At 37.8% G+C, this 72,089-nt stretch overlaps 1 protein-coding gene across 1 annotated transcript; it reads left to right on the top strand.

Annotated features, from left to right (window-relative positions):
- Positions 1-32,453: 32,453 nt before the first annotated feature.
- LOC122051910 (calumenin-like) lies at positions 32,454-41,034 on the top strand. Its single transcript, XM_042613246.1, has 8 exons — positions 32,454-33,072; positions 33,764-33,890; positions 33,945-34,010; positions 35,224-35,394; positions 35,470-35,566; positions 40,477-40,604; positions 40,684-40,754; positions 40,845-41,034. The coding sequence occupies exons 1-6, from the start codon at positions 32,532-32,534 to the stop codon at positions 40,594-40,596; spliced, it is 1,122 nt and encodes a 373-aa protein (XP_042469180.1). The 5' UTR covers positions 32,454-32,531; the 3' UTR covers positions 40,597-40,604; positions 40,684-40,754; positions 40,845-41,034.
- The last annotated feature ends 31,055 nt before the right edge of the window (positions 41,035-72,089 follow it).

Genomic DNA, 72,089 nt, shown 5'->3' with positions numbered 1-72,089 from the left:
AGTGTTCCCTATATCATCTCACTATCGATTCAACTAATCGATTGATATAGGTATGAACCTTCTACTCAAGAACGCTATTATACTTAGTCTATTTGGCACTAATACAAATAAGTATAATAACCAAACAAATGCCTTTATTAATATACAAGAATATGATACAATGAGTCCATTCAATCATCAAATGATTGGCTCTAGGGCTCTAACTAACACATAGCATGGCGTACATGATAGATCCTATAGCTGAAGCATAAGGGATCTTATCCATGCTGTCTCTCTCCTCTCTAGAAGAGGAACTTTCAGTCTTCGAAAGACTCACACCATGTGACATCGGCAAAAATCCTTTCTTGGAATTCTACATGGAAAACTGTAGTAATACCTTGTTAACGTATGTACTCTGACTTAGGCCAAGCAATCTCTTAGATCTATCTCTATAGATCTGTATGCCTAGAATACGGGTTGCTTCACCTAAGTCCTTCATTGAGAAATAATTCCCTAACCAAGTCTTTACAGACTGCAGCAAAGGGATGTCGTTCCCAATGAGTAGTATGCCATCCACATACAACACAAGGAAGACAACTGTGTTCCCTACAACCTTCTTGTAGACACAGGGTTCATCTTCATTCTTGATGAAACCAAACTGTTTGATTGCATCATCGAATCGAAGATTCCAGCTTCGAGAAGCTTGCTTTAGTCCATAAATGGACCTATGCGGCTTGCATACTCTGCCAGTATACTGTGGATCTACAAAACCCTCAGGTTGTGTCATGTACACATCCTCGAGCAGGTTTCCATTTAGAAATGCGATTTTGATATCCATCTGCCAGATCTCATAATCGTGGTATGCTGCAATAGCAAACATGATCCGAATGGACTTAAACATCTCTAATGGAGAGAAGGTTTCATCATAGTCAATACCATGAATTTGTTTGAAACCTTTAGCTACCAGATGACCCTTATATATTAGTCCATCCATGTCATTCTTTCTCTTAAAGACCCACTTACACCCAATGGGTTTAACCCCTTCAGGTGGATCAACCAAAGTCCATACTTGGTTGGTGTACATGGATTCCATTTTGGATCTCATGGCCTCTAGCCATTTCTCAAAATCTGGTCTCATCACAGCTTTCTGATAGGAGGTAGGCTCATTCTCAATGAACATAGCGTCATCATGGTCAGACAAGAGAAATGAGTATCTCTCAGGCTGACGACGTATCCTATCAGACCTGCGAAGAGGTATGTCTACTTGAACTGGTTGTTGTTCCTCAACTCCTTGTGGATCAATCTCATCATCCACAACACTTTATGGTTCCAGTTCAATTTCCATCAAGGCATCAGTGCTATGGTCCATATCTTGAACTTCTTCAAGATTGAACGTACTCCCACTAGTTTTTCTAGAAATAAAGTCCCTTTCTAGAAAAACCCCAGTCTTAGCCACAACTACTTTGTGTTGACTAGGAATGTAGAAGTAATATCCCTTCATTTCCTGGGGATATCCAATAAAATAGCACTTATCAGATTTGGGTCCCAGTTTGTCCGAGACTTGACGTCGAGCGTAAGCCTCACAACCCCAAATCCTCATAAAAGACACCTGGGCATCTCTCCAAGTCCATATCCTATATGGTGTCTTTATCATAGCCTTGGATGGAACTCGGTTGAGTATGAAAGCTGATGTGTCCAGAGCATAGCCCCAAAGAGATATAGGAAGATTTGTGTGACTCATCATAGACCGTACCATATCTAGTAGGGTACGATTCCTCCTTTCGGATACACCATTCCACTGTGGTGTTCTAGGAGGAGTGAGTTGAAATAGAATCCCACACTCAGCTATATAGTCACGAAACTCATGGCTAAGGTATTCACCACTTTGATCTGATCAAAGTATCTTAATACTCTTGCCAAGCTGGTTTTGTACTTCATTCTTGAATTTTTGAACTTTTCAAAGGATTGTGACTTATGTGTCATGAGATACACATAACCATATCTACTGAAGTCATCAGTAAATGTAATGAAGTACCTATAACCACCCCTAGCAGCGACATTGAAAGGGCCACATACATCACTATGTATAAGTCCTAATAAGTCAGTCGCTCTTTTGCTGTGTCCACTAAAGGGAGTCTTGGTCATCTTGCCTAGTAGGCATGACTCGCATATCTCATATGATTCAAAATCAAATGAGTCCAGCAAACCATCTTTATGGAGCTGAGATAAGCGTTTGTCATTTATATGACCTAAGCGACAGTGCCAGAGATAGGTTTGGTTCATTTCATTTGATTTAAACCTCTTGGTATTTATGTTATAGATAGGGTTCTCTAAGTCTAGAATGTAGAGTTTGTTCATCAGAGATGCACTACAATAGAACATATCATTCAAATAAACTGAACAACATTTGTTCTTTATTATAAATAAAAAGTCTTTCTTGTCCAAACAAGAAACTGAAATTATGTTCTTAGTAAGAGCAGGCACATAACAACATTTATCTAATTCTAGTACAAGCCTAGAGGGCAGAGATAGATAGTAAGTCCGTACAACAAAAGCAACAACCCGTGCTCCATTGCCTACTCGTAGGTCTATCTCGCCCTTCGTCAATGCTTTGTTATTTCTCAGCGCCTGTACATTAGTACAAATGTGAGAAGCACATCCGGTATCTAATACCCACGATGAAGAAATAGAGAGATTGACTTCTATAACATGTACACCTGAAGTAGAAATCTTATTTCTCTTCTTCTTAAGATCTTCCAAGTATCCTTTGTAGTTCCTCTTCTAGTGCCCTGCTTGTCCTTGATATAGTTGATGAAGATGTTCAACCATATCATAAGCAGTCATCAACTCATGTTGCTTCTGAAGCTCAGAGTTCATGGTTGCTAGCATGAGGCATGACACATCTAATGCGTCATCTTGATGCTTCTTATAAGCATCTCAGTCAGCTCGCGTGGCAGTGGCAGGAGGACGTACAGTTTTCGTTCCTGTGTGAGAACAATTCTCAGGTTCCTGTACCAGTCCAGGAAGTTAGCTCCATTGAGCTTGTCCTTATCAAGGACAGAATGCAGGGAGAAGGAAAATGCAGAAAATAAACACCATATTCCTTTTAATCATTTAATTAGGCCTTTAACTAAATGATGCTCCCACTGAATTCTATAATTCTTGTGGGACAAGATCCACATCATACTATGCCTTGAGTTAGCTTTGGCTAAATCACCCAAGACTTAGTATGATCGGTAGGTAACTAATTACAAATTACATCTCTATGCAACTCTTGTTTATAGGATCAAGATTCGCATGTATATTAAAACTTGAGTTAGCTTTGGCTAAATCACCCAAGAGTTAATATAAGTGTGATTTTGACCTATCTACCAACCATTGGAAAATGTCTATAGTTAAACCCGATCAAATTAAGTTTAACTAGTTTTACTCAATCTAATTGAGTTTGTACTCACCCATGCATTGATAGGCGGGACCAAGATTGCCCCTCCGCACCCTACCAAGATAATATATGTTGCTCTGCTTTGGCAGATTCAACAACAACATGTGATCGAGGTAGTGATGGGTATCACAACATGGTAGACATTTTGAGATGATGCGATTAAGATCTAATCTAATCGTTGATGTGTATCATATACGTGATTTAGATCTAATCTAATTGTGGTGGCACTAATTAATTGTTGGATTTTTTGGGCCGCTAAAACCACATTTTCGCATCGCGGAAACCCCGAATCACCCATGCCACTGGATCTCGTGCGAAGGATAGATTTCAAAATTTACATGTACTAGTTTCTACTTAGATCTACTTCTAGATCTACATGAAGAAAAAGGTTATACCTTTGAAGTGCGCCCTTCACGAATCCCGCTCGTCCAAGGTGTCGGATCTCTAGACCGTCAAGCGTACGGTCCTCTAGAAGTATCCACACGAACAATCCTTGATGGAGAAGACCAAACAAAGGTGTTCTAGCACCTTGTCTTGTTCGGCCAAGAGAGGAGGAGAGGGAGAAGAAAGAGCTCCAAGAGGAAGAAGATGTGAATGCACTTGAATGAGAAAAATGAATTCTCTTCCCATTCAAAAGTGGCCGACCACTTCCCAAGTGTAACCCCCAAATTTTGCATTAAGTGCAATTAATGTAAAGCCATTAAAGAGATTGGATTTGTAACTTCCATGAGGTGGCACCCCATGTTGATGTGGAGTAACATCATTAGTCCACATCAATGCCAACTCACCAATGAGGTGGCATAAAGTCAAGTCAAACTTGACTTTTATCTTCCTCTCAAGTCAAGTCAAACTTGACCAAATCTCTTCCATGGTTGATCTAATCTAACTATTTGATTCAAGACAACTTAATATAATGAATCTAATTCATTAAATTAAGTTGATCTAATGAGTCATAATCTAAATTAGATTCATTGAATACATGAATCAACTTGAGTTCAACTCAAGTTAGCCCAATTAGGATTACTCTTAATCCAATTTGATTCATCAAATGAATCTAATCCTCTTGGCTCATCATATGAACTTAATCTCCATCTAATTATCCTTAGTGTGTGACCCTATAGGTTCTTGTAACGTTGGCAATGGCCCTAAACCTATTTAGGAGCATAAGTAATGAGTAGTATCTAGCAACACATCATTACTACCCAAGTTACAAGAATGTTGAGATCCAACATCACCTTGTGACTACTAATTGTGACTCCTCACAATATATAACAAATGTCCTTCTATCCTAGACATCTAGATTGATCAATATGAGGCATAGACCGTGTCATCCTCTAATCAATCTAAATCTTGAACTCCAAGTAGACTCACTAAATCAAATGAGCTCAATATCTCATATTGACTCATTTGGGCATGACCATGCAGTTCGTGGTCTCACTCGATCAAGAATATCGATGTCACTCCCGTCATATAGGAGGGATAGATCCCATCTACATCACTCACATCCCTCCGCATAATTTGTTACATACCCAGTAATCGCCTTTATAGTCCACCCAGTTACGGGTGACGTTTGACGAAACCAAAGTACATAACTCCTTATGTAGGGAACCATGGTGACTTCAGGTCTAAGGACTAGTAGTCATACTAATAGCCACATGAGAAAGTATATGACACTCATATAATGATCCATGATACTTTCTCATGGCGGGTCATTCAGTATACATTCTCCAATGCATACCCATGTGTCAACTTGATATCTCTATATCCATGACTTGTGAGATCAAGTCATCGAGTTGACCTATATGCTAGTCTTATTGCATTAACATTGTCCCTGAATGTTAATACTCGACTAGGAATGATTAAGAGTAGTGTTCCCTATATCATCTCACTATCGGTTCAACTAACCGATTGATATAGGTGAGAACCGTCTACTCAAGGACGTTATTATACTTAGTTTATTTGGCACCAATACAAGTAAGTATAATAACCAAAAACCAAATGCCTTTATTTATATATAGAATATGATACAACAAGTCCAAAATACAATCATCAAATGATTGACTCTAGAGCTCTAGCTAACAATCTCTCACTAGCACTAGTGCCAATCAGTGTAGGCTCTAAGCCCAAATGACCTAGTGTGACCATCATGCTTCCTCTATGCCAAAGCCTTGGTCAAGGGATCTGCAATGTTAGCCTCTGTAGGTACTCTGCAAATCTTCACATCTCCTCTCTCGATGATCTCTCGAATGAGATGGAAGCTCCGTAGTATGTGTTTAGTCCGCTGGTGTGAGCGAGGTTCCTTCGCCCGTGCTATAGCTCCATTGTTGTCACAATAAAGCTCAATAGGGTTAGCAATGCTAGGAACCACCCCAAGTTCTGTGATGAACTTGCGAATCCAAACTGCCTCTTTGCTGCCTCTGATGCAGCAATATACTCGGCCTCTGTCGTCGAATCAGCTACTGTGTCCTGCTTCGAACTCTTCCAGCTCACAGCACCACCAGTAATGCAAAACACGAACGCTGACTGTGATCTATAGTCATCCTGGTCGGTCTGGAAGCTAGCATCACTGTAACCCTTTACAGCTAGCTCATCATTGCCTCCATATATCAAGAAATATTCTTTAGTCCTTCTTAAGTATTTAAAAATATTCTTGACTGCTATCCAGTGACTTTCACCTGGATCTGACTGGTATCTGCTCGTCATGCTCAAAGCATACGAGACATCAGGTCGAGTACATAGCATGGCGTACATGATAGATCCTATGGCTGAGGCATAAGGGATCTGATCCATGCGGTCTCTCTCCTCTCTAGAAGAGGGACCTTGAGTCTTCGAAAGACTCACGCCATGTGACATCGGCAGAAATCCCTTCTTGGAGTTCTGCATGGCAAACCGAAGGAGTACTATATATACTCTGACTTAGGCCAAGCAATCTCTTAGATCTATCTCTATAGATCTGTATCCCTATAATGCAAGATGCCTCACCTAAGTCCTTCATTGAGAAGCAACTCCCTAGCCAGGTCTTGACAGATTGAAGCATAGGGATGTTCTTCCCAATGAGCAGTATGTCATCCACATACAATATGAGGAAGACAACTATGTCCCCTACAACCTTCTTGTAGACACAAGGTTCATCTTCGTTCTTGATGAAACCAAACTATTTGATTGCATCATCGAATCGAAGATTCCAGCTCCGAGAAGCTTGCTTTAGTCCATAAATGGACCTATGCAGCTTGCATACTAGGTTGTGGATCTACAAAACCCTCAGGTTGTGTCATGTACACATCCTCGAGTAGGTTTCCATTCAGAAACGCGGTTTTGACATCCATCTGCCATATCTCATAGTCATGGTAGGCTGCAATAGCAAGCATGATCCGAATGGACTTAAACATCGCTATTGGAGAAAAGGTTTCATCATAGTCAATACCATGAATCTGCTTGAAACCTTTAGCCACCAAGCGACCTTTATAGATAAGTCCATCCATGTCAGTCTTTCTCTTAAAGACCCACTTACACCCAATGGGTTTTACTCCTTCAGGTGGATCAACCAAAGTCCATACTTGGTTGGTGTACATGGATTCCATCTCGGATCTCATGGCCTCTAGCCATTTCTCAGAATCTGGTCTCATCACAACTTCCTGATAGGTGGTAGGCTCACCTTCTATGAGCACAATGTCATCATGGTCAGACAAGAGAAATGATTATCTCTCAGGCTGACGACGTACCCTATCAGACCTGCGAAGAGGTATATCTACTTGAACTGGTTGTTGTTCCTCAACTCCTTGTGGAACATCATCCACAACACTTTGTGGCTCCAGTTCAATTTCCATCGAGGCATCAGCGCTATTGTTCGCATCTTGAACTTCTTCAAGATCGAACACGCTCCCACTAGTCTTTCTAGAAATAAAGTCCCTTTCTAGAAAGACCCCAGTCTTTGCCACAACTACCTTGTGCTGACTGGGAATGTAGAAGTAATATCCCTTAGTTTCCTTGGGATATCCAATAAAGTAGCACTTGTCAGATTTGAGTCCTAATTTATCTGAGACTTGACGTCTAACGTAAGCCTCACAACCCCAAATCCTCATGAAAGACACCTGGGCATCTCTCCCAGTCCATATTCTATATGGTGTCTTTATCACGGGCTTGGATGGAACTCGGTTGAGTATAAAAGCTGCCGTGTCTAGAGCATAACCCCAAAGGTATGTCGGAAGATCTGTGTGACTCATTATAGATCGCACCATATCTAATAGGGTATAATTCCTCCTTTCGGATACACCATTCCACTGTGGTGTTCCAGGAGGAGTGAGTTGGGATATGATCCCACACTCTGCTAGATAGTCACAAAACTCATGGCTAAGGCATTCTCCACCTCGATCGGATCGAAGTATCTTAATACTCTTGCCAAGCTGGTTCTGTACTTCATTCTTGAATTCTTTGAACTTTTCAAAGGATTCAGACTTATGTGTCATCAAGTACACATAACCATATCTACTGAAGTCATCAGTAAATGTGATGAAGTACCTATAACCGCCTCTAGCAACGATATTGAAAGGGCCACATACATCACTATGTATGAGTCCTAACAAATCAGTCGCTCTTTCGCTGTGCCCACTAAAGGGAGTCTTGGTCATCTTGCCTCGTAGGCATGACTCGCATATCTCATATGATTCAAAATCAAATGAGTCCAGCAAACCATCCTTATGGAGCTGGGATAAGCGCTTGTCATTTATATGACCTAAGCGATAGTGCCAGAGATAGGTTTGGTTCAGGTCATTTGACTTGAAACTCTTGGTATTTATGTTATAAATATGGCTTTCAAGATCTAGAATATAGAGCCCGTTTATTAGAGGTGCACTACAATAGAACATATCGTTTAAATAGACGGAACAACATTTGTTCTTTATTGTAAACGAGAAACCTTTCTTGTCCAAACAAGAAACTGATATAATGTTCTTAGTTAATGCAGGCACATAACAACAATCATCTAATTCTAGTACAAGCCCAGAGGGCAGAGATAGATGATAAGTTCCTACAACAACAACAGCAACCCGTGCTCCATTGCCTACTCGTAGGTCTATCTCACCCTTCGTCAATGCCCTGCTATTTCTCAGCGCTTGTACATTAGTACAAATGTCCGAAGCACATCCGGTATCTAATACCCATGATGAAGAAATAGAGAGGTTGACTTCTATAACATGTATACATGAAGTAGAAATCTTATTTCTCTTCTTCTTAAGATCTTTCAGGTATTCTTTGGAGTTCCTCTTCCAGTGACTTGCTTGTCCTTGATATAGGTGACAAAGATGTTCAACCATATCGTAAGCGCCCATCAACTCATGTTGCTTTTGAAGCTCAGAGTTCGTGTTCGCGACCATAAGACAGGACACATCTAATGCGTCATCTTGATGTTTCTTGTAAGCATCTCGGTCAGCTCGCGTGGCAGTGGCAGGAGGAGTCTCCGAAATGGGTTACTCCAGAACGTACAGTTTACATTCTTGGGTGAGAACTATTCTCAGGTTCCTGTACCAGTCTAGGAAATTTGCTCCGTTGAGCTTGTCCTTCTTAAGGACAGAACGTAGAGAGAAGTTGTTCGTGTTTGACGTCATGGAAATTCTACAACAGAAATAAATATCATATTCTTTTAAATCATTTAATTAGGCCTTTAACTAAATGATGCTCCCACTGAATTCTATAATTCATGTGGGACAAGATCCGCATCATACTAATCCTTGAGTTAGCTTTGGCAAATACGCCCAAGACTTAGTATGATCGGTAGGTAACGAATTCCAATTACATCTCTATGCAACTCTTTGTTTATAGGATCAATATCCGCATTTATATTAAAACTTGAGTTAGCTTTGGCTAATACGCCCGAGAGTTAATATATATGTGATTTTGACCTATTTTTCCAACCGTTGAAAGAATGCCTATAGTTATACTTGATCCAATGAGTTAACTAGTAACTCAATCTAATTGAGTTGAACTCACCCATGCATTGATAGGCGGGACCAAGATTGTCCCTCTGTACCCTACCAAGATAATATGTGTTGCTCTGCTTTGGCAGATTCAACAACACATGTGATCGAGGTAGTAGTAGGTATCACGGCACGGTAGGCATTAGAGTTGACGTGATTTAGATCTAATCTAAATGATGATGCATATCAAATACTTGATTTAGATCTAATCTAATCGTGGGGTGCATCATGTGCACGATTTAGATCTAATCTAATCGCTAGGCACTAATTAACTACTTAATTAAGCATGCATCACATACATATAAGCAATTAATTAAATTATTTTGTGATTGTGTCATGGCCCTACTACGATTTTCTCAAGCCAATGAGAAGATCGGATGGTCAACCTAAGGTCAACAGCTTCTCAAGCTTCTTCCTTTGATCACCTTGTGTTGCTCGCGCCCTCCTCGTAACTCCGTCTCGTGTGGACCTTCCACCGCTTCAAAATTACATTACAATTTTGAAACTCGAGTTACATTCGAGTCTAAATCTAATTTACAACCAGAATATAAGAGAAAGGCACGACACGCAAGTCGTGAAAATAAAATAAATAAAAAGAATAAATACAGCACGCACATCACATAACGACACGCAGGCCGTATTATGAATTACAACACATTTCCAAATCCAATTTGGGTCGTTTGGGACATGACTATCACAAAATTAATATATAATTCAAAATTATATATTTCTATAATTTTCTGTAATATTTTTATAATTTTACAATTTTTGCGGGTACAATTTCCCGGCGGTTCCGTTTAGCGGTTTTTGGGCGCAATCGCGGAACGAATCCCCTTGCGGGGCCAGGGGAGTGCCCCTACCTATGATCTAACCATCGCGAGGGTTCCTTTGCGATCTAACAGCGCCTTAGCCCGCTGTCCCAAAATGATTTGGGGCGAAACCAAGCCGTTTTGGAAAAATCTTCCCAGTAGCGGAAGCCTACAAGTGTCGAAACACTTGTGCTTCGCTTCTACGAGAAAATTACCCATAAAAACTATAAAAAACCTAAATTTACAGAAAATCACAGAAGCTATTTTTTTTCATAAAATCAAAAACAAACTCGTACACACCTTCACACGTGGCTCTGATACCACTGTTGGGTTTTTCGAGCCGCGAAAATCGTGTTTTCGCGTCGCGGAAACCCCGAATCACCCATGCCACTGGATCTCGTGCGAAGGATAGATTTCAAAATTTACATGTATGAGTTTCTACTTAGATCTACTTCTAGATCTACATGAAGAAAAAGGTTATACCTTTGAAGCGCGCCCTTCGCGAATCCCGCTCGTCCAAGGTGTCGGATCTCTAGATCGTCAAGCGTACGGTCCTCTAGAAGTATCCACACGAACAATCCTTGAAGGAGAAGACCAAACAAAGGTGTGCTAGCACCTTGTCTTGTTCGGCCAAGAGAGGAGGAGAGGGAGAAGAAAGAGCTCCAAGAGGAAGAAGATGTGAATGCACTTGAATGAGAAAAATGAATTCTCTTCCCATTCAAAAGTGGTCGGCCACTTCCCAAGTGTAACCCCCAAATTTTGCATTAAGTGCAATTAATGTGAAGCCATTAAAGAGAATGGCTTTGTAACTTCCATGAGGTGGCACCCCATGATGATGAGTAACATCATTAGTCCACATCAATGCCAACTCACCAATGAGGTAGCATAAAGTCAGGTCAAACTTGACTTTTATCTTCCTTTCAAGTCAAGTCAAACTTGACCAAATCTCTTCCATGGTTGATCTAATCTAACAATTTGATTCAAGCCAACTTAATATAATGGATCTAATTCATTAAATTAAGTTGATCTAATGAGTCATAATCTAAATTAAACTCATTGAATACATGAATCAACTTGAGTCCAACTCAAGTTAGCCCAATTAGGATTACTCTTAATCCAATTTGATTCATCAAATGAATCTAATCCTCTTGGTTCATCATATGAACCAAATCTCCATCTAATTGTCCTTAGTGTGTGACCCTATAGGTTCTTGTAACGTTGGCAATGACCCTAAACCCATTTAGGAGCATAAGTAATGAGCAGTATCTAGCAACACATCATTACTACCCAAGTTACAAGAATGTTGAGATCCAACATCACCTTGTGACTACTAATTGTGACTCCTCACAATATATGACAAATGTCCTTCTATCCTAGACATCTAAATTGATCAATATGAGGCATAGACCGTGTCATCCTCTAATCAATCTAAATCTTGAACTTCAAGTAGACTCACTAAATCAAATGAGCTCAATATCTCATATTGACTCATTTGGGCATAACCATGCAGTTCGTGGTCTCACTCTATCAAGAATATCGATGTCACTCCCGTCATATAGGAGGGATAGATCCCATCTACATCACTCACATCCCTCCGCATAATTTGTTACATACCCAGTAATCGCCTTTATAGTTCACCCAGTTACGGGTGACGTTTAACGAAACCAAAGTACATAACTCCTTATGTAGGGAACCATGGTGACTTCAGGTCTAAGGACTAGTAGTCATACTAATAGCCACATGAGAAAGTATATGACACTCATATAACGATCCATGATACTTTCTCATGGCGGGTCATTCAGTATACATTCTCTAATGCATACTCATGTGTCAACTTGATATCTCTATATCCATGACTTGTGAGATCAAGTCATCGAGTTGACCTACATGCTAGTCTTATTACATTAACCTTGTCCCTGAATGTTAATACTCGACTAGGAATGATTAAGAGTAGTGTTCCCTATATCATCTCACTATCGGTTCAACTAACCGATTGATATAAGTGAGAACCGTCTACTCAAGGACGTTATTATACTTAGTTTATTTGGCACCAATACAAGTAAGTATAATAACCAAAAACCAAATGCCTTTATTTATATATAGAATATGATACAATAAGTCCAAAATACAATCATCAAATAATTGGCTCTAGGGCTCTAGCTAACATTAATGACTCTACTCTAGCATGCATCACATATACATACACAAGCAATTAATTAATTTGTGATTAGTCATGACCCTACTACGATCTTATCAAGACAATGAGAAGATCGGACGGTCAAACTAAGGTCAACAGCTTCTCCAAGCTCCTCCCTTTGACTGTCATGTGTTGCTCGCACCCTTCTCGTAACTCCTCCTCGAGTGGACCTTCCACCGCTCCAATTTTGTACATTACAAATTTAAAACTCGAGTTACATTCGAGTCTAAACTATTTTACAACAGGAAATAAAATAGAAAGGCATAACGCGCAGGTCGCGTATCAAATATACAACACGTACAATCAAACAAAAATGGCACGCAGGCCATATTATGAATTACAACACATGTTACCAATCCAATTGGGGTTTTGGGGCCATGACCATCACAAAAATATACATAATTCTAAAATATGTATTTTATATAAATTTTTTCAATTTTACTATTATTTTTTACAATTTTATGAGTTACAATTTCCCGGCGGCCCCGTTTAGCGATTTTCAGGCGTGATCGTGGGACAACGCCCCTTGCGGGGTTAGGGGCAGCGCCCCTACTCAAGAAATGAGTCTCATGAGTGTCCTACTATGATCTTACAGCGCCTTAAGCCGCTGTCCCAAAACTATTTGGGCGAAACCTTGTCGTTTCGGAAGGTTTTTCTCGGTATACGAAGCCTATAAGTGACCAAGCACTTGTTGCTTCGCATCTCCAAGAAAAATACTCATAAAAATTATAAAAATCGTAAATTTACAGAAACTTACAGATCTGATATTTTTCATAAAAATACAAATGAAACATGTACACGCTTCGCACGTGACTCTGATACCACTGTTGGTATTTTCGAGCCGCAAAAACTCGCTTTTTGCGTTGCGGAAACCCTGAAGTCCCATGCCACTGGATCCGTGCGAAGATTAAAATTTTGTGTACAAGTTTTTCTAATCCTAGATCTACACTAGATCTACATGGTAAGAAGTTATACCTTTGATGCGAAGCCCTTCGCTTATCCCGCTCGTCCAAGAAGATGACGGATCTCAAGGGTGTCAAGTGAACACCCCTCTATGTGTATCCACACGAACAATAGAGATGGAGAAAACACTTAGAGTGTGCTAGCACTCTAATGGTGTTCGGCCAAGGAGGAGGAGAGGGAGAGAAGAGAAGCAAGGAGGAATAATAATGATCGATAATGAAAATAAGAGTAAAAAAATAGCTTAAGTATTTTCATCTAATGAAAATACTTAATGCTCATTAACACCATTAATGAGCCTCATTAATGAGCCTTAATGAGTATTTAATGAATATTCATTCTTCATTAAATGGTCATTTTGAAACTCATTCGAAATTTGAATCTAAAATTCAAATTGAATTCCATTTATCATTGAATTCAAAATTTAATGAATATCATCATTAAGCCTCACTTGAGTCTAACTCAAGTCTAGCCTCACTTGAGTCTAACTCAAGTCTAACTCAATTGAGTCTTACTCAATTAATCTAATTTGGATTACTCTTAATCCAATTTGGTTCATCACATGAACCTAATCCTCTTGGTTCATCATATGAACCGAATCTCCATCTAATTGTCCTTTGTGTATGACCCTATAGGTTCTTGTAATATTAGCAATGCTCCTAAACCCATTTAAAAGCATAAGTAATGAGCGATATCTAGCAACACATCATTACTACCCAAGTTACAAGAATGTTGAGATCCAACATCACCTTGTGACTACTAATTATGACTCTTCACAATATATGACAATGTCCTTCTATTATTGACATCTAGATTGATCAATGTGAGGCATAGACCATGTCATCCTCTGATCAATCTAAATCTTGAACTCCAAGTAGACTCACTATAATTAAATGAGCTCAATATCTCATATTGACTCATTTGGGTATGGTCATGCACTTAGTGGTCTCACTCTATCAAGAATAATGATGTCACTCCTGTCATATAAGAAGGATAGATCCCATCTACATCACTCACATCCCTCCGCATAATTTGTTACATACCCAGTAATTGCCTTTATAGTCCACCCAGTTACGGGTGACGTTTGACGAAGCTAAAGTATGCAACTCATTATGTAGAGAACCATGGTGACTTCAGGTCCAAGGACTAATAGTCATATTAATAGCCACATGAGAAAGTATATTACACTCATATAACGATCCATGATACTTTCTCATGGCGGGTCATTCAGAATACATGCATACCCATGTGTCAACTTGATATCTCTATATCCATGACTTGTGAGATCAAGTCATCGAGTTGACCTACATGCTAGTCTTATCGCAATAACATTGTCCCAGAATGTTAATACTTGACTAGGAATGATTAAGAGTAGTGTTCCATATATCATCTCACTATCTATTCAACCAATCGATTGATATAGGTAAGAACCTTCTACTCAATGACGCTATTATACTTAGTTATTTGACACCAATACAAGTAAGTATAATAACCATAACAAATGCCTTTATATACATAGGAATATGATATAATGAGTCCATACAACAATCATCAAATGATTGGCTCTAGGGCTCTAACTAACAGGCCATGCACTTCGCGGTCTCACTCTATCAAGAATAATGATGTCACTCTAGTCATATAGGAGGGATAGATCCCATCTACATTACTCACATCCCTCCGCATAATTTGTTACATACCCAGTAATTACCTTTATAGTCCACCCAGTTACGGGTGACGTTTGATGAAGCCAAAGTATGCAACTTCTTATGTAGGGAACCATGGTGACTTCAGGTCCAAGGACTAATATTCATACTAATAGTCACATGAGAAAGTATATGATACTCATATAACGATCCATGATACTTTCTCATGGCGGGTCATTCAGTATACATTCTCCAATGCATACCCATGTGTCAACTTGATATCTCTATATCCATGAATTGTGAGATCAAGTCATCGAGTTGACCTACATGCTAGTCTCATCGCATTAACATTGTCCATGAATGTTAATACTTGACTAGGAATGATTAAGAGTAGTGTTCTCTATATCATCTCACTATCGATTCAACCAATCGATTGATATAGATAAGAACCTTCTACTCAAGGACGCTATTATACTTAGTTATTTGGCACCAATACAAGTAAGTATAATAATCATCAAGAAATGCCTTTATTAATATAGGAATATAATACATCGAGTCTATACAACAATCATCATATGATTGGCTCTAGGGCTCTAACTAACACTTTTTTACAATGCCAAAGAGTCCAAATGTGTCCTCCGTTATTATCATAAAGGATTCCCAACATTGCTCAAAAGGTTTAGAAAGTTTTAAACGTTGTGACAATTAAGATAGACCTATAACTTCATATAGGAGACTCAAAACTAGGATTTCTCACTATATATCCCTTCTACATACTCCACACTTTTATTTCATTTCAAGTTTTCAAAAATCCAATCCAAGTCTCCTAGGTCCATCAATGGATTTTGGTCAAAAATCCATTGATGGACTTAGAGAACTCCAATTTAGCTCATTTCAACTCATGTAGATTTCTGCAACGCCCATGAGTCTAAATATGTCCTCCACTATTATCGTAAAGGATTTCTAATATTGCTCAAAAGGTTTTGAAAGTTTTAGACTTTGTGCCAACTAACACATACCTATAACTTCATGAAGGAGAATTAGGACTAGGATTTCTCACCATATATCCCTTCTATATACTCCACATTTCTATCTCATTATAAAATTTTAGAAATCTGAGTCACCTAGGTCTATCAATGGGTTTTGACTAAAATCTATTAATGGACCTAGATGTTGGGTTGCGATGGTTGCAAATAAAGTCTCACAATAAAAACATATAGAAAGGATCATGAACTTATAAGAAAAAGATATCTCTATTGGTACGAGGCCTTTTGGGTAGAACCCAACAAAATAAAACTATGAGAGCTTAGGCTCAAAGTGGATAATATCATACTATTATGGAGATATCTAAATTTTTTGGTCCTAACAAGTGGTATCAGAGAATGGTCGCTCTTCATTGGACTAATCGTTGAGAGGGCAATGAGCTAGAGGAAGAAGAAGGCTATATTGAAGCTTGAAGCCCTAATTTCAAAGTCAATAAATTATCATCAAAAGAGCTCAAGTTTGAAAATGGAGTTTAGAGATGAATTCAGATATTAGATTCGAGCACCTCCACCATTCAAAATTGGAAGCCTCAACCTTTAGAAATCAAAAATTAAAAATTTTCTCATGATGGAGATAGAGCAATGGTTTACTCTAATAGAGGGATTTCAAATTCTAATTAATGGAAAAGGGAAGCTCCTCAAGAAGAAGAAATGGATGAGAAGCAAGTCAAGAGATGTGAGGCCAATGAGAAGGTAACTAAATTATTAGTTAATTTAGTGCCAAGCACCATCTTGTGCAAAATTAGGGAGTATTAAGATGTCAAGGAGCTATGGAGCAAATTGGCAAAGCTTTATGAAGACCCATCATCAATGAAACACAACGACAAAGGTAAAGATGGAAACTCTTTGTTTCATGTGCATGAGAATTCAGAGGTTGAGAGATACTCAATGTCCAAGGAGGATATTGAAAAGACATCCACCTCAAGGATTGAGGGGAAGTGCCAATCTTTGATATCAAAGCAAGAAGAAGTCTCTACTTCCCGGTCAAATGAAGAAAGATTATATGCCACCACTACAAGAAAAGAAGGTATATCAAGTTCAATTTGTAAAAATAAAAATTATATTATTTGCTTTGAGTGTAGGGAGAATGGACACTACAAGAGAAAGTGTATAAAATTAGTCAAGAAGAAGGGTCAATTGACACCAACGGGCAAGGAGAAGCCAAAGGAGATTAGCCCCATGGTATGCAAGGGAAAAAGAGCACATTGTGTTCTTTTCTTACAATCAAATGGGGCATTACTGAAACCAATGTCCAAGGGGAAGAGATCCAACTAAAAAGGAAGGAGGAAGCTCAAGTCGAGGGGGAGCTTCCAAGAATAACACTAAGATACCATTAGTTAATGGTATTTCTTTATGTCATGATAAAGAGCATGCTAGATCTAAATTTTATCATTTTAATGCTATTTATTATAAAAATAAAAAGTATGAAAAACCTAGGGTCAATTATAAATTATTTCATACTAGGATTACCTCATCTAAGGTTAGAAAGGTAAATAACAATTTAGGCAAGAATTCTAAAGATTTTAGGTATATGCCTAAAAATAAAAATACCCAAGAAAATAAAAAAATATTAAATATAAGTATTTAAGGATAGAAAATTAAGTTTTGAGGTCAAGACTTGATAAATTGGAAAGAACCCTAGAGAAAATGACAAATAATGTTATAGGGTCAAAGAAGCAAAATCTAGGGATAGATAGGAAAGAGTCATTCAATGATAAGATAGGTTTGGATATCAATACAAACCAAATGCCAAGGAGAATGTACTCTTATACCATAGAGTTCTATATAGCTATGGAACAAGCCTAAGCCTAGGAAACTCATTAAGAAGGTTATAAGGGAGGTTATCCCTAGAGTTAACCATGAGAAGACTAGTGTGACTAAGCACTATAAGAAAAAAGCCTTACAACAACGGTTTTTCACCGTTGTCGTAGCCCCTTTCGGACTGTTGTTAAAGGCTGTGTTGTTAAAGGGGGTACTCAAAGACAACGGTTTTTAACCGTTGTCTTTGAAGACAAAGATAACAGTTTTTACAACGGTGAAAAACTGTTGTCTTTTCCTTCAAAGACAACAGTTTTTCACCGTTGACTTTGAGCGTTTACTTTAATAACAGGGTCTTCAACAACAGTTTTAAACTATTTACGACAACAGTGAAAAATCGTTGTCTTTTTTTGATAAAAAATAAAAAAAATATTAAAATTTATTATACAATTTTCTAGTATTATAAATCATTCAAAATACTAAATTTGTAAATAAAATTTAATATATAATTTTCTAACATTCGAAAATAATATTTACAACATTCCGAAGAAATTTCAAAAGCAGCCAACAAAATGACAACGACACTATTAAAACAAAGGTAGAACAACACAACATCCTAATCCTAGAAGAGTGACACAACATCCTAATCTTGATATCCAGTTTTGAAGAGTTGGATCATTTGAACTACTTTTACCATGTACAACACTAGAAGAGTAACAAAACACTGCTTCTTAATTCTCCTAATCCTTCATCTTCTTCATCCTTGCCATGTTTGCATCGTACTTGGATCGAAGTGGACCAAGTAGATAAAGAAAGAAGATAAACTAAATGCCTTCATCTTCTTCATCCTTGCTTCTTAATTCTCCTAATCCTTCATCTTCTTCATCCTTGCTTCTTAATTCTCCTAATCCTTCAAACTCCACCTGTAAGAAGAAGATAAAGAAATGTCACTTGATCTAAACTAAATGCCTATGAATAATAAAAATGCATTTTCCTGTTTAATAAAGGATGTGATAGCTTGTTTCAACTAATGCATTTGTTTCACCATATCCTATATCAATGAACAAGCTAATGCATTTGTTTCAACTATTTCCTGAGCAACTAAATTGTATTGTTGAATGCATTGTGCCTGTTAGTACACTCAAGTAAGACTGTGACTTAACTTAATAAATTGAAATTATGTTAAATTATATATCTGAAATAGTCATGATAAAGGAAAATTGTAAATAATATTGTGACAGAGGCTATCTGGAACAATCTTGTAAGAATAAAAGGTTATCTTTAGGATCATTACTAACCGAAACAACTTGAGAGCAAAGCATTGAAAATGGACCTTTGATTTCACTGTTGCATTGGTATGGAATAACACCATATGTACACTTAATAAGTGAAATTTGTAGCATTGAACTGTACCGTCAAAAATCCTCCAATGGACAAACTACAAGTATGTTAAACTATCTCTCTGAATAATTACACTGGGAGCAAAGCATGGCTAAATACATCATCAATTAGGAACAAACTACTAAGAATAAAGAAAGGAAGAATGTAGATGAACTGAAACAACTACTGGCTAAATACCTAAGTGGATCTTCAAAAGTATAGTTATATTGCAAAATTGTTTAAGCGTGGCTCTTGAGTATGCAATATCAAACAGTATAAAGGAATCCAAAAGAAGAATGCATGTGCACAAATGTTAGGAAGGTGAATCCAATGGTCAATTGCATTTTATGGACCTGAAGAATTTTAACTTTTTTACGCAGATCATCAACTAATCTTGTGGTTGGTCTTTCTTGAAGTTCTCTTCTTATCTCCAAAAGAGCACTATCCTGCAAGAAAATAGAGATATAGAGATTAGGAACGGTAAGCATTGCTATTTTATCAAATCTAATTGTGTTAATAAAGGATGTGATAGCTTTAAACATGTCCAAGATCATATTGTTGTGCCGAGAAATTGTGATAAAATTTTAATTGAACTATAATTGTTGGTCATCTCAAATGCCAAAATGTTGCAACTTATACTTCATATCAGTTATCGTATAAAAAATTAGGTATAAACAAAGAACTGAAACCTTTTCATTGATTAGTGCATTCAACTTCTTTATCTCATTCAAATGCTGCTCCCTCCCCTTTAATAATGTGGATTCCATGTTATGAAGCTCCATATTCAACTCAGAGATTATTTTCTCCTTTGCATTCAAGGAGCTCTCCAACATAATGTTCATCTCCACATCACTACAACAGATGCATTTAAAAAAAGAATTGAATAATAACCAGGGAAAAATGACAACATCTAATAAAAATTTGCTTTAAACAAAACAATTAATTTCATCAATTATGAAATGGGTGCAACAGTTGCAAACGTCAAGGAATTTAATTTACGCTAATTGGAAAAAAATGAATTGAGCAAAATATTTTTAACATACCAATAAAAAGTTGTATAGATCAAAATCTATGCATAAAAGGTATTACAAAATACAGGAATGAAATATAAAAAAACTAAAGATCAAAGATCAGTCTAGCCCTAGGTAGGCTTAACATCTAGGCATGCAAATTACTATGTAGCTTGAATATTAATATAATGAAACATTGAAAATGCTTCAATGATCACTTGAACTCAACCAAATAGCCTAGGACTTATCAATCAGATAGTTACAACTTTCAATTGTTGTCTTTGTACCGATTGGTGAAGAAATATTTGTCTATTTTGTAAGAAATAGAGTATAAAATATTTTCTTGTCTTCATTGGTTTCGTCTGTTGATTGCATCTGGGAACGGAAAGTCCCTGCACAAAAAGTAACAGTAAAATATTATAAAGTAACTTGGCAGAAAAATAAAAAATAAATAAGTGATACAGAGAATATAGGAATAATAATACAGAGAATATAAGAAATACAAATAAACTGAAAATCTCTGTAGACAAGCATAATTGCAACATATTCTGTCGTGTTGTATATATATTTACTAAATGCATTTTCCTTCCACATGGTTGAACTCTAAAAATAATTCAGAAAGTACCCCAATAATAAGACTGACAACAGAAAACACCCCAAACATAAAAATTTAGTTTTATTTGCAATTATGACAGATAATCATGTAACTAGCTTCAATATTCCCACAAAAAAAAGATATGTAACATAACAATATACTGATACAAAGAAAACTAAAGGGATGACCATTAAAGGAAAGAATACCTTAAATAAAATGAATTCAGAAAGTTCCCATAGGCTCTGGATTAATCCTTTAAGTTTACTTTGATCATGAGCTAAAACATTGCAGTGAATAGATTTAAATCGAAGTAGGTAAAATTCCCATTTTGGCAGCCTGTATACCTCACGAACCCCATCTGTAATTTCACACTAGAGGTTGAAATCGAGCTCTTAAAAATCTTTAAACTTGATATACCGAAAGCTGGAATAGAGCAGGAGGCTATACTCACCAAAAAAAATCCAAATTGATGCTGGAAATCATTGAAAAAGGGATGAGTAGATTCAAAACTCTACTAAGCTTGAACACCAACATCTCACGACTGGAAGCCCTAAGAATCGACCTGAAATTAGTCAAAAAAATTGAAGATTTTGTGACTAAAAATTTACGTAGAAATAGGTCACAAAAAGGACTCTATTTGGGCAGAAACAAGCATAAAAAATATGTAAGGAACAAAACCTCTCAAATGATTTGAAAATGAGGGAGGCGGGGAGGCGAAGGGTGTCAGTGACAGTGGCGAGCACGCGGAGAAGAAGTTTGTCCAAGAGCAGCAGAGATCTCTTCCTCCATCGCAGGTTCGTTTTCATTAGGGTTTGTGTTTGATCACTGAGTCGCATGTTGAAGAGTGCATGATAGAGAGGCCTTTTAGTTGAGGCGGCAGCGACGCATATGGCAGAAGTGAACCTGAGGCCCATCTAGGATGGAAGGCAGTGGAGCATCTAGGGTTTTCGATGAGAAGATGCAGGAGGAAGAAGTAGAGGACACTTACTGTTAGTGGATTTCATGTCGGAGGTCTTGCCGGTGAGGGCGTCCTTAATGGACTCGTGGACTGCTGCTGCTCCTGCGCGGCTCCGGTGAGTGAGAGATTGTGAGAAAAGAGAAAAGAGGGACGGATTGAGAAGATAAAAGGGTGGAATGCGGCGGCAAAAAACTTTCGGGGAGAGGGAAAGAAAAAAAGCGAAGGAAAAAACGGCGAAGGAAAAAAAACACCAGTATTCAACATCACTTAAGAGACAACGGCTTTTAAAAACTATTGTCGTAATCCCAAAAAAAAGCACACATAGACAACAGTTTTCAAAAATTGTTGTTGTAGCATTTAAAAACCGTTGTCGTAGTCTTAAAAAAACATAAATAGACAACGGTTTTTAAAAACCGTTGTCGTAGGCCAAAAAAATTGCTAAAAGACAACGGTTTTGGTTAAAACCGTTGTTAAAAGGCAAAAAGACAACGGTTTGGTATAAAACTGTTGTCGTTTGAGTGTTGTTGAATGACATTTTTCTTGTAGTGAAGGCTTCTAAGAAGTTTTGGAAGGTCATTAAGAATGTATGAAGGGAAGTTATCTCTAGTGAATACGTAGAACATCCAAGTAGCACTAATAGGTTTTAGATTCCTAAGAGTGTGTTCTCTACATCCTAGATGGGCTTAGAGAGTGTCAACTTTAATTGGAAGAGTAGCTAATCCAACCTTGATAAAGTTGACAGTTTGGGGGCATTTTTAAGTATTGTTACACCTTCAAATGAAAAGGATTAATTGTTTACTCTGTGAAAGAGTAAAATGTATCAAAATTTAAAGATTTGGACCTAATTAAATTGGCACAATTAGGATAGAGGTCAAAGAAATGCCAAGTTAGGATTTTGATAATTTCTTAAGGAGATAAGGGCAACTTAGCTTTATTTATAAATTTAGCGATTAGTTAGAGACACCTATATAGATAATCTAGATATTTTCTTTATGCTAAATTACCATGTTTCATGTGCCCTATCATATACCATGGCATCATGTTTATATATGTTTATGAAAAATAGCACATGTCATGTCATACATTCATCATTATTCATGATAGTTTTTCTTTTAAAAAATATGCATTTGATGTATGTCATACTTATTTTCATGCATTATTTTAAATTCCTTATAATTAAGGATAATGACATAAATTGGCATCCTAAGTTAGATGATTAAAGTTTAAATGCCTAGATAGATATGCATAATCCTTTAGTTCTTGGGAAAACCTATTGTACATCTCACAAAAACTATAGACTTGACTTGTATGTGTTTTTGAGACACGCTAGATCCAAGTGAGATGTTAGGAGGATGAACAAAACTCAAGGTATTGACTTAGTATATCTTTTTGAGTTTAAGTTTTATCTTAACAATAGATTATGAGAAGTCCAATCATTAGAAAAGTCAGTGTACGAGTCATGTGCATTTAGCCCAAGGAACATGATTTAAAAATCATATTTTTAAAAATATTTCAAAATCACTTTGGAAAATCTTGGTGAAGTCTATCTTTTGATAGAAGTCATCATTGATTAATTAGACATAAAGTAGAGTGAAACATTAAAGTTTTTCAATGATTTTTAATTTTATATCAATCTTTGAAAATGAGAGCTATTTTCATAAAAAAAAAAACTATTTTTTCATGATAGTATATGACATAAATAATGTTTACATAAAATTTTGTGACTTTTTGATAATCACATAATTACTTATTAAAATTAGAAAAATTTAGAAATGTCAATCAATCAAGCAATCGATTCACCTAAGCGTGAATCGATTATGGTGAATTTCCACGAGCACAAAGGCTTATGGAATCAAAAAATTAATCTATTGAGACATGGCTTAATCGATCAGGTGATTGATTAAGATTATTTCTGTGAGCATAGAGGCTTGTGGAATCGATCAGCCGATCGATTGATTATGGTTGTAATTGATTGAAATCCATCTTCGATTGATTAAGAGACGCCTGAATCGATTGGTACTAAAACCAATCGATTAGGAAGGCTGATTTTTGTTTAAATGGTCTAATTTTAGTTCATTAAGCCATGTTTAGTCATGTTAACCATCCCTAACCCTAAGAAATACATTTATAAGTATTTAAGAGTAGTTTTCTTAATGACAACAAGAGAGGAATGATTAAAGAAGACTAACTTAGAGTTTAGGAGGAGGTTTAGTCTCAAAGTTGAATTTTGAATCTCAAAACTTCAATTTTTGATTTCCTAAAGGTTTAGGAATTCTAAGTCATTGTTGGTACAATGATAGAAGTTTAGTGCATATTTTGAGGGAGAATTCTTCCTTAAAGACATGATTTAACTTTATTTTTGGGATAAGAAAATAATGAAAGGTTAGGAACCTTCATTATTATGAGTGCTCAAGGATGAACATTAAAAATAATAAAAGATTAGAAATCTTCATTGGAGATGGATAGGTGCTCTAAGGTGAGCATACGATATATGCTCAAGGGTGAGCATAGGCTCAAGGTTAAGCATGCGATATATGCTCAAGGATGAGGATAGGACACAATGAAAGGTATGAGACTTTCATTGTGTCCTTTTGATAAAATTGACTCTTATGGGGAAGAGATTTTGATGTATATCAAAGGGGGAGAAAATGTGGGCTTTAAGTTAGAAATCCACATTCATACTTCGAGCATAGGATGAAGCTTAGAGTTGGGCTAATATAGGCTATCATAACTTAAACATATTGTCAAACATCAAAAAGGGAGAGATTGTTGGTGCAATCATCTCCGAGTCAAGGTTAACTAGTTTGACTAAGCTTGAGTGGAGTTGAACTTGAGTTTCGATGTTTGGATAATATATTGTGCACACCATGTTTGGACAATATGTTATGACACATATGTGAAAGAAGCCAAGTGGGTTAAGGGGAATTGCATGTTGGCAAGGAAAGTCCAAGTAGATTAAGAAGGATCACATGTTGGTAATAAGAATGTCCTAACTACGGTTAGGTAAAGGAAAGTCCAAGTGGATTAAGGAGAACCAAATGTTGGTAAGGAAAGTCCAAGTGAGTCAAGGGGGACCTCATATTGGCAAGGAAATTCCAACTATGGTTAGGCAAGCAAGTCCAAGTAGATCAAGGAGGATCATACGTTGCTAAAGGAAAGCTCTAACTATGGTTAGCCAAAGAGAAATCCAAGTGGGATAAGGGGGACCTCACGTTGGCAAGGTAAAGCTCTAATTGCGGTTAGGCAAAAGGAAAATCTAAGTGGGTCAAGAAGGACTGCACTTGGTGATCGAAAGTCTAACATGAAGTTGACAAAGTCCAAATGGGTCAAAAGGTTGATCGGACACTTGGTGGAAAAGTCCCAATAGGTCATGGTTGACTAAAGGTTGAGCATGGGAACCCTAGACTTGGATTAAGTAAGTTAGGGTTGGGCAATCGATCAAGTGATCGATTGAGTGCTATGTCAATCGATTAGTGGATTGATTAACCACACTTCTTCACGACACAGAGTTGTTCTCAATCGATCTATTGATCAATTGAGAGCTACACCAATCGATCAGTGGATCAATTGAGCGTTCTTCTTAGCAATGCATAAAGACATTCCAAATCGATCAAGTAATCAATTGAGCTATGCCAATCGATCAACCGATTGATTGGGAGCTGGATTTTCATAAAGCATAGTAGCTATGTCGTGAAAATCATGAATCTATTGGGAAGATGCCTAATCGATTACGATCGTGAGAGCATAAAGGCGATTTGGATCGATTGGGTAATCGATCCAGAAGTGCTTAATCGATCAAGTGATCGATTGGGAGAAAGGAAAAAAGAGTCGTTGCGAGGTTTGGACGGCTAGATGCATTCAGATCTGATGTGGCAATCGATTGAGGGTAAGGCTAATCAATTGGGAGCCCTAATTAGTGGGATATAAAGGCGACGATGAAGATTTAAACACAACTTCTTATTCTCCATTCTTTACTGCTAATTCTTGGACGATTTAGGGTGAAGTATTGCTGCACTTCTAAGTCTACAAGAGGCATTTCTAGATCAACAAGAGATCAAGAGCAAGATTTCATATTATTGTATTCGTTTACTCATTTTTATTGCATCTATTATTGTATTCTCTCGTGTACTCTTGTGTTTGAGTTTGTACGAGTCTTCTTTGCCTCTACGAAGGAGGTTTTCATAGTGAATGTGAGATCTCGGAAAATTTAATTAATAGGGTTATTTGGAAATAGCCTTATAAAATTTTTCTGGAATTTTTAGAAATTTTCTGGGAATTTTTCGGAGCTCGTACGGAGGGTTTTGAGGGGATAAATTTTGGGTTCGGATAAAGCCTGTTTGGGACACCCGTTTAAGTGAGGAAATGTTTAATATATATATCCATTTCCTTTATTTAATTCTTTTCCCAACCCTAAAACGCCGATTCTCCTTCCCCGATCTTCCCTCTGCTCACGCGCTCTCTCTCCCTGTCGCGGACAGATCTGCGGCGATTGTCATCTTCGCCGGAGGAGCTCGTCGCCGGAGCCTCGCCAGAGGTCGAACAAGGAGGCGAACCCTCCTGATATCCTGTCATCAGGTCTGCCGCAAACTTTCTTTCCGATTCGGTTGGCTCTTCCTTCTCCGATCGACGCGAGATCCATTTGATCGCCGACGTGACGAGTTAATTAGGTTTTCAAGGGTATGTATCCGAACCTTACTCTTCTATTTCTCGGTATTGTGCCTAGCGTTGGGTTTCTTCCTCGATTCTGGTCTCTCTAATGGTCGGCAATCCTAGGTCCGATCTTGGATCCAACCTTCGTTCGTGTTGATTTGGGGATAGAAGAATCCTTGGTACGTTGTTTCACGGATCGGATTGGGCGACGTTTTCTGGAGACAACCGATTGAAGGTAAGGTGTCTTCGGATTTCGATTGATTGAGTTATGTTTTGTGTTGAATTGTGATTTCCTCATCTTGACCCGATATAGGGAGGGGAGGTTCTGTGAAGGTGATCTTGGATTCCCTCTGTGTCGCTGCTGATTGAGGTCTCGGGTGAATTGGGAAAGAACTCCAGCAGAGGTTGCTGTGGGTTTTCTGATCCAGCAAGGTGAAGATTTGTTTTGGTTCTTGCTGTGGTGTCTTTGGCTTCGGCAGACACCTCACCCAGCCAGCTCAGTTTGGTTCGGCAGTCATCCATACCTCAGAGTACTTTGGTACAACACCTTGTTCAGCTGGGAATTGAGGTATGTGTAGGGAGTTTGATACATGTGTAGTGTTGATTTAGGGTTAGGTTTGAAATGAATTTTGGTTGGAACATGTTATAGATTATGTGTAGATTTGAATTAGGAGTATTTGGATTACTAGTTGTTGATTATGATTAGATTTATTTACGTAGATTTAATCTAATGGAATAATTAGGGTTAAGCAATTAACCCTAGTTAACTATTGGATCTAATCTAGGTTGGATATCTAATCAAATTGGTGATTAGGGATTAGGTAACTAACCCTAATCGACCATTAGTTTTAGTTAGGTAAGTTGTGGTTATGATGATTAGGGTTTTGCCCTAATTTGATTTTAGGGATTTTATTTGGCTATTCTTGGGATTTAGCTAAATAAAATATATATATGTTGTTTGACGCAGGACTTTGATTCGAGACAGGCGTCTCGACGTTGACTTCGGATTTGGGATTTTACCTTCTATTTGAGGCGGGTACCCTTTGACTTTTCTTGTTGATATTGTCTTGTGATATGTGCAGTTTATATATGTTTACTAGTAATTGGTAGATCTTTTTCTTCTCTGGTTATAGTTTATTCTATACCTGTAGGCGATTATTAGCGATTGGTAGTTAGCATATTCCCTGGTTTAGTTATTTGATACTTGATACATGTTGCTACGATTAGCATCTATACCTTAGTCTAGCATGTTTTTCTTTCTTGTTATGCTTATCTGTGTTCATAGAGATGCATATCTATAGTGCTCTACTCTACTGGATTAGTTGCTTTACATGTGTGATACATGCTCTTGGATTCATGATACTTACATCATTGTTATATGTGATGTCTTTGGATTTATGCCGTTTATTATCCTTGTTATATATGTGTTTATCTGTTTGGCATCTACACATATAGAGGAGGATATGTTCAGGTATGACATACTGTAGCCGCATGCACCATATCGCATGATTGCATGCTGGGCGATTGACGACTCCATTATTGTTGAGCTCGTCGGCCGGCTAATTGACATGCACACCACGTGACCATTGCATGGGTAGTGGCATAGCACACAGGGTGTGTAGGTTGCTCGGTGGTGCTCCGCTGGAGGCTCCACTCATGGGTAGTGTGATAGGCAGCGTGGTAGCACACCGGGGTCCCTCCCCGTCATTGTGTACCGGGAGATGAGAGCATGGCGCTCCCTCCTATAGTGAGGTTGGAGGATAGGTGTACTCCGGTGCATCCCGTCCACTCGGTCACTCTTCAGGGGTAGTGACGGCAGAGTGCACGGTGTCACAGCCCTACCCACGCGGTCTCACCATTGTGTGTGAGATTCTGACTGGCGTCAGGGGTGACCATGTCATTTGCATCATATGCACAGATTGCATTAATTATGATTGATGCATTTTGGTGATTGCATATGATTGACATGCATATAGGTTATATGCTTTTGCTCTGACTATCTTTATCTGTGTATGTTTACAGTCAGTTGCTCAAGCCTCGCAGGTGAGTACAGTTTATTTCAGTTATGCATTTTCTTATTATTCTTGCTATAGACTGTACCTTATGCCTATTGCTGGTTACTACAGTTTATTTCGGCTATGCATATCTGTTATTCTGTTAGGAGACTATACCGTAGGTTGTATGGTTAGAGAACTGTACTCTTGATCCCATGGTTTAGGAGACTGTACCTTAGGCTATTACTGGTGGATATATATTGTTGTACATGTCTATTGGTTTACCTGCTGAGTTCTTTGAACTCACCCCGTTGTTACTATTTTTCAGGTTGAGGCCGTCAGGAGAGATTCCATTCACTAGGCCCATTTGTCGCGAAGATTTCTAGATATCGTTTTCTGTATTCACTTTTATTCGTATACTTGTGATGTGGGTTGTATTCTGGACTTTATATCGAACATTCGGGTTTGCTACTTTGTTTTCCGCTGCGAATATTTCATTACTTCGTGGATTTCATTTCTTCGTTGTAGTGGAGTAGGATGTGTACGTATATCTTCGTTGATTTCTATATCATCTTTTCGTTAAATATAACTGCATGGATTGTTTACTATTTGTGTGTATTGTTCCGGCCGAGTGTGGCCGAGGTATAGATATATGTATACTGAGATTCATATTGTCCGCCGTACAGAGGAGATGCTGCCGAAATTTCTTCGGACAGGGACTACCTGGGGCGTGACAGTGAATATGTGAGTGAGGAGGAGTGGGCCCTTAGATTAGTCATCTTAAGGAGGTGGATACAAAGTAAAATTAGGGGCATTAGCATTATGGCGTCTTCGCTTCGATTATCTGTTGCAACAAATCATTGAAGAAGCAATTGTAGCTAATCACTCCCTCTAGCTTGTCGGAGTATTCTAACAATTGATATCAGAACCCAGACTACCAGAAGGACTAATCGCCAACTGTGCATAAGAGTCATGGTCTAATCGAGCTATGTGAGTGGAATATTAACCTTTAACAAAGAAAATGAGGACTCCTATATCTGGATCAAGACGTCCAGACACTAGGTAGAGAAGTCCTAGTTACGGTTAGGCAAAGAAGACCTACTAAGTCAGTTGGATTGAGAGACAAATAAGTCCTAGTAGGTCGAGTCGACCGAGGGACAAGGAAGTCCTAGTAGGTCGAGTCAATCGAGGGGCAAGGAAGTCCTAGTAGATCAGGTGGATCGAGGGGCAAGGAAATCCTTGTAGGTTGGGTGGACCGAGGGATAAGGAATTCCTAGTAGGTCAGTTGGACTAAGCGGCAGAAAAATCCTGGTGGGTCAAGGATCAGATGACATCAAGCGGATGGACTTAAGGGAGTGGTCCTTCGTTTGAGGGGGAATTGTTGGGTTGCAATGGTTGCAAACAAAGTCCCACAATGAAAACACATGAAAATGATCATGAACTTATAAGAGAAAGATATCTCTATTGGTATAAGACATTTTGAGTAGAGGCCAAAAATAAAACCATGAGGGTTTAGGCCCAAAGTGGACAATGTCATACCATTATGAAGATATCTAAATTCTTTTGGTCCTAACACTTGAGAGCTTTGTTCGGACTCATTCTAACTCCTATGGGTTTATTAGGTGAACTTGAGTTCAAATAAGTTCTTGTTTACTCTTTTAACTCTCTCTTAGTAGTGCTCAAAATGATTTGAAATATTCAAAATACTATAGTGTTAGTTTCTAAAGATCAACACCACTTTAATACTAGTCTTCGGATACTAGTACCATGGTGTGTGATCAAAACATATATTATGGTGTTGATCTTCAAAAAGTAGCACCACAACGAGTGATGTTGTATTTATGTTGTGGTATTGATTTTTAAAAATCAGTACTAAAGTGATTTTTATTTTATTTTTTAATTATTTTTATTAATAAAATTAATTCACGTTATTCATTTTTTTTATAATTAGATATTAAAAAAATTTAAAATATACTTTTAATATATTATTAACCTTCTCTATAAAATAAATAAATTTAGTGGATAATATAATTAACAAAAAAAAAGAGAAGAGAGAAAATATATTGTATAGTTAAGAGAAGAGAATATATGTTACATGTAATGAGAGAGAAAAGAAAAGAGAGATTGTTACATGCAAAGGAGAGATAAAAAAGAAGAGAAAAAAATCAATATAGGTAATTATGAAATTTAGGTGCGTCTTTTGAGAATTTTAAAATTTAGGTGTGTCTGTTAGATAAAACCAAACTTGAAGTACGTCCTTTAAGAAATTGTCAAATTTTAAATTATTTCAAATCAAAATCAATATATTTCTAAAAACCTTTTTAATGTATTTGAATTATATCTGAATTCAATAGCATAAAATGAGAATAGTAAATTAAATTGAGAGCACATCTTTCATTTTTTATTCTACCTATTTAAAAAATTATTGTTCTCAATTTATACTATCAAATTCAAATTCAAGTGTATAGATATATTAAAGAGATTTTCAATAATACATTAATTTTGATTTAAAGTAATGAAATTGACTAATAAACATAAAAAACTTAAAGGTTTATTTTCTGAATTAAGGGAGTGCTTGAAACCTACTGATGGTGTTGATTAGTGAATATCATTGTCTAAAATCTTACATTGAGCTTATTATAAATTCTATCAAACAATGAGCTTATTATAAATTCTATCAAGCATTTATAAATTTGAAATTCATTATTCTCAATTTATACTATTTGATTCGGCGTGAACATCTCACCACGATGATACGGGGTAGAAATCCACCCCAGCGTTGGCTCAGAAATCTCACCACGATGGTGTGGTCATAGAAATCTATCCCGACATCAATAGCGATGATGTCGAGTAGATCTTCTCCTAAATTTCTTCTAGTAGCACGATGATTTTTTGCGAAAAGTAACAAACATCAAAGGATTCGTAGGAGGCTCAGCAAGATCACTCTGATGCCCAAGTTAGCATAGAAATTTAAAAGAGATAAAGCGGAGAAATGATGAGAAAAATGCAATCAAATAGATGATCATATATAATGATAGCATAATCCTCCCTTTAGAAAGTTTCCTCCCCTTATCTTATAGGGAGAAGCATGAGACTCACCCTTAAGAGTCATTAAAGGGAGATACCCAAGAGATTCACCCTTAAAGAGTCATTAAAAGTTATTAAAGAGATATTAAAGGATGTGTTAGTAAATGTCGCATGCTAGAAAAAAAATGTGGAACCGTCACATCAGCAGCCCCCTAGAGCCGGTCCCACGGATATGGAGGAAGGTAAATGCAGGTACACAGGTGGAAAGTGCATGGCGGAGACGTTAACCCGAGGCAATGACACCCCGAGGATCGACCCCTGGACCTTTCAGCCACGGAACTATGCACTCCCCATCTGTGCTACGCCCTGGGGACAATGTCGCACGCTAGAAACTTAGAAGGTTGGCAGCTCGACGACTCAGCTAGTTGATAGTTGAAAGGTTGGTCGGTTTGGAGGTCGGGAAGATCAGCAACTTGGCTAGCTAGAAGAGTGTCACATAGTCTCTATATTGATAGAATCTTGACTCAGCCACATCACTTTGACCAGGTCAAGGATCCGCCATATGGGCCTTATTTATCTTCGTATCACTATTAAATTTAAAAATGAAAGTATAAAGTATATTAAGAAGATTTATAAGAGTATATTAGGGTTAATTTTAAGTGATTTAAAATTTTTTAAGTTTATCAGACGAAATGGACCAAAGGATATAAAGAGAAACAGGAATTTTCGAAAACCTACTATTCAATTTGCATATTTTAAAACTTAAAAACTCGAAATATATTAGGATTAAGTTAAAAAAGAGTATGAATCGCGATTGGTTTGTTCATCGTGAGCTGCCTTGACCGGGCATTCTCTTCTCCGCTAAAATCAAACCATACCGGTTCATTTGTTAGGGTAAAGAATATTATGGATTCCTATATCATCTGACTTTACCGTTGTACCTGTATTTTCAATGGTCAAAATTTGCGGCCCCACAAATATTCAGTAGTCAGAAATCGTCAAGAACTTGAGTAGCCGTCTTTTTTGATCCGGAGTCTGATTGTAATAGGGAGCCGGGTTAACTCGGCTTTGATAGGAGGGCCAAGGCAAAACGAGACCGGAAGGAGAGGAGGCGATGGCGAGATCCTCCTTGGTAGTATATCTGAGCGTGGCGATCTTCGTCCTTTTCCTCCTTTCTTTTGCCCCAAGCCAACCCAACCGACCGCACCGCCGCCTCAAGCTCCGTTCGGCCGCTGGCCTATCGGCCCCACTAGGTCGCGACCGCCGGAGTGTCCACTTTGACCCCATTATAGTTGACATCGAACGCCGCCGTGATGACCGCGAGTGGGAGAGGAGTCACTACTTCCCCGATGGCCACGCCCCCACCATGGAGCCCCAGCCGGAATGGAAGGACTTCATGGATGCCGAGGATTACATTAACGACGAGGCGCAATTCAACGTCACCCATCGCATCGTGGAACTCTTTCCCAAGATCGATGTCGGCCCGGCTGACGGCTTCATCACCGTCGATGAGCTCGCGGAATGGAATCTCCGGCAGGTGAAGCAGGAGCTAATGCATCAGACGCAACGCGACATGGAGCTTCATGACAAGAACCACGATGGCTTCATCTCGTTCACGGAGTACGAACCACCTAGATGGGCCCGGCGATTGCATGGTTGGTGAAGTTTCCTCCTTTATGTCATACTCTATTCTAATTTCAAGAAACTTTGATTCTTGTGGCTAGTAGGTCCTGATTCACAGCAACCTCAAACCTTTCCCTTTTTAACTTACATCCTTTGTGGAAGATATTTCCAATATAATTCTTAGTGGTATATATTAAGCATTTTCTCCCTTTCCCCGAGGATTTGTAGCCGGCTTCCAATCTTAAACGACAATATAAAAACAAAACAAACATAATTTCTGTCATCCAGTGTCCAATTTTCATATTAGAAACACGAAATGTGCTTCCTTGTTGCAATGTTGTTTAGTCCAGTAGCATACTGACATTAATTGAGGGACATAATTTCCCCTGAAGTTTCTTATTTGCTGATGTAAATTTGAAGTATGAATATTAGACCTTGAAGTTCGACTTCAAACAAAAACTATACAGTTAAGATTTAGGGTGAAAATGAAATGTTAAATAACAAAATGTGACTGATAAATGTTAAGGAATAACTATCCTGCATCTGCCAAAATTAACTTTGGTGGTTTCATCAAGTTATGGGCTGATCTGCCCTATGACATCAAGTTATGCATTCTATTATCATAAACAATAGAATTTTAACAATAGGGATACATATAGGTTTATAAATAAAGGTAGAACCTGAGTCAAATATTCACTTATCTTTTCTCTGACATATTAACAGATGATAATTCATCAGACAATAAAATGGGTTGGTGGCAAGAGGAGCATTTCAATGCATCAGATATGGATGGTGATGGTCTTCTTAATTTAACAGAGTTTAATGACTATGTTTGTTTATGTTACATCCTGTTATACATTGTAGCTTCTTGATCTGATTCATACATTTTTCAATTTTTTGGCAGTTTCCTTCATCCATCTGATAGTAGCAATCCCAAGGTGTTCAGTTGGTTAGCCAAAGAAGAAATTAGGTGCACATGCTAAACTCCATAATCAACTGTTGCTTATTTGGTGAATATTTGTTTAGCTGAATGTTTAGAATGGTGGAGAACTTGCATAGATCTTATCTGTAACAATACTGATTTTATTTTGTTGCATAATGACACTAGTTTGATCATCATTATTACCTGAATGCTAACTTAATATTTGTACAGCTATTTCATGGTTTTTTTGTTGACGTACTCTGATTTCTAATTCTCACTTAAAGATAATTCGTTTTGTAGAAGATCCAAAAAGGGGAGTCTGGTGCACGAACCTCCCGCTATGCGGAGTTCCAGGGAAGGATCCATTGTACTCAGCCTTACCCTGCTTTTTGCAAGAGGCTGTTTCCAGGATTCAAACCGTGACTTTTTGGTCACAAAGCAACAACTTTACCGTTGTGCCAAGGCTCCCCTTTTGTAGAAGATCCATACATTTGCAAAAATCATGTCAATTCCGTATCATCATCATCATCATCATCTCATGTATATCCAACCTATACAACAAAAATCTCACCCTACTTTTAACGGCTGCCAATCAGATTCTAGCAGTTTAGATATGTTCCAAACTAGTGTGAAAGCATGGTCAATCTAGTTGACCATCCCTAATCCACATCACACAATATATTGGATACTGTATAGCCTCTAAACCTCTGTTCTATGGTGACTTCTAATTGGTTTTAATTTTGAGAATTAACAACCTTATCATGCTAAGGCTGATGGATGGATACTTCTGATATGAGGTATGATTGTGATATTATGGTTTATCAACAGTAAAAAGTTCTGATGACTATTCATAGTATTCATTCCATTAGATTTATCAGTTTTGTGTGGGTATAGTGTTATTAACTTAGTCCCACATTGGATATGTCATTAGGTGGTATGTTATGATCCTATATATAAAGGTCTAACTATTCTATCTCTTGATCAAGCAATATCATTTTATGTCTCTCAATTCATAGATTTAATAAACCGGAAATTATAACCTTCTATCTTCACCTGAGCTATGTAATTTACCAATGAATCTATGCTCAGTGTCATTTTGTTTTACCTCAATTTACACATTAAATAATGTGGAAATAAGAACCTTCTGTATATCTATGCTGTTTCTGTTCAATGGAACTCTTTCGCTTGAAAACTTCACATTTTAATCTATCTTCTTCTATGTTAATTTTTCATTCTAACATTCTCTGCATTTTCCATTCAGGGAAAATGATAAAGATAAAGATGGAAAACTAAATTTTCAAGAGTATTTTAATGGCTTATTCCAGTTAATTAGGCGAAGTGATGATGTTCACAATTTCACACTGGAATCTGATACCTCTGCAGAGGTGCCTGCTAAAAAGTTATTCTCACAGCTTGACCATGACAATGATAGGTATGTATGTTGAGATTTAATCAGACTATTACAAATAAAGGTGGCGGCATATATCATTTTATGTTTTTTTTACAGCTACCTGTCTGAGGATGAACTGTTACCTGTCATCGGTGATCTACATCCATCAGAGCGTTATTATGCAAAACAACAAGCTGAATATGCTGTTATGGAGGTACTTTACTAGGTTCACAGAATGTTTATCTTCATTTCATGGCTACAATACAAACAGTCACATAGTAGATAACTTTTTTCCTGTTATAGTTTTGTAAATTGAATAATGTTTGTGCTACAACATTAATTTAGCAAGGCATGAAGTGAAAAACTTGATCTTAATATGGCTGAGCAAGAGTTCTAATAACTTTTTCTACTGGTTGTCTCAGTTACACATGTACTTCAGGTATCTAGTGAACCAACAGTTGATAAGGGAATATATGGCTACTACTGTCTTGCATACTTCCGCTATCCATATAAATATTTTGCACCTCTCATCTACTGAAAATGACTGGATTTATACTGTTTTTTTGGCAATATTTCAAAAACATTAAAATGAAGCATAAATGTTGTTTTTCATTCATTACTTTGCTCAAATATTATGGTCATCTTATCTTCATTGCAAAGAGTTTGGAACATTGATCTATATAGGAATATGGGGAATGATGATTCTTGATGTGTAAAGCCTTATAAAGTAAGGCAAGAAAACAGAAAATAAATACTTGTTATGGTGGCATGTTTATTGGATAGGATCTGATCATGTCTGAATGCTGAGTAGATGAAGGCTGGGGATGTGGCGCTCTCTGCTGTCTCCGGGTGATCTCCGCAATGACGTGGACCTCCGGTGCACCTGCAACAAAGCCGGGCCGGGAAGGGGTTCCCGGCGACGACCCTCCGATCCTGTCCGAATGCTGAGTCAATGAAGGCTAGGGATGTGGCGCTCTCTGCTGTCTCCGGGTGATCTCCGCAATGACGTGGACCTCCGGTGAACCTGCAACAAAGCCGGGTCGGGAAGGAGTTCCCGGCGACGACTCTCCGGCGCTCAAGTTAGGCAACGGTGAGAAGAAGCAGAGACAAAATAACGAGACTGTGGCTACAGTAGAGGAGAAAAGCATACCTCCAACGGAGTCTGGAGGTCCTTATATAGGACCTCGTAGAGGCGTGTGCACGCTTCCCAAGGTGTGAACGCTCCTCAAAGCATACCTCAGAATGACTGTGTCAGAAAAGCGTGCTTGACGCCATGCCGCAACCGTCCAAGCATATCTCTGGTACGACCTGGCTGCCGACCATGTTGCTTGTCGGCGACAGGTGTCTCGAGAATGATATCGCTAGCTGCTCTTTTTGTCCTCTTCTAAATCTTTTGTCTCTTACTGGGCCGGACGGGATGGCTGCTCGGCCTCCAGGGCACTCAGGTATGTGCGCGCATCGGACTGGGTGAGAGGGTCGCTCGGTCACACACTCGGACGGGAGTGCGAGCTAGCTATTCGGTAGTTCGGCCGAGTGGATCGGCCGCTTGGCACAACGATTCCTCTATAAGGGAAACTCGTGAGCGTCGGAAGCTCGACCTGAGGTCGAGCTATTTTCGCGCCGGCCTGGGATTTACTCCGATCGGTCAGCCAGGTGACTTCCCCCGATCAGCCAGGTCCCAAGTCTGATCTTGACTTTGACTCTCCCGTGTTGTTGACCTCTTCCTATGTGGGCCCCTGCTCCTCACCACCGGATCAGGATCCATATTAGAAGTGGGAATCATAATAGGTCAAGTCAGATTTTTGGAAAATTTGATCCAACTCAATTGATTTTGGTTATCAAGAAATTTCAACAATAGTCAGATTAAATATGAATAAAAAAATTATTCGATTTAGATTTTGAGTTTTCAGATTTTTTTTGGTTTCAGAATCTTGAAATTTTATTTCAAGATTCTGAAATCAAAAAAAAAAAAAAAGAAAAAAAAAATCTGAAAACTCAAAAAAAACTAAATCAGGGTAAGGCTGCATACAATGGATCCTTCCCCGGGACCCTGCATGGCGGGAGCTTCGTGCACCGGACTGCCCTTTGTTTTTTTAGAATCTTGAAATTTTAATTAAACCAAAATACAAATACCACATTAAATATTTCAATCTTGAGCTGAAACCTGAAATAGTTAAAATTCTAGGTTGACTCAAATCCATTTTTCTAGTTTGCCTGAGGATTATCAAATATTTCTGCTTACTCCTATTTGAACTATATACCATATAGGGTTTTATTCACATCAGAGATGAATATTTCAAAGTTGAGACAGTAGTCCAAAGGACATGTCTTTCTTTACATGAACGGTCAGAAGAATCAAGAGAATCCTGACTTTTTTTTCCCTAAGAATACTGATCCCATAATGAAAGATCTTTGCTGATATGCTCCTTTATCTTTGAGTTCTGATAAATTAAAAGATTGTACCTGCTCCATGTCTTCTATAACTTTCAGCTCTACATATTAGCCTGTTAGGTTAGGTTATACAAATTGTCAATTGTAACTTCTTTGTCTATTTGTCTTTCAATATACCTTATAAAGTGGTTGGTCCAACTGGAATCATTATTTCATTAATTAAATTTAAAAAAATTAGTGTTGAAAATTTATTGGCTCATCTTTGCCACTTGATGTGCTAATAAACTCAGAAATTTACTAATTTTCTGAGGTGAATCTTATCATCTTCTAGTGCAACCGTTTTTAAGGAGATGAAGTTAGTAGTCGATCTAGTCTATAAGATTCACCTTCAATGAGTACAAACATAGAATAATGAACCCATTCATGGTTGTAGGTATAGCAGGTCAGTTTTGAACCCTCTACTTGTTAGTCTTTTCATATCCTTAATATGCTTCATTATCTAGATAATATTTTTCCATATAAGCACTTCCATTGTCTACACGAATGATTCAACTATAGATTATTGGTTGGCCATTTGGAGTTAGCCCCATTATTGATGATCAACTTTATCTTTCTGTGAAGGTAATTATTAATGTTGTCCTTGTTGATTTGGGTAGTCATTGCTCATTAGTGTTACACCATGCATTTCTAATTTGCATCCTGAATGATGGCATTCTGACCTTGATCTACTCTACGTCGTCAAGATTCTTGCTAATGCCGTTGAATAGAGTAGGGTGTGTGATTCAAAAACTTTGACCTTGTAATACAACAATTCACATAAACTCACACAGATAATATAGTGGAAATGAAGCCCCTGGAAAATAGCTTGAGAAGAATATCTTACTTTGCCTTATCTCCATAAAATTTGTCCCTTGTTTGTTACCTTGAATAGGATGATCATTGGTCATTAAAGTTGAGGTTAGCTGCAATTCTCTTTCTGAGAAGAAAAGAAGCTTCAATGCCAGCCAGAGATTGGATGGGATTGCATCTTTAAATACCACTTCTGTTGCCAATTTGAAGCATGACACTTCACTCACGCAAAAAAATAAAAAATAATACTTTTCAAATAAAACTACTCTGATAAAGTTAATTGGTTGATGGTCTAGTTTTACACCTAGAATAATTTTATTAGTTTTACTTTTACTGCTCCTACCAAACTTACTATATTTTGTACCTAGTTTTACGTGATAGATTACTATTAAGTCCTACAAGAAGTTCCTCTCTTTCTCATTCGTTTTATCAAATATAGCTTTATTTTGGAGATTTTCTTCTCTTGAGAGATAGGTGACTTTGACATGCAACCCTGTTAAATCCTCAGTTGAGGCAAATGAATTTCTTCTCACATTAGATCACTCGCTGAAGCACCTGATCCAAAGTAATGTTGTTTGACACTCCTGCATTGACAAGCGTCTTGTGATAGAATCAGTTGGGTAAATGATCTTAAAAAACATGTGGTAAAAGAAATGAGAGAAAGGGCAAGGTTTGACAATGTCACTATCATTACCCCACCACAATAGGTGAATTTAACTACAATTAGCAGGTTGTCTGATGCAATCATGGTCAATCTTTTTTATATTTTAATGTCATGGCAATTGACATCCATAATTTATGGTGGTAGCTGAATTTGGATTGAATGCATCACTCCACAACCTTCAAATGTGTCATAGAGGAATCATAGAAACATCTACTCTAAAATTCTATGCTCTAAACTTGCCTCTCATTAATTACTAATTTTGCTTCAAGTTCTGCCTACAATGCATATTGGATTTTTGTGGAACCTTGGTATTCTTTGCAGCTTGAAGATATCACATCCAAGTGTTGCGTTCATCATCGTCACTAACACGGTCACAACTGTAATTCTTGTCTTGGAATTATACATCCAACATGCATACTGCCAAGCAAGATCACCCTCATTTGTTATTTGTTTATTAACTATAAATTAAGAAATATTTAATATGAAACAGAGGATTAGAGCAAACATAATAAATAAATTCCAGAACTCCAAAAGAATAATATAAGAAATGTTTTAATCAAAAAAGAGGTCGATGAAAGCAATGAAGATGCAATTTAAGAATAACATAGGAAGAAGCTTTACTGATGATTATTGTTTCTTTAGGAACTAATTTAGCTTATTTTGCTTCTAGCATAACATCATCTATCATGTTAGAGTTACTTCATTTGAAAACAACTTCTAATACAGACCAATTTTCTTATACGGGAAAAATCTTATAATAAACAGCAAGCATATTCGAAGTTTCCCAAGTGAAAATTGTATAAAGCAAAACACACATGTGGTAGTAGTGTACCTTAAAGGATTCATCGTAAAAGGGATCATCTATGAATTAATGGATGGTATGATATTTGCGGATTTTGTGCTTTCTTAGAAGGTTTGACCTATAGACTTCATCCTTAAGGGAAAGATGATTTAGGAGTTAATTTAAACACACAAGATAAGAGTTCCTTTGCTGTCGAGATTCAGGAAATTTATTACTTATTTTCTTGGTCAAAAGAAAATTATTATTTGAAATACAGTGTCTTCATGAAATATTGCCTGGACAGTATATGAAACTTATTTCTTCAATTAATATCTCCACCATGAGTTCCTTCTGGTATAATAGACTGCATGTTGTTTCCTCTTCAATATATGATGAGGTATAAATCTACTTCTCTGAGCAACCATTGGCAAACATTCAGGCAGATACTGATAAAGATGGGCGCTTAAGTATGAAAGAGATGATCGAAAATCCCTATGTGCTCTACACTTCAATTCATACAGAGGACAACCATTATGACTTTCATGATGAATTCCGTTAGTTATCCAGGTAATTTACTCGAATTCAAATTTAGTAAAGCCAACTTTCCTTTGAACTTGTCATGTTGATTGCCCACTCTGGTTTGCAGGTTGGGAGTAGTTGCCATAGAAACTCTGAAGAACATTTTTTCCTGCTTAAGTGGTCTTGAATTAATTTAAGGTTAGTCCTTTTGTCTTGTGTTTTTGTAACACCAATCGTTTTTTCTCATGCAATTATGTACCAACTATCCTTTTTTTTTCTTTGATACAGACAATGTACAAACTTGGAAGTTCAGAAAGTGGTTTTGTTGCTTTTAGCTGGAATGCCCATCTTTACATCTAATGCACAGTATTCTTCTAATAATCTATTTGTATATATGTACAGAAGCCATAGATATTCATACATTGCTGACATTTCTTTTGTTAATTATCCTGTTTAGGCAAGACCGTTGGTTCCATCACGTTGTGAATTTATGTGTCTCATCATTGTTCGTGTCGACCATAAAAGGACATCATCTTTGGCCAGAGTTCCTTTGAAGACAATAATCCAAGTTTACACTGATAGATTACTGATGAATTGATTAACCAGATAACATTCAACCTAGGAGGAATAATCGGATCTCATAAAAAGTTCTATAGGTTACCTAGATAAATGCATATGGAGATATGCCTTGATAATCAGTATTCTCAGATCCACTATTCATTAAGGAGAATTTTTTTTAATAATATGTCGCAACTTGAACTCTAAATCGTTGATTTATCATTGGATTAACCAGATAACATTGGGTTTGGGAGGAATGATTCGATCGCATAAAAAAATTCTTATTGATTATCTGGATAAATGTATATGGTGGTATGTCTTGATAGCTGATATTCTCATATTCATTACGCATTAAGGAGAAATTTTTTTAATAATATGTCACAGTCTTAAATTTTAAATTCTTGATTTATTATTGGAGAATCTAATCACGATATCTTACTCCTAGGGGCAAAAATCTATTTGATGTTAATCACCATATTTATTTAGTTGATAAGCTTTATTTAAGCCTAAACTAATTTTCATTCTATTATAAATTTTAACATGTTAATTTTATTTAACTTAATTAGTTATTTTAAAAAATTAAAAATAAGTTAACATAAAATTTAGTATTTAACATTAATGTGAACCAGCAATAAGAAAAGTATAATTTGATGTGATTTTTATGGTTTTCTATATATATATTCTCTTAATTTTAGTTCAAGCATTAACAAATAACTATGATTCAATAGATCAATTAAATGAAATTTTATTTAATTAAGCATAAAAGATAAGCTCGAAGGCTTGGGGGCATAAATGAATTGGACAAAAATAAGTTTAATATTTGATTCGATAAAATTTATTTATATTTATTCAATAGAATATATGAAATTAATAAGTTTGAATATTAGTAAATTTGATTTGTTAATATTCATGAACAAAGTAACAACTTATTTATTAACTTGTATGAAATTTAATTATAAATTTATTTATTATTTTTATTCAAATATATAAATATAGAATAATTTATAAATTTTATAATTTTAAATTAGTCATAATATATTGAAAATAAAATAATAATATAAACTTTATGTATTACATAAATATTTAACATAATTTATAAGTACAATAATACTATTAGCTGAGTTCGATGAGATTTTTAATAAACTAGCATAAACAAACTTGATAAGTGAATAAATAAGTTTAACAATAGCTAAGCTCAGTGTGACTTAGTTCAATTCAGTTTGTTTACACCCCTAAAGAGGTGTAGATTGAGTGGTGATAAGCTTGAGGGAAGAGATCTAGATCATAAACTTAGGGTAGTTGGCCTAAATTAAGTCATATGTAGGGTAGAAGGCTCACACCAAGTGGTGATAAGCTGGAAGGAAGGAGACCCAAATCAAGTCGCGTTCAAAGTACTTTTAGGCATGGAGCCTGGATTCAAGGAAGGGCTTAATGAACTTGAGGGCAGGAAATCTACATTGAGGCGATGCTTATAGTAATGAGACTAGGAGCCCTAATTGAGAAAGAACTTGATGAACTTGAGGGTAGGACATGCACATGGAGTGGTGCTCGGAGTGCTGATCAAGGGTAGAGAGCCCAAATTAAAGTGAGGTTGAAGACCCAAAAAAATATGAACCATGTTTTGTGATTAATATAATAGAACCTTGGGTATGATAGATATGCGATTGCGTAGATAGTGAGTGAAGTACCTAAAGGTTGTTGCCTTGCAACATTGGGAGGTATTCCAGCTGCGTTGGTTCTTAGGGCAACTTATGGAGTATAAGTTAGCTAAGAGGGCTTCTTAACATGCTCCACTCGACTTAAAAACATTTTAAATAAAAAACAATTATTTGAGCTCAATCGAATCACGTGGGTAAGCAAGCCAATTGAATGAATAATCTTAATTTAGTTGACTGAATAATATATAATTAAAATTGTAACATTTCAATACGTATGATCAGTCAACTTAAGACTTTAGGAATTAGTTTTTTTTTTTCAGGAGAACATCGAGGCTCAAAAGAATCTAAGTGTATGGAAGGTTGAAGGCTAGCTTAAGCATTTTAATCTTTTTAGTAATTCACCTCTTTCTTGCTTTCATATTAATCTTTAGAAAGAGATGGGAATTTTTGGTTGAGAGATATTCTGGTTAGGGTTAAGTTCGGATAGAGCATACAAAATTTCATTGTTTGAGCTAAGTTATTATCGCTAAACGTTGTGAATTTCAATTTGTAGAAGTTTACCCCATCATGAGGCATCCTTTAAGGGTGGGACATCAAACTTGTCATAAGTTAAGAAATAGATGTGAGACTCTGAATCATATTACATAATGATCAATGTGATAAAAGATGATTCACTCCTTCTAACACTAGGGCCCACGTTAAAAAATAAATAACGACCACAATGATGCATGCCTAGAGACGCTAGTAGATTCTAAGATAGTACAAAGGTGCATTGATTTACCATTGATTTGCAAGGAGAAGAAGAGTGGCAAGTGGCAAAGTGGAGCGAGGCTACGTACTGCAATGGTAAAGGTGAGTGATTTGACATTTGAATTGATAAATTTATTAATTGCTTATGCGTAGTTAAACGTGTCTTTTGGCTGCAAATATTTTAGAGGAGATGATTTTATTTCTTATTGAATCTTTAGCACCAAACTTATGGAGTAAACAGTGGACTATAAGTCTATAACAGAGAGAAGATAGAAAGAGAACTTTCCATTCCACTGTAATTTTATTACTTATTCAAAATGATATACGGCCTTTTACTAAATAGTGCACGTGAAAATCTAAAATTATTAAAAGAGGTATCATAGTTTTATATTTATCAAAGAGCACACAAAAAAGTATTTATCAAAGAGCGCACAAAAAATTATAAAATTCCCCTCAGGACATCTCCAATGATTAAATCTTTCAATAAACTTTTTTGTAGTTCCCAATATGCCACATCAATGCCACATCACAAGTATAAAAAGCTCTTAAGGTATCTCCAATGGTTAAACCTCTCAATGAACTTTTTATAATTTTTAATATGTCACATCATGCCACATCACAAGTATAAATACCTGTTGAGATGTATACTATAAGCCTAGTTTTTGTATAAATATCTGTTTTGAAATATTTTGAAATGAGAATCACTTTGATCAAATGTTTGCATTTTATATTTATATATATGTCAATGCAGTTGTCCATTTAATTTATATTATAGATAATATGGTGTGTAGTGCCACACAGAAGATCATGTTATTGGTTCCTTATAAATTATAAATAGTAGCTCATAACTAAGATGAATTAGGACAAACCATTGAACCAGTTGTAGTGTAATTTGGTATTAGTCTGTCTTGACTATAAAATTACATTAGTACACTATGTGTGTATTGAGTAGGACCATTTGAGGTTGTTCGATTTATACTGACTACATAAAAGAACAGAACCTCTGTTATTATGGATGTGCGTCCTCTTAATCCCTATATAATAACAAGCACGTATACTTAGTATTTATTTATTTAACTTATCAATGCGTGAGATTTATTCGTTAAATCAATAGGCCCGATGAGTTGGGAGATAGTATTCTTTATATGGTGTGTTGTTGATTATAGAAGGAATCTGTACCCTAATTATTTAGGTTGATGATGCCCCCTTGAGGAGCTCATAAGGATTATCATGTAAACCTTGCAGGTGGACTTAGTCTGACATGATAATAAAGTTGAGTGGTACTACTCTTGGAATCAGATGTTAATTAATTGAGTTGTCAGCGCTCACACGACGTCCAAGAAGAGGAGAGGAATACGGTAGGAGATCAAGAAGTATTTAGTTACAAAAGAAAGGTACAACTAGTTCTTTAATTCCACTGTGTAATTAGTTTAGTTTACTTTGTATCGATCTTGAATACCAACACAAGAGGCCAGCGATCTTGTACTTCGATCAAGGTGTGTTTTGATCATTCAAGAACTTGCTTGATTGATCAAACACATGTTTGATCGAACATGCGGGTTGCTAGGAAAAGTTCTGTTCTTGTATAATTTTTTATACAGGGAAATTTAAACAGAATGGAATTCCAGTGCCTTCAATACCTACTATTATCTCCACAATGAAAAAACTTCTATACAATTTTTTTTGTGTGTCCTACATTATAAATCATATTTTTTTTATTTTTTCATTTAATATATCTATATAATTTTCATTTAATATTTTAATTAATTTATGATTCCAATGTAATTTATTTATAATTTTTAATTAATAAATTAATAAATTAATGATTTTAATTTAATTAATTTTATAATTTTAAATTAAATAATTAATTTATTTATGATTTTAATTTAATTATAATCATTTCTATATTTTTTAATTTATCTCAAATATATTTATTTTCAAAAGAAAAAAGTACCATTTTAATTATTATTAACTATTTATGAAATAAAATATTATAATTAAATGCTTCATCAAATAATTTATTTTTAATTATTTGGAAATGATCAATCATGCACATTAATTACTTACTCCACTTTCAAGAGAAAAAAGCAGGTTTGAAAACTCAAACATACTATTAAATTAAAAACGTTAAACCTCACTTACACAATCATAAAAAATTTTTTGATAAGGTTTTTCAATTTTACAAACCTTTCACAAAGCTTGCATTGGAGTTGCTCTCATATCCATTTCACCAACCTCATCTTTCTCCACTCCATTTTCCAAGGCGTCCGAAACATATTTGAATTATTTTGATTTAAAAATTTAATTGATGGTTCAGATACTGATGACATCAATATATTTCTCCCTCTCTCTCTCAATGTGTGCAAGCCTCGCGTTTTTCTTAACTCTTCGATTGTGAAAATCTTTTGCTCTTTTTTAATTGCGAGATCATTCCCCCACTGAAATCCTATGTAAGTGTCTTCGTGTGTTCATTAGGTGACATCAAGGGTTTTCGGCGAAAATCCACACTGATCCTGTCTTTGCAGTGAAGATTTAGGATTTTGTCAATACTCTCCTTTCATAATGGTGCAAGAAAGTAGACTGGTATTTCATCCTCTGATGTTCAATTATCCGCAAAGGTATCACCTTTAAAACTATCAGATTTACAAAGGTTCAACTAGTTTGGACATAAACTGCATTGGAACAACGTGTTAGGTTACTTTAACAGTTTTTTTGAAGCATCAACAAAAAAAGAAAGGCATTACGGATATGCTATTTTACATGATCGACATAACAATGATCAAACAACCCCCCTTTATTATTTTCTTGGACATATAAGATATGCAATATTTCTGTGGTATATTGGTCAATATATTTTAAAATTAGGATTCAGCTTCTCAAACTTTTAGATTCTCAGGTACAACTTATAATTGTAAATTTTAAGCACGAAGTAGTAGTTTAGTAAAATAAAATAGTTTAAAAATATTAATATTTATTTATGTTGGTCAGCTGATGGCCCTGGTTATTGGGATATCATGGCAAACGAGGGCATGAAATAATCCCATATAAGGCCAAACGTGGGTCTGATATGATCATATATCAGGCCTAACGTTGGGCCTAATATTGGATCATATCATGCTCACATTGGACATAATATTATCCTATATAATATTGATTTTGTCATAGAAGATTATTAATCATTTAAGTTTTTCAAGTGTACCGGTTGCCTTCACAAGAAGAGACGTTTCTTTGGTGCTTAGTATTGCAAATCGAGGTGCTTTAGTTTTGATTAATTCAACTAAAGCATCGGGTGACCTCTTTCTATTTTACTTCTCAAATAAAAAAGAAGCAACCAGATCAAGAATTGAGGAGTTGCTTAAATTTTATGCCAATCGCGTTGAAGAAAATGATGATGTTTTATTATTTTACAAATTCTACATTTTGTATATATTTATTTGTGTCTTATTTTCTTCTAGTACATATAAGGTCCCTTTATGTCTTATAGATATAGTAGATGATTTTGAGAATCTTGTTAGATTCAACTAGGTTGAAGCCATTCATGAATTTATGACTCTACAATTACCTAAGATGGGGGCATATTTTTATCAATTCAGACAATACATTCCAACACCAACCTCCCTTACTTAAAGTGCTTTATTGGTCTTTTGGCAGTAAGTTTATTTTTGATGTTAAATTTAACAATATTTTGTGAACATGTATGAATATCTAACACTTGTGATGATGAATCAACATGATTTTTGAAGCATGTTCTAATCCAAAAATTATACAAAATTGAAGGAGTACGGATAAATAAGTGGAGGAATATTCCTTCACATATTAGTAAGGTGAGGGATTTGTTCGATCGAGTCTCATATGAAGAGATAAATTTTTAATACTGTCACTTAAGTTAGGTTAATATGCTTTTTTAACATTTATTTTAATAATTTGATAGGTTATGATTGACCTAATCCCTACCTAATATGAGAAATCATTGGTTGAGAACCTTGTTTTCATTGATGACATTTCACGTCCAATTGAGACATCACAATTTGAAGAAAATGAAGCAAGAAGCCAAAGTAATAAGGAATATTGTAACTGCATTATTCAAACAAACTGAATTAAGGAACAAACAATGAAGAACATGCATTTGAATTATAGGGTGAAAGAATTACTTGAAATAATAAAATAAAAGCATGCAATCTCAATCAAGCGATCCTGTAGTCAATCCTCAATGTGAACTAGTAGCTTTTGGAACAAGAAGTAGGAGAGGACGTGACAGAAGTTACTATAATTATAGGGATACTCTAATTGATAGTCCATTGTGGCTCCAGATTTTACTAAGAGGAAACAGAGAAATATACAAATATGCGAGCCTGTGGAGAAAATTTTAACTAAAGTATATGGTAAAAAATTTATAAAAAAACTTGATGTTGTGGAGAAGGGGAAAGAAAAAATTAATGTGGATGATATGGAATAAGAAAGAGACATCGTCATAATAATGGAAGGCAATTCTGAAGAAGAAGTAGAGAAGGATGCAGCTAGGATTGCCCAACTTAATAAAATGAGGAAACAAACCATTGCTGTAAGTTTGTATTTGTATATAAAATAATCTTTTTTTTGATTTAATTCATTAATTAAATGTGTTTTATGTTTATGTGTATAGTTTGTGAAGAAGCAATTTAAGACTTCGAAGAATAAAAACAAGACGAAGATATGCCCTACTTGTTAAAACAATTGGAGAATCTAAAGTATGTTAAATACATAGTTGATTTAATTAAGTGAAAAGTCAAGATAATTATATGGTTCTTTAATTTAGATAATTATATGATTTTCTAATTTAATTTTGTGATTTATAGTCATTGATTTACTTTGCAGGTTTATAAGTGAATTAGTTTAGGAGGAACCACTCTTTGGTTTAAATGTGCATTCCTTCTTATTTGGTGTGAATGGAGAGATTTTTACAAAAGGGAAGGTAATTAACACGTATTGTAAAATTCTATTTAGGGGGGCATCCTCATCTGGTAGACCATACAGTAAGTCTATATATTGTTTAACTTTCTTCACAATAAGGAATCTAAATGATTTGAGAATATATAATATTTGAATAAATTTTATTCTTTGGTTAAATATGCATGACTTTGCATATTTGTAGTCATCAATAAAATCCTCAAGCAAGTTTGGCTTGCAACAAGTGATAAAGATAGATATAAAAGACGAAGAGTTTAGGTATATTATTATACCTTTGTGTAGTGATAATGCACACTTCCACTTATTGATGGTGGACACCAAATTAATAACGTTCAATAATTATAATTTTCTAGCAAGTGGAAGTAAATCCAAATGTGAATTTGAAGCAGCGGTGATTCGCCAATATTCATGTGTATATTAGTAATGTAGTATAAATGCTAGTGGATTTAAATTTTAATTTCCTGTTCAATCTTACACGTATCATATTTAAAACAGTATAGTCATGAGCACCTTGCTGCTATTGATCCAAATTTTGAAAGGCATCATCTCTTCGACCAATGGGTGTCTCTCACAATAGAATGCCCACAACAAGAAGCTAGGTAAGTCAATATCAAATAGTGTGAATAGAAAATACTAATATAAAATATCGAATATTAAATTACTAATGTTATTTACAACGCTGACTGTGGCTTCTTTGTGATGCAATACATTTGATGTCTTCTATATGATTTGAAGATGGACTTCAAACAAGGAGACATGAAAAAAATTAGAATTGATCTAATTGTATCAATTTTAAGGGACATGTTCCATAAAATATCGGATTAACTATCCAGTGTTGTAAGCAAAATAGGGTAGGGTATGTAAAGGTACAATTATGTAGTGTTATTAGTTTTATATTTTTATATGTAGTATTTATTGTCTAATACAGTTGTATGTATGATATGAGAAGTGCATACTAAATTGTCATAAGAATAACAATATTATTGCGTAGTGAAATAAAAATTACAATATCTTAATTGCCATTGTGGTACTAATTAGTGAAAAGAGATATAACTTATACTTCACACCATAGCTCTCTTCTAAAAACTAAAAACTTGGTAACGGTTGGAATTTTTCATAAATCCAAATAGGCTAGGTCCAACACTATGTTTCAAGTCTACAAGGTCTGCTTGGAAATATAAATTAGGCTTATAATTTGGGAACTCCAAAGAAACTAAGTTATGAGTTAAAAAAATGGTTGTTGATTCTGTCTGAGAAGCTGTACAAAATGGAAAGCTGGGGAGAGAACTCACTGTTGATGGGAGATAATACCTGCAGAATACCTGATCCGAGAAATCCAAAGCGGATCTGAAAGAATACAACCATCGAACACCCTTCTGGCATAGAGATCCAAAGACTGAAGGAAGAATCCGATGAGAGATACCAAGATCGGGAGCTCCGGCGAATTCCGGCGCACCAGAGACAAGCCAACACTATCGTCAGTGACCTTAGACCGGGGTGGGAATCCCTGGCTAGACCCTCCGACGCTCAAGTCAGTGATCTCTCTTAGTGTGGAAGAAGAAAGAAGGAAAAAATGAACAGTAATTGGAATTAGGGTTTTTTGCAAGGTGGGTTATGAGCGTGAGCCTCCACTTGGGCATACCTGGCCAATGGAGAGGATTCCCCTTTTTATACCACTTCATATAACCTCCGTCGTCATGAAGTGGATCCTGGTTTGTTAGAGTTTGTTATAAGATGATGTCAGCTGTGTACTTGTGGAAAATAGCTTTTAAGGAATCTTTTTTGTACCCCAAATGTACCTTCTTTGTCGTCTAGTACCTGCAGAAAAGTCTAGAAGCATTCTTCCCACCAAATTAGTCAACCTGTCATATAATCACATAAGTTATTTAAGAATATTCTTGAAACAATTGTTCTCGTCCTGTCTTATATCGAGTTACATTTATCGCTCATATTTGCTTACCTTGTCTGTGTAACGCCCGCCCCTCTGCTAAGGGCGGGGTTACTTACTTGAAACATATATGCATATTAATCTATTTCTAAAGCAGCGGAAGTATTTATTAATATATTCTTTTATGATTCTAAATTATTTTTCTTATTTTTTTACACCAATAACAAATTATCTAACTATTTATAATCATATGAGCATGTTAGCATAACTTGAATTTTAAAAAGTCATGATATTAATTTCCAACATAAGCATGAATAAGTATTATGTAAGCATGAAAAACATTAACATAAGATAGGCATAGTTCATATCAAGCATAAATTAACATAAGCAAATCTTTTTCCTTAGCCGAGCCACTGCCACACACATCTCTTGCCCTTCCTACTACTTCCTTAGTTTATCCATCCTTTACCTTTATCTGCGGTACAAGGAAAGTAACTATAAGCGCACAGGCTTAGTAAGATCCTTTCCTACTCACAAAAACCATGTATCATAGCATAATCACATAAGCACATAACATGGAGACATAACATCTAAAGCATCATATCATGTAAAAGAGCATCATAACATATCATATCATTCTACAAACAAATCATCATGTCATATCATATCATAAAAGAGCATCATGTCATATCATATCATATCGTAAAAGAGCATCATGTCATATCATATCATATCATAATGAGCATCATGTCATATCATATCATATCATAAAAGAACATCATGTCATATCATATCATATCATATCATAATGAGCATCATGTCATATCATATCATATCATAAAAGTATATGTAAGATGTCTTTCAAAAATATGCGTCATGTCATGTGCAAGATGTCTTTAAAACAATATCATATAATACTTAAATATAATCTCAACATGAGGGCCCGACTATGTACCACATAACATAAATGCGCGTAATCCTAAGGACGGGGTAGCTAATCCCGAACCTACTAGGGAACTAGGTCCGTACTACGTTCGTTGACCTAGAGGCGAACTAAGGAGCCCATCCCTTGGACACTAAGGTCCGGTACAAGCCACATAAAAAGTAAAGTAGCATGCCATATTTACTTATCATATCATGAAGAGTGCTCTTAGTCCCAACTAATAGGGAAGCAACTCTTAGGCCTTGTCATATCATAAAGAGTGCTCTTAGTCCCAACTAATAGGGAAGCATCTCCTAGGCCTTTACTTATCATATCATAAAGTATGCATACTTGAGCATATAGCTCATCATAAGAGTCATTATCATGCATGATTCATAAGCATACATAAATGAGCATATGACATATCATAGGGAAAACATAATCATGCATGGAAAGACTTTAACTAGCATCTCCTAATTCATATCATAGCATGTGAGACACATAGTAAATCATAATTAGGTTTCTAACCCTAATTCCATGGAGTGGCCGAAACATGCAAGGTATTGTCCTAGGTTACAAGTAGCATAAAAGCATTTGAACCCTAAATCAACTTCATAGCACTTATCACAAGGAACATCATGAGTATAGTTAGTTTAGGTTCTAAGCTTCCTAGGTCCTTTAATCTTGTTATGGCCGAAACTTGTCAAGCATAAATCTAGGTTACAAACAACATGAAAGCATGTGAACTCTAAACCAACTTCATAACACTTATCATAAGAAACATCATGAACATGATTAGTTTAGGTTCTAAGCTTCCTAGGTCCTTTAATCTTGTTATGGCTGAAACTTACCAAGCATAATTCTAGGTTACAAACAACATAAAAACATGTGAACCCTAAACCAATTTCCTATCATATATCATAAGGAACATTATGAGCATGTTTAGTTTAGGTTTTAGGCTTCCTAGGTCCTTTAATAATGTGATGGCCGAAACTTGTCAAGCATGAATCTAGGTTACAAACAACATAAAAACATGTGAACCCTAAACCAACTTCATATCATATATCATAAGGAACATTATGAGCATGTTTAGTTTAGGTTCTAGGCTTCCTAGGTCCTTTAATCATGTGATGACCGAAACTTGTCAAGCATGAATCTAGGTTACAAACAACATAAAAACATGTGAACCCTAAACCAACTTCATATCATATATCATAAGGAACATTATGAGCATGTTTAGCTTAGGTTCTAGGCTTCCTAGGTCCTTTAATCATGTGATGGCCGAAACTTGTCAAACCTAACCCTAGGTTACAAGTAACATAAAAGCATATGAACCCTAAACCAATTTCATAATACTTATCATAAAGAACATCATGAGCATGTTTAGTTTAGGTTCTAAGCTTCCTAGGTCTTTAATTCCTATTATGGCCGAATGTTTAGGGAGCATGAAACTAAGTCTAAGCAATATACAAGCATAAGAATATCAAGCTAACTTCATATCATATCATAAGAAAAACCATGAGTATGTTAGATTTGTTTTTTAAGCTTTCTTAGACCCTTAATCTCATCATGGCCGAAACCCTAAAGTGGGATGCATCTAGGTTCCAAGCAACATGCAAGCATGAAACACTAAGAAATCTTCATACCATATCATAAGAAGGTCATGAGCATGATAGATTAAATTTTAAATTCTCCTAGGCCTTCATTTATATCATGGCCGAAACCTACTAGGCATAGATCTAGGCTACAAGCAACATAAAAAACATTAGAATTCTAAACATAACTCATAACCTAAATTACATATCATAAGGGACATCATATGCATGTTTAGTTAGGTCTTAAGCTTTTCTAGGTCTTCTTTTCATGCCTTGGCCGAAAGTTTAAAGAACATGAATCTAAGTTCTAAGCAACGTACAAACATAAGAACACTAAACTAATCACCTATCATAGGGTACATATATCATAAGAGACATAGTGAGCATGTTTAGTTTAGGTCTTAAGCTTTTCTAGGTCTTCTTTTCATGCCTTGGCCGAAAGTTTAAAGAAGCAACCCTAGGTTTTTAAGCAATCTAAACTCATGGAAAAACACATGAACAACTTGTACCACAGGTGAGGGGATACTTACATCCTCTTGCTTGGTTTTTTCTTAAAAATAAGGTACCCTTGTGAAGAGGAAGAAGAAAGCTTCTCCTTCTAGTTCTCCTCTTTGCTTCTCTTGCTTGTAAGGAGTAGATCTTGAGGACTTCTTCTTGTGAATTAGTTTTCTTATGGAGAAAACCTTAGCTTGGATTCGGAAATGGAAGAGGGAAGAGCTCTAGGTCTCGGTGGAGGAGGAAGAAGGAGAAAGAAGGAGGAGGAAGAAGGAGGAGGAAGAAGTAGCCAAACTTTCTTTCCCTTCTCTTCTCTCATTCCTATTTATTCTCAATGAGGATGAAAAATGTCCCAATTCATCCCCTTGATTCCTCTATTCCCTCACCCTCATTCATTCCCACGAAAATAGAAAGAGGAAAGGAGAAAAAGACAACTTGTCTTTTGCTTGCTTCTTCTCTTAACCAAGAGGAAGAGGAGGAAAGCTATCTGACTTTCTCTTGCTCCTTTACTTAATCATACTCTTACTTTTAACTACAATTTCCATTCTTTACTATTCATATATCATTCATGACTCTAGTGGTTATCCTACACCAATTTAGCTTTATCTATTATGCGGGGTTCATGGTTCAAGCCTTAACTTCTCTTTCTTTTTATTTCTTTTTGGTTCTATTTCCATTTCCCTTTTATTCTAAAAGAGAACACCCATATGTATAGCTTAAATATTTCGTGGGCGTTACAGTCTGCACTATGTTGTGGATAACCCGATATTTTACTATGATTTATATTGGACAGGATTGAGCCTAAGTTATGTCCAGGCTGGTTATCATTATTGTTCAACGTAGGTCCTAATCGTCCATTAATAAACTATAAATTCCATAAAGCCTGGTATCTTTTCAGTCCCAGGCGATTATATACACCCAACTAATACTAGTCTATGTTCAGGTATGCTAAATCAAATAGTCTTGACTTATCTATCTGACCATACTTATTCCCGACCGATATTAGCCTACCTATTTAAGGTATTATCCTGGGTGAGATTACTCTATCTTTCTCAAGATATATCTCGACCGATATTACTTTGTCCTTCTCAAGGTACATCCTGACCGATATTACTCTGTCCTTCTCAAGGTACATCCTAACCGATATTACTCTGTCCTTCTCAAGGTACATCCCGACCGAGATTACTCTATCTTTCTTAAGGTATATCTCGACCGATATTACTATCTCCGTCTCAAGGTACATCCCGACCGATATTACTCTGTTCTTCTCAAGGTACATCCCGACCGATATTACTCTATCCTTCTTAGGGTATATCTCGACCGATATTACTCTGTCCTTCTCAAGGTACATCCCGACCGATATTAATCTGTCCTTCTCAAGGTACATCCCGACCGAGATTACTCTATCCTTCTTAAGGTACATCTCAACCGATATTACTCTGTCCTTCTCAAGGTACATCCCGCCCGATATTACTTTATCCTTCTCACTTCTGCTATTTCCTTTCTCTCCACCGGGGACCTACTAAACCTAACCCATATCACTAGCCTTCCCTCCAAGTCTAGTCGAAGGAGGTGTAGCTGACTGACTAGACCTAAGCCTATTTTTGTCTCTCTGCCTATCTTTAGTCACGTCCTTGCTACTGCTGTCACAGTAGTCTCGTGATCCATTCTCTAGTAGTCTTTGTGGCTTCTAGTATAGCGATCCCGTGAACCCAAGTACAGTGATCCTGTGAGTCTCTTAATCTCTTTAAATAGGGCTGTGATCTCCCCTTCCTTCTTTGCTTGCCTCAGTTCTTTTCCATCTTGTTCGCTTCCCCTTACCGAGAGTATGGCTCTAAACCCCCCTTTTTGGGGGCAGTTCTTGTTGGGCCAGGCGAAATCTATAGATGAAGCTACCCAAATTTTGGGGTCTAGTTAACTCTTTGGCCTGAGAGCTGGAGGTATTTCTGTTGATCACCCAATTTCCAGTATGGTTGGGAACCATCTCAAAGAGCAAAGTTTGTCAGGATTCAGAGCGTAAGACCCCAGAGTGGAATGGCTTGATGGCCCGATGTGCTATTAGTGATCAATTAATGTCGCCATCGTAGCCTAGGTTGCTTCGGTCTCTGGCTAAGGTGGATGTTCTGGAAGCAGAGTTCCAAAGTCTCAGGCAGAAGGTGGATTGCTCCGTGACCTGTCTGAGGGGGCTTGAACAAGTTCGCACCTCCTTTGTTCATGAGACCACTCTGCTTCATAGTTTCCTTCGTACCGGGTAAAATATTCCCACTTCTTCAACCCGGGCAAGCTTCCTTCGTGCCAGGCAAAATATTCCCACTTCTATGCCTTGGTCAAATTTATCTTTAGTGGGGTTGAAGTTTTCTAGGGAGTCTGAGAGCTCATGTTTATAACTTTTGTTGACCTTCCAAGGTTTAATGTTTTGAGAGGAAAATGTAACACTATATGAATAATCGTGTTCTTCATATGAACCCGATCGGTTTCTTGTATAAGACTGGCTGATTTTCTTGGGTTTTTCTGGTTAACAACAGTAAATGGGACTCCTTGTCTGTTCAAAACATACCACTGTAATGCTTATTCTTTTTGTAATGCTCGATTAATATTTCCCTTTCTTGGGCAAGCCAAAAGACTTCTAACCTAAATCGTGTCGTCGCTAGTAACCTCTTTTTTAGGTTTAATCTATAGAGATGGTGTCAGACTTTATTTTATTTTATTATTTCTCCTTCCATCTTTCTTTATTGCACACAGTAAACCGCGCCTCTCTTTCCAGAATTTCCTCGATTATGATTGGACTTTCAACGGTAAGAGAATTTTGGAGGCATACAACAAGGTTTCACCAACCTCTACATGATTCGATTTGTCGCGTCCATCATAAATGCCCATTTATGGTCACATGACGCGTGTCTTTTCTTCTTTTCTCCATGACTCTAGAGTCTGCACGTTTCTAAGATCAACGGTGCTTGTTGAAAAAAAAATATTTTAATCTGACGGTCACTACACGTTCTTCCAACCCTAAACCCTTCATCTTCTTGTCAACCTTGTCTCTTCTTTCTTGCTTCAGCGTTTCTTCTTTTGCTGCTATCTTTGATCAATCCCCGTGTTCACAGTCTTCTAGTGATCTTCTCTTTTTAACTCTCAGTAAGTAACTTGTTGTTCCGTTAACCCTTACCTCTGTCTATGGCTGAAGAAACTATTTCTTCTTGGTATACTCAAATTTCATCTTCCTTCGACAAGGATGCTCAGCTTGCTATTCATACGCAATATGAAATCCCTGAGGCATACGACATCATAATCCCTGAACCAGATGAGCATCCTCACCATCCTCCTGTCAATTGTGTGACTTTCTTTAGGGATCAGTTGATAGGGGGTTTAAGGTTTCCTATTCCTCATTTTCTAATCGATGTAAGCCAATACTTCGGCATTCCCCTTCAATAATTTGTGCCTAATGCCTTTCGTTATTTGTGTGGCCTATACATGTTGTTTCATACACTTAACATTCCTCCTACTCCTCAAAATGTTTTCATGTTTTCCTATCCAAAGGTAGCAGAACCAGGTGTTTTCCTTTTCCAATCTCAGACTAAGATGGTCCTTTTTGATGATATGCCTTCTTCTCTAAAAGCCTGGAAATCTCGCTTCTTCTTCATAAAGTTTCCGGGCCCTGTTCCTTGGCCTCACATTTAGAAATCTTCTTTACCTCCTTTACCCGATGTCAAAGAGTTTCATCTTCACCCCTCTTTTCCCCTTTTTTGTGAAAAGTTGCTATGTCGTCGTCTTTCTATCACTAAATGATTACGAAATGATCTTCTGTATCTGTTTGGCTTGAGCCGGATTAAACATAAGATACACGACTCCTTAGGTAAAATTCTGTTTCTTCTTCTATCAATTTTTACTAACTAAAACATTTTCTTCCTTTTGTGTAGTGGCTGGTTTTTATGCTGCGCTGATTGATGAAGAATTACGCCTGGAAGAGGCCAAGCTGCAGGCTAAAGAGCAAGAGCTTCTTGCCGCACTCAATCAACCTTCCTCAACTGAGGTCTCGATTCCTTCGGTGGAAGCCTCCAACTCAGGTGGTTCCTGAGGCTCTCGAGGGCCTTCCTGCAGAAACTCCTGCCGTCCCTTTGCTGGTTGTTTATTCATCAGTGGCTGTTGCTTCTTCAGCAGCCACTTCCCTTTCTATTATTGAGCTTACATCCCCTGTAATCTCGAAAAAATCTCTGGCTAAAGCTGCTCCCCGCAAACGCCCCAGGCGCAAGCTCACCAGAGTTCCTCCTCCAAAAAGGAGACTCATTCTTCCTACCGACGAATTACTTTCAACGGGTTTTGCTTATGCTGACCTTCCTCCTACTGATCCTACTTTGGCTGACCTCTATCCCTCTCTTGTTTTCTCTTCCTCGCCTTCTTCCAGTACTACTGCTTCTGGTGGCACTTCTTTTACCTTTCCCTTATCTCTCCCAGAGTCTGATTCTTTACCTTCTTCCTTTTCTTCTTACTTGATTTTTGCTCCCCCTTCTATCCCAACCTCTTCATTTTCTACTAGTTCTTCCACCATTCCTGTCCTCCCGGTATTACTGGGAGGTTCTTTTGCCACTGCTTGGGAGGAAATTTGCCCTCTCTTCGGAGAGCCTACCCCTCCTGAAATAATTGATCAATTCTCTCATGAGGAAACTAAGGTATGTTTACTTTTACTTATTCGCTATTTATCCTTGACTATTGTGTGACCCCTTATTATATTCTTAGCGATGGATGACCAATATGGGCCTGGCTCGACTAATGCATAACTTATATTCTGAGAACGAGAAGCTGAAGCAACAAGTTACTGAGCTGTCTTCTGCCACACTCTCAGATGAATCCAAAAAATAGTATGAAGCCCAACTTGAGAGCCTTCAGACTCAATTTAAATCGGCTACAGATCTCAACTCTGAACTATCTTCCAAATTAGAGAAGCAGATTGCTGAGACTGACAAGTTGAAGTCTGACTATGAGTCTACATTAGCTGATAAACTAAAGGCTTTACATCTGAAAGATGGTGAAATAACTTCTCTAAACACCTCCTTGAATATAGTTAAAACAGAGGCCTCCACCAAAGATGTTGAGCTGAAGTCTTCCCAAATAGCTTTGGTCGAGTACAAAGCTAGTGAAGACGGTCACTTTAAGGAGCGGGCCACCATCTTGATCAACTCTACTGAATTCAACAGGCCGATCGTAAAGTCTATTTTGGCCGCCTATACCGCTGGAGCTGAAGGAGCAGTAAAGCAGTTGCGAGAAGAAGACTTCTTGTCTCGTGATCCTCCTCCTAACTTCTTGAACCGACGCAAGCTCCTTGATGACAGGCCCGCTAATGTGTTTCCTCAGTTGTCCCTAGAGTAATATTTTTGCTTGAATCAGGGTCATTGTGTAAAGTTAAATTTCTCCTTCTACCACTAAATTCGCTCATTTTCATTCATGGTGGTTGTTTATTTTATCCAAGCATGTCTAGTGTCGCCCGGCTTGCTACTATAAAGCCCTAATCAATATATTATAACATCGTCTATCTCGACCGGTCTATTATAACCGGTCGATTTATACTTATGTTTACAAATATCGTCTGGTACTTTATATTTAACCAAGTCCCGTCCGATATAGTATGGTACATTATAATATTACCAATGTCGCTCGGTTTATTATAACTGGTTGATTTATATTTATATAGGCAAATATCGTCCGGTGTTTCCTACTCAGCTGGATTTCGTCCGATCTACTATGATACATCAATCTCAGTCGGTCTTATTATAACCGCAAATATCGTTCGACTCTTCATACTTAACTAAATCTTGTCCAATCTATTATGACCGTCTGGATTTGTTGTTTAATCAAATATATGATCTTAAACTATCCTATCAACCTCATACCCGACCGATTTTCTTCATACTTCTTTGATTCTTTAAGAATCAAGCGTATAGATAGAGAAAAACTGGTCACGTTTTCCGAGGATGATTACTAAACTTGCCTTCCTTTCCTTAGGATTCGACCTTATTTTTGAATTTGGTCCCCTTCTTCGATGACCTCACCTCTTTATGGCAGTTATGATTTCGTATGTCCTTCTTTATTGAGTTTACACCTTTTTCCTACCCTCCTTTATACCTAAGTTCTGCACAAATTATCATTAGCCTTTGGATTTCCCCTTTTTCCGATTCTTCTTCTATTTTTATTTAAGGGTTTTTGGTCTAAAGCACAGAGGAAGGCAAGGGTTTAAGATGTTCTTTTCTGCTTCCTGACTATTCCTCCTCCTTTCCCTGTTCGCCTTCCTTCCGCTATTCAGCCCTGGCCACTCCTTCCCCCGTGTGGTTCCTTTCGTGCGCTTCTAGCCTTACCGAGCCAGAGGAGGTGAAGTTAAAAGTGAACTATGGTTTTCCTCCTTATATAGTTCGTCCTACTTCTCAGAATGGTCCACATCTTCCTCCTCTAGGAAGTGTATCTATCTTTTGGGATCAGGCTTTATAAGGTTTCCGATTCCCTCTTCACCCCTTTTTCACTGATGTTAGTATTTACTTTGAGATTCCTCTCAATCAGTTTACTCCTAAGTCTTTTTCTATCCTTGTGGGTTTTATTGGGGTATCTAAATTGCTAGATTTTCCTCTGTCTCCTTGCCTTTTTCACTACTTCTTCATTCCCCATCAAGTAGACACTGGTATCTTTAAATTTCAATCTCACCCTAAGGTTATTCTGTTTAGTGGGATTCCTCCTCAGGAGGAATGATGTCACAAATTTTTCTTTATGCGTCTTCCTTCTTCCCCTCCTTTTCCTACCAACTGGATATATGACCTTCCTCCAGTTCCTAGCGCTGATGGCCTCCTTACTGATCCCTTGGTTTCTTCTACCTTACCCAAGTTAAAAGGGGCTAAATTTTTCTTATCGGCCTTGATTGTGGAAGGTTTAATGATTCCCTTTGAAATAAGCTCCATCGAAACCCCCTTGGAGGTCTCTTTTGGTATGTTCAAACATTCTCTACTATGTTTATTAACTATTTGCTAATTATTTTCTATAATGACGCCTAATTTTTATACTTCAGCTGATACTCTCCTACCTGCTCTCATGTACAAAAACCCAACTATGACCAAGTCCTTTTTGAATAAACTTAGAGGGAAATTGCTACAAGCCCGCCGAGCCCATCCTACTACTTCTACGTTGGATTTATTATCTAAGGAAGAACAAGCAGCGGAAGCTGTTGCTTCCATGGAAGAGGAAGAGGAACAACCTTTTGTGGCCATAGTCAAGAAGCCCAAGCTTATTGAGGAAGTTCCTTTTCTCGACACTTTTGGTACCTTTGTGTAGACCCCCATTGTTCCTTCACCTATTTCTTTTGAGAGAGGTAAGGCACCTATGCTCCCACCCACATTATTTCCAATCTTTCTCTTAGAATGATGAGACCGACTCTACTTATTCCTGCCTCTTCTGTTGTTGTTTCAACTACTTCTGCCTCTCAGATGGCTACTACTACTTCTGCCTCCTCTCAACCTCTTTCCTTGGACCTACCTTCTCTGACTTCTGGATCTCGAGCTAAAAGAACACCTTGCTGGAGATCTTCTCCGAATCCAGCGCCCTCGGCTATCCGTGCTTCAACAATTGAATCGACTTTCCTTGCTTTACCACCTTCCATCCCCTCTAGTTCTTCCTCTGTTGCTCTTATTTCTACTATTTCCTCTCCTTCTCTTCCTTCTTCTTCTTCCCAGCCTCATTCACCTTCAGTCCCCATGCCTTTATTCAGACAAGCTGTGGGGCTGCTCTCTCAACTAGGACAAGCCTTCGATCCTCCTGATTGCGGTTTCCTACAGCTACAAGGCCCCTTGGCTAAATCCTAGCTACACAGTCAAGGTCAGTTAAGGGGCACCAGTCTTTCAAACCGTGTGGACAGTCATAGTCGTCAAGCTATAGCCGTAAGTGTTTTTCATTATATATTGTTAGCTTCTTATTATTTCCGCTAATCACATTATTATTTTAGTTCCTCACCTCAAATCTTCACCTAGACCAGCTACACATTTCTCTAGAGCGGGAAAATAGTAAGTTAAAAGCTCAAGTAGAGGCATTAAAAGCCAATCTTCCTCCTTCTCACACTGAGCCTTCTCAACTACGAGAAAAGCTAGCTCTGCAGACTCAACAAATAGAGGGTCTGAAGAAGGAACTGCAACATCAGTAGCAACTATTGGCAAACAAAGAGCTTGAAAGGAAAACCTTGGAATTACGAGTGGACCGATTACATTCCAGCCTCCAGGTGGAAATTGCTTTGAAAGACAAAGCCCTTTCAGATATTTCCCATAAAAACATTGTCTTAGAGAAAGTGTAGAGGCTTCACAATGTCTTTCTTTCTGATCAGGCTCAAGAATCAGCATCAAGAGATTTTGCTCTTCTACAAGAGCAAGAACAAAGAAAGGCTCAGGATGATGAGATATCCTTACTTCAAAAGAAGATAGAGCAGCTTAAATTAGAAAGAAACACCTTCAAAGACCAAGCTGCTAAACTACAAACTGAATTTCAAAGTTATAAGGAGCATGAGGAGGATCGCTGGGAGGACAGGCGCTTAGCCTATTTGAGGTCTTCGAGGTTTAACAATGAATATGTTCGCTGTATGATAGGGACCTTGAATCATTCCGTGACAGGGGTTATTCGACAATTGAGGGAAGGTGATTATCTATCTATAGAACCCCCCCCCCCCCCCCCCATTCTATTCATAAACCGTCGTAGACTTTTCCAGGAATTGCCCGAAAACTTGACAAGCCATTTTGAGTAAGCATGATTGTATATTTAAAAAGAATTGTAATTAAGTACTTGCACTTTATAAAAATTTATACTTCCTTGCTTTGCTAGCCTTTGTTAGCCTGACATTGCTTCCTATGAGGGACGATAATAAGTGCTATCTTTGTTACTGCTTCCTTTGAAGTGACTATGAGAGCTAAGAATAAGAATTATCCCTTTTGTGATATCTTCAAGGAGCATATAGTTTTGAAGAATGAGGCCTCCCATAAACTCCTTGAACTTTAGTCAGGCATGACCGCATATAAAGAATTCCAAAGACCTCAGTGCTTCCAAGGGATATGTAATCTCGAGCAATTTTATATGAAAAACTCCTTAGGATTTATGTAATCTTGGTTGAGCGTACAGTCCCGAGCGATTTTAAATAGAGAACTTTATATGGTTGTGACTTTTGATGGAGAATGTAATTTTGAAGGATTATATATATTGATCCTGTCTGAGAAGCTGACCGCGACGGAGATCTGGAAGAAAAAGACCCACCGTACTGATGAAGAATAATGCCGGTAGAACCTCGACCCGAGAAACCCAAAGCGGATCGGAAGAAAACCAGAATCACCGAAGGAAGTCTGATGAGTAGAAAGAAATCCCCGTTCAGATAGGAGAAAGTCGAACTCCCAAGCTCCCGAGGCTTCCTGCGCACAAGAGACCAACCAACACTATCGTCAGTGACCTAAGACCGGGGTGGGAATCCCTGGCTAGGCCCTCCGACGCTCAAGTTAGTGATCTCTCTTCGTGTGGAAGAAGGAAGAAGATGAACAGTAGCTAGGAAATTAGGGTTGTGAAAGTACACGATGATGTGAACCTCCCAGCCAACGGAGAGGATTCCCCCTTTTATACCACTTCATATAACCTCCGTAGTCATGAAGTGGACCCCGGTTTGTTAGAGTTCGTTATGACATCAGCTGCGTACTTGGGGAAGATAATTTTTAAGGAATCTTTTTTGTACCCCAGATATACCTTTTTTGTCGTTTAGCGCCTGCAAGACAAGCTGAAAGAATATTTCCCGCCAAAATATATATTATCTATCATAAATTATTCTATTCGCTGTATTCATGTATGATTCTTCTTCATGTGACTTCTGTTTGTATCTTTGTTGTGTTAAAAAATAATATTTTATTCAACATGTTTCTAAGGTATTCATTGAAGGAACTATGTGGGTTCTTTGCTAGAAAGAACCCTCTTGACCGATATTGGTCTATCTTTACTCTGGAGTATGTATCGGTCGTTATTGGCTTACCTTCATACGGCAAGCATGTATCGACCGATATTGGCCTACCTTTGTTTGGCAAGCATGTATCGACCGATATTGGCCTACCTTCGTTCGGCAGGCATGTATCGACCGATATTGGTCTATCTTTGCTTCGGAGTATGTAGCGGTCGTTATTGGCTTACCTTCATATGGCAAGCATGTACCGACCGATATTGGCCTACCTTCGTTCGGCAGGCATGTATCGACCGATATTGGTCTATCTTTGCTTCGGAGTATGTAGCGGTCGTTATTGGCTTACCTTCATACGGCAAGCATGTACCGACCGATATTGGCCTACCTTCGTTCGGCAGGCATGTATCGACCGATATGGACCTAACTTCGTTCGGCAGGCATGTATCGACCGATATTTGTCTATCTTTGTACGACAGGCATGTATCGACCGATATTGGCCTACCTTTGTTCAGCAGGCATGTATCGGCCGATATTGGCCTACCTTTGTTCTGAAAGTATGTTTCGGCCGTTATTGGCCTACCTCCTTTGACTCTTTCTTCCTTTTCTTTCCTCAACTGAAGACCCTTAAAACCTAACCCATATCACTAGCCTCCCCCTTAAGTCTAGTCGAAGGAGGTGTAGACGACTGACTAGACATAAGTATGGTCTTGTCTTTTCCTACCCGTGACTCTGCCCCAGATTTTGAAATGACCTCACAGATTTTGTGTACCACTATCTTAATAAATTAAGTATTGCAATCCTGTGAGCCTTTTTCTCCTTTAAATAGGGCTACAAGCCTACAACCTTCTCTTCACCCACAACCCTTCTCAGTTCTTTTTCTTCCTTGCCACTTTTTGTTGCTAAGGCCATGGTCGTGGATCCTCCTCTTTGGAGGCAACTTTTGTTGGACCAGGTGAGATCTATATATGAGTTTATTGGGATTTTTGCTCCGGTTACTCCAGGGGTTCAAGGGATCGTCTTAAGAGAGGAAGCTTCACAGTTCAAATCTTCTATCCAAAGATGCAGGTGCTCTGAAGGACCCAAGAAACTTCAGAGAAATTTTTCCTGCTTATAGAGGGGCAGCCAAATGACCCATGGGTGTTGTGTGAAGGGCACATCACATGATACCCTTGGGCTAAGATTGGTTGCTCCATTCGCTGAGCTCACACGGCTTGAGAGGGGAAGTGGTTTTTACATTTACTTTTCCATCATGGAATGAATCAATGTTCCCCTGTCTCGTTGCCCTTGAGATTTTTTGTTTTTTGTTGCTTTCTTCGTCCAGGGCAAAATATTGCCTCTTGTGCGCCTTGACAAGTTCGGACGAAGTGGGCTATTTCCATCTCCGCTCCATGGTAAGTTTGAATACAGTGGGACTAAAATCTTCTGAGTGCCCTAAGAGTTTATGCTTGTAATATTTGTTATCTATTTGAGGTTTGTTGTTCCTGTGGAAATGTGATGCTATGTATTTGATCAGATTCTAAGTGTAAAGACAAATTTTTGTATCTAATCAAAGGCTTTTATTGAATCCCTCTATCATTTACAATGTGGTGTTGTGTTCATCATTTCTTCATGTATCCTATATATCAGTTATCATAGCTAAGGTTATCTTAACTATTAGTACAGTTTGATATTATAACCACAATATTTATTTAACATAACCACAATTGCCCTCGTTAATAAAAATATTTTCAATAAATACTAAGTCATATTTTGCACGGACAGATTAACATTTGTCACTCTTCTAAACTTGTTACTCTTAAAATATTCTTGTCTTTAGCCTGGGTATGGTCGAAAAGTTCTGTCCTTTCTATTTTATTAGGCCCAGCTGATCACGTCTTCTTTCAAAATTTTCTAATTGGTGGTTGGCTTTCCCTCGGGTGAGAGAATGTTCGAAGCACTACCAATCCCCTCGCGATCCGATCTGTCCCATCCGATGTACCTACTCTTCTTTTTATGATGTTCTGACACTTACCTTTGCTGGCCGCCACGTCGCGTGAACCACTCGCCCTTTTGATCTTTAGTGTTCGTTGCGGTAAAAAGAATTCTATTTTGTCCACAGTGGTGTATTTCTTGAACCCTAAACCCTTCATCTTCCTCTCAACTCCGTTTTCGCCTCTAAGGCTCCTCTCTTGTTGCCGTCTGCGATCGAAAAACTTCGTATTTGCTACTTCTCGACGATCCTCTTTATTGTCCCCAGTAAGTAATCCGTTACCTTGTACTCCGGTTCATGGCTGAGGAAGCGATTGCTCCTTGGTATGTCCATATGTCTTCTATCTTTGATAAGAATGCTAGATTATCCATCCGTCGTCAGTATGAAATTCCTAAGGAATATAGGATCATAATCCCCGCACCGAATGATCGACCTCATCATCCTCCTGATAACTGCGTGACTTTTTTCAGGGATCAATTGATAGGGGGTTTAAGGTTCCCTATCCCCTCTTTCTTGATTGAAATGAGTCAATATTTCGACATTCCCCTGCAACAATTTGCACCTAATGCCTTTCGTTATCTATGTGGCACTTACATGCTTTTCCGTTTACGAGACATTCCTCCTACTCCTCAGAATTTCTTCATGTTTTCCTACCCCAAACTCTCTAAGCCTGGTGTTTTCTTGTTCCAGTCGCGAACTAAAATGGTTCTTTTTGGTGATATGCCATCGTCTCTCAAGGCCTGGAAATCCCGTTTTTTCTTCCTAAAGTTTCCCGGACCCATCCCTTGGTCTCATGCGTGGAAATCCTTCTTGCCTCCTCTACCTGATGTTAGAGAGTTTCACCTGCTTCCCTCTTTTCCTGTTTATTGTGAGAAGTTATTAGGTCATCGACTCTCTATTTCAAAATGGTTGAATGTTGAACTTCTGTATCTATTTGGCTTAAGCCCCGTCAGACCTGATACTCCCATTTCCTTAGGTAACATCTTGCCTTTTCTTTACTGCTTTTAATTGCCTAAACCGTTTCTTCTTTTCACACAGTGGAGAACTTCTATGACGCTTTGATCAATGATGAACTACGCGTGGAGGAGGACTTACTTCGCGCTAAGGAGGCCGAATTCCTAGCCGCTCTTGCCCCTCCCCCTGCAAGTGAAGGGCCAACTATTTTAGCCGAAGTGCCTAGCTCGTCGGGGCTTCATGAGACTCCAGGAGGTTCTTCTAGGGATCCTGCTGCGCAGGTCCTCCCTGATCCTGCTCCCGCTATTACGTCACCTGCAGCTGTTGCTGTCTCCCCATCTGCCTCTATTCCTCTTATCGATCTTACATCCCCTGGTAGCTCTGATAAACCCATAACTGAGATTTCTACGGGCAAGCGTCCGGGACGCAAGCTAACCAGGGCTCCTCCTCCAAAAAGGAGGCTCATTCTTTCTGTTGATGAGCTTGCTTCAGAAGATTTTGCGTCAACCGACCTTCTTTCCGATGAGCCCACATTATCAGAACTTTATCCTTCCTTGAATTTTCCTACCTCTCCTTTTCTTAAAACTTGTACTTCTGACGACGTTTCTTTTACTTTTCCTTTGTCTATTCCGACTTCAGGATCTCTACCCTCTTCGCCTTCTTCTTACTTGGTTTTTGCTCCACCATCTATCCCTACTTCTTCCTTCTCAGCTGGCTCTTCTGCCATTCCTGTCCTCCCCATATTACTGGGGGTTCTTTTGCTAGTTTTTGGGATGAGGTTCGTCCCCTTTTTGAGGGACTTTCCATCCCTGAAGCAATTGACCGCTTTTCTCACAAAGAGAATAAGGTATGCTTATATACTCCTGCTTTCTGTTTTTGAGATATTATCTCACAGTTTTGAATATGCTCCCAGCGGTGGCTAGAGAACATGGGTTTCTCCCGACTATTACACATCTTATACACTGAGAACGAAAAGTTGAAATCGGAGAACAAAGGGTTGCGACAGCAAGTTACCGAACTGTCTTCTGCCGAGTTTTCTGCTGCCGCCAAGAAGCAATTTGAAACTCAAATTGAGAGTCTTGAAGCCCGATTCAAATTGGTTACGGACCTTAATCAAGAGTTGACCTCCAAACTTGGCGAACTAAAAGAGAATTATGAAGCAGAATTGAGCGAAAAGTTGAAGGCCTTGCAACTAAAAGAAAATGAGGTGGCATCTCTAACCAATTCCCTTGATTTAACAAAAACCAAAGTCGCTGCTAGGGAGAATGAACTGAAAACCTCTCAGATGGCGTTAGTGGTTTATAAGGAGCACGAAGATGTTCGTTACAAAGAACGAGCCACCGCCATGATCGAGTCTACTGAGTTCAACCGGCCGATTGTGAGATCCATCTTGTCTGCTTTTACGGCAGGGGCCAAAGGAGCAATTCGACAATTGGAAGAGGAGGGCTACTTAGTGCGTGTTCCTCCTCTCAATTTCCTGAACCGTCGCAGACTCATTGAAGAAAGACCTCCTGATTTGTACCCAAAACTAACTCTAACTTAATTTTCGGTTATTGTAGAGAAGGGGGATCGAGACTTTGCCATGATCCTCCAGCAAACTTATGTGTTTCTAAAGGGTATCTCTGGATTGCTAATCTTACTTTATCTTTGGATAATTTGTAGGTTTCATGTAAATGTACCAAATGTTACTTGGCTTCTCAATGCTCAATCTTTCCCTATGACTCACTCTTCAGTAACCCGGTCGATATATAAGTACCGTTCAATATTTCGATGGGACTTCCGATATCGGTCGATTTATCTTAATCGACCGATTCTCCCCATTCTTCATTGACCCGGTCGATATATGTATAAGCATTGGTAGGTATTGTCCGATATTTCGAAGATACTCCCAATTATCGGTCGATTTATTAGGATGGTTCAATTTAACCAGGTTGCTCCCATTAATCAATATTCGAGGCTTGACCCGTGCTTTGAACCTATATTTATAGTACTAGTTTTTGCTTTGTCCTCATCAAGTCTCTTCAAGAATTACTTCTAGGGAAATTTTACGTCTTTTCCGAGGTAGTTTATTTGACTTTATCTTTTTCCCTTGATTTTATTCTATGATATTATTACCTTTTATGACGATTGACATTCTGAGCACCTTTTATTTTCCTTTTCCCTTTCGTCTCTTCTGTTTAGAGGTTTTAGCACAGAACTAGAAAAGGGACAAGGGTTTACGGAGTCCGTCCATCTTTTCGCTTATCAATTCTTTTTCTTCTAACCCCTTCTCTTCATGGCGGTTTCTTCTCCGGCATGGTTCCTCTCGTGTTCTTCCGACCTCATAGATATAGAAGAAGTGGACTTACAGGCAATCTATGGTTTTCCCTCTTACATTATCCGTCCTGCTCCTCATGAAGGTCCTCACCTTCCTCCCCTAGGATGTATCTCCATCTTCAGGGACCAAGTCTTGCAGGGTTTCAGATTTCCCCTTCACTCTTTCTTTTGTGAGGTTAGCCGGTATTTTGCTATTCCACTCAACCAGTTCGTCCCTCAATCCTTTTCCATTCTAGTGGGCTTCATTGGAGTATCCAAACTATTAGATTTTCCCCTGTCTCCTCGTCTTTTCCATCACTTCTTCATCCCTCGTCGGGTAGATGTTGGAGTTTTTAAGTTTCAGTCTCGTCCCAAGGCCATTCTGTTTAATCGCATTCCCCCACAAGGTGAATGGTATAAAAATTTTTTTTATATGCGTCTTCCCTCTCCTCCTCCATTTCCTATTCAATGGATACATGATCTGCCCCCGCTTCCTGACACCCAAGGTCTCCTCAATGATCCCTCTGTTGCCTCTGCTCTACCTAAACTGCGGGGGGCAAAGTTTAGTTTGCCGCATCTGATTGAAGAGGGTTTGATGTTTCCTTTCGGGATAGGCCACATTGACACTCCCTTGGACAGTTCCTTTGGTAGGTATAATTATTTTGTCTTGCCCATACTAATTAGCATATCCTTTTTGATGATGGTGTTTGCTACCTATATTGCAGCTGATGCTCTTCTTCCAGCCTTTATGTACAGAAATTCTGCTATGACTAAGTCTTTTGTCAATAGCCTTGGGGAAGAATGGTTACATATTCGCCGATCCGATCCTAATCCTTCTACTCTGGGATTGCTTTCAGAGGAAGAACGACGGGCAGAGGCTGTCTCACTGGCCGAAGAGGAGGAAGAAGAGCCTTTTGTTACCTTAGTTCGGAAGCCAAACCTTACTAAGACTTCCCCTTTTAGCGATTTCTTTGGTACTTTTGTGCAAGCTCCTCTTATCCTAGCACCCATCTCTCTTGAGAGAGGTAAGGCCCTGACAGCTCCCACTCATCTTATCTCTAATCCTGCTCTTAGGATGATGAGACCTGGCCTGCTTATCCCTTCTTCTTCTATTGTTTCAGCTTCCCCGATTTCTGCTCCTGAGAAGGATGATATTCCTCCTGCATTTTCTGCTCCTTTGGCATTGGCCTTGCCCCCCTTGGCCTCTAGGTCTCGAGCGAGACGGACGCCTTGTCGGAGATCTTCCCCAAATATTAATCCTTCAGCTGTTGAATCCCCCTCCCCTGCCTTACCATCGATTCCATCTACTTCTTTCTCTGCTCCTCTTGTTTCTGCTTTCCCTCCTATTGCGTCTTCTTCTTCTTCTCTACCTCCTGTGTCCTCCATTCCCCGACCTTTGTTCAGACAAGCTTTGGGTCTTCCTTCTCAATTGGGACGACCCTCTGAACCATCCAACTATGGCTCGTTACAATTACAGGGTTTATTAGCTGAATCTTGGTCACAAGGCCAAGAGCAGCTAAGGGGCCTTAGTCTTCCTCATCGAGCTGATCGTCATAGTCGCCAAGCAGTAGCGGTAAGCATTTCTGGTTATATGCTATCGATTTTGTCTACTGATTCCTAATTACCTTACCTTCTTGTTTAGTTACTTGCCTCAAGTTTACAAATGGACCAGCTACTCGTAGCTAAAGATCAGGAGAACCAGAAGTTAAAAACTCAATTGGAAACATTGAGGGCTGCGTCTCCTTCTTCTACTAGTGACCCGACTCAATTGCAAGAGAAGGTGGCCTTGCAGGATCAACAGTTGGGGATCCTAAAACAAGAGTTGGAAGAATGCCAGCAACTATTAAAAGACAAAGAGCTGGCTAGAAAAACCTTAGAATTACAGGTGGATCGATTGCATTCCGGTCTTCGATTGGAGATCGCTCTAAAAGAGAAAGCTCTCTTAGATGCTTCTCAGAAAAGTCTTATCTTAGAGAAAGTAGAGAAGCTTCATAATGCCTGTCTTTCTGACCAAGCTCAGGACCTGGCTTCTCATGATTTCACTATTCTACAGGAACAAGAGCTGAGGAAAGCTCAAGATAACGAATTATCACTGCTCCAGAAGGAATTGGAACAGCTAAGATCGGAGAAGGATTGTTTAAAAGAACAAAACACAAAGCTGCAAGCTGATTTCCAGAATTATAGGGAGCAGGAAAAGGGTCGGTGGGAAGAATGGCGGCAAGCTTACTTACAGTCCCCAGCATTTGCCCGGGAATTTGTTCACAGGATAGTGGGTGCGCTAAATCATTCTGTATCGGGAGTTCTCCAACAGCTAAAAGAGGGTGGATATCTACCCCAAGAACCTCCCCTCTCTTTCATAAATCACCGCAGGCTTAATGAAGAACTACCCTCAGATTTGAAAGGCCCTTTTCCTAATGTTTAAGGAAATTATTCATAAAAACTTGTAAAGTAAGAACTGACAGTGGAAAAAGTGCATTTGATACTGAGTAATTAAGTACTTGCAAGGTGTAAGAAAACTTTAACACTTACTTGCTTCTCCTTTATGCTAGTTTAAGAATACCCCTTCCTGACATGCTTTTGATTGCTAAGTATAAACTTTATTAGAAAAATCCCTTGTTCATCTTTCAGAGTTAAGCCTTGTCTTGACAAATTCTTCCTTAAGTGACATCCGGTATACTTTGTATCTCCCCGAGGATGAATGATCTTAGTTGAGACTGGATACGGAATTGTATAAAATCATTGATCTTCAGGCTAAGTATAATATCCCAGCCGGATTTTGAATAAAGACTTTCATATATCTGGGCTCCCGTATAGAATCCCTTCTCAATTCCTGCTTAATTAGGCTTCGAAGCCCAGAGATTCCCTGATTAATTATACCTTGCGTTAGTTTGAAATCTCTGATTTCTTCTGTGAAATCTTGCCTGATGTACTTCATAGAATTTCCCAATCGGCTCTGGTTTATAGTCTCCGGTTCCTCTTATGAAGACCCGACCGAATTACTTCATAGAATTTCTCGATCGACTTTGGTTTATAGTCTCCGGTTTTTCCTATGAAGGCTCGTCCGGGTTACTTCATAGAATTTTCCCGATCGACTTTGATCTGTCTTGGTTTATAGTCTCCGATTTTTCCTATGAAGGCCCATCCGGGTTACTTCATAGAATTTTCCCGATCGACTTTGGTTTATAGTCTCCGGTTTTTCCTATGAAGGCCCGTCCGGGTTACTTCATAGAATTTTCCCGATCGACTTTGATCTGTCTTGGTTTATAGTCTCCGGGTTTTCCTATGAAGGCCCATCCAGGTTACTTCATAGAATTTTCCCGATCGACTTTGGTTTATAGTCTCCGGTTTTTCCTATGAAGGCCAGTCCGGGTTACTTCATAGAATTTTCCCGATCGACTTTGATCTGTCTTGGTTTATAGTCTCCGGTTTCTCCTATGAAGGCCCATCCGGGTTACTTCATAGAATTTTCCCGATCGACTTTGGTTTATAGTCTCCGATTTTTCCTATGAAGGCCCGTCTGGGTTACTTCATAGAATTTTCCCGATCGACTTTGATCTGT

This window comes from Zingiber officinale, chromosome 3A (assembly GCF_018446385.1).
Source record: "Zingiber officinale cultivar Zhangliang chromosome 3A, Zo_v1.1, whole genome shotgun sequence".
Lineage (NCBI taxonomy): Eukaryota > Viridiplantae > Streptophyta > Magnoliopsida > Zingiberales > Zingiberaceae > Zingiber > Zingiber officinale.
The sequence above is the reverse complement of the archived record's forward strand: the minus strand, read 5'-3'. Positions and strand labels throughout refer to the sequence as shown.

Bases quoted from the DNA above. Each gene is read 5' to 3' on its own strand.
- LOC122051910 (XM_042613246.1), top strand. From the start codon at position 32,532: ATGGCGAGATCCTCCTTGGTAGTATATCTGAGCGTGGCGATCTTCGTC. The intron at 33,073-33,763 runs GTTGGTGAAGTT...ACATATTAACAG, and splicing joins ATGGGCCCGGCGATTGCATG to ATGATAATTCATCAGACAAT. The intron at 33,891-33,944 runs GTTATACATTGT...ATTTTTTGGCAG, and splicing joins GTTTGTTTATGTTACATCCT to TTTCCTTCATCCATCTGATA.